General features: G+C 39.2%; 1 long non-coding RNA gene across 1 annotated transcript; it reads right to left on the bottom strand.

Moving 5' to 3' along the window:
* Positions 1-13,854: 13,854 nt before the first annotated feature.
* On the bottom strand, positions 13,855-23,849 carry LOC128898481 (uncharacterized). Its single transcript, XR_008462852.1, has 3 exons — positions 23,688-23,849; positions 17,817-17,936; positions 13,855-14,730 (listed from the first exon to the last, which is right to left on the bottom strand). It is a non-coding gene; the product is annotated as an uncharacterized LOC128898481 (long non-coding RNA).
* Positions 23,850-72,089: the final 48,240 nt, after the last annotated feature.

Here is a 72,089-nt window from a genome sequence, read left to right as displayed (position 1 = left end):
AAAGTTAATTTTTTTAATTACTTGTAATAGCAAGCAGGATGTGCAGCCAGTAACCTTCCTCACCACACCATAATTTTTTACAGGCAATTTTACATTGTGTGTTCCTCTTTCCTCTCTGTTCATAGCAGCTTGGATTTGCTGTGGGATGCAGCATACAAATAAGTGTGCAAAGTAGAGTACAGAGTCTCTAAATCTGCTTATAAAACTTTAGCATAATAATAAAACAATAATAATAAAAAGGCAACTTAGTTAACTTTTTTTCATCCTACTCATGTGCATAACTTATTGGCTGGAAGCACACCTCATGACAGTTATATTTATACAATGAAATCATAACTTTATTTCTGGTTGACTTTCCTCCCAAATAAGTGAGCAGGTAAATAATAGGCGGGGCTGGGGCGAGGGTGTTTCTGTTTTAAAAGTAGTTCTGAAACAGTAACTTGCTTAACTTCATAAGACATCTCTTGTGAAACCTTAAATCTTTCAAGCTGATTTAATCAGGTGTGCAGGTCACATGCCTTACAGAAAGCAGTGAGATGAGTTTACTTCCGAGTCTGAGATTTATGTTGTGTATATTCATCGCTGGAGCCTGAAATGTTGATTTGATGATTATTTTCCACCATTATATCACTGTTTGCTGGTTTTTTCAAGTATTTCTTTCTGTAAACTGATTTGGTACAGTGTTGGAAGAAGAAAGACACAAAAGAAGTGCAAGCACAGTAAAGCTAAGTTGTTTAAATTTAGAACTGGCTGGGTAATCTTCAATTTTCGTTCATTAGAGAAATGTTGGTTTGTAGAAAATAAAAATTATTCATTCAGTTCAAGCAATTGCCTGCTAAGGAGAGAATTGGAAAGGGTTTGTAGGCTGTTGAAATACCAAACAAATTAATAGGGTTGTTTGCAGGTCAAGTCCTCTTTTAGTAGTTTTAATTAAAACACAATAAACCTATAATTAAAGAATAAAGGGTAAGAATGTTAAAGGCAGTTCCAAAATCACACAAACTGAAGTTGATCTGATTAAACCCATGAAATGTAAAATTAAACAAAAAAAGAGGAAAGAGAGATATTAACTTTTACCAGTACTAGGTGTGAAGATGTACAGGTGTCAAGGAAAGTGTCACATCATGGAATAATGGGTGTCCTGCACCTGTCACTTCTAAGGGATCCTGATGGTGATTATGAGCTAGAGCAAACTGGGAGCAGTTCACCTCAGGCCAAATCCAGCTCTGCTTCTACCCTTGTACTGAACTTTGTCTTTCCATGTACTACACAGGGAATTTTTTTGCTCAGATGGCTACAATTCTATATTCTGAGAGCTCACTTTATTTCCCCTTTTGTCTAATATTGGTTCCCCTTTTCCATTAATAAGCTTACTTGTTTTAGAATAACAGATTCAGAAGCTGGGTTTTGGTCCCTTTGTGCTATAACCCAAAACAAGTATTCCAGAGAGCAGGCATCTGAGCTGACGCATCTGCACTACAGCTGGGCTCTGCATTTCTATGCCTCCTTCCAACACGTGGGGTGAGCTGGGACAGCAGAACAGAAATCCAATGTGGCTATTTTCCAGTGGCGCCATGCCCAGGACCTGACAACACTAAGCTCCTTGGCAGCGGCTTCCAATTTCATTGGAGTCAGGCCTGGCCTTAAAATCAGGGAGCTGATCACATCTCTCTACCATCTCACTGGCTCCAAGACTTACTCAGTGCAAGGGAGAATGTGACACCCCCTGCTTTCCAGGAGATTGATCAATCATGATTAACTCTGCTAATTAAACTTGGGCTCCAGAGTGGTAACACTGGTGCAGATGATCAGAACCAGACCCATCAGCCATTTTGGTTCTAATCTTCATTTGCACAAATGTAATTTCACATTGCTTATTCAATGTACTGGTCTCTTTATACTGTCAGATCATGAAAAGTGTCCCAATGTGGGAGAGATGTAAGTCTGACTTGAATTTAAAAATAAATGCACAAAAACCCTTCCAAGTCCAAGAAATAAATCTTTTAAATCTCCACTGTTTGGGACTTCTTGCTTGTGTAATGTTAAGAGTAATTCATGTAGACAATAGTTTACATGTTCAAACACTGTTTCCACAGCCTCTCATTCTGACCAGGGAAGGGAGTAAGGCACTTCTGTGATAAACATGCTCACCTTCTGCACAGAACAGGCAACAAGTATGCATGTGGAAAATGCCTTTTGTACTTCAGATGGCTCCCTTTTTATTTAACTATAATATACTTTTACAACAAATACACACATATATCCTACTCTATTTAGGATAATGTATTCAGTCAGAGAAATATTCATGTGATGAATTTCCCCAAACATATTATGCAAAGAGCATTATTCAGAATTAAACAGGAAGAGTCACTGATTTTGTTTGCTAAGATTACAAGTAAAGTACCATAAGGCAAAATTAGCAGTCGGCAAATGCTATTAAGGGCATCCGTTGACTACAATTAGCCTATAGAATGCAATCAGATGGATACTATTCTAGGCATCTCAAACATGTACATGATTAAGAGTTTCCTGTTAAGGAGCTCACATTCTGTGCTCAGTGTAAGAAACATAAAAGGTCTGAATTAGAGACATTCTGAAGCTCAGTAGGAAGGTGTCTGACAATACACAATACTCATCTCCAATCTGTTTTATTAGCTGCTGAATTATTCTTCCTAAACATCAGAAAAGCTGATGATTTTGTAACCTCTGCTTTCAATACAATGTTTCTACTAAGCTGCGTGAATTATCTTTGGGAAGTCATGGTTCCTGTACTGGTAACAGGGTAATCCCATAAAAGCAAAGCTTTGCACCGACAGACTTACAGGAACCAAGAAGCATAATGCAGGATATGAACACTGGTTTATGATGTATCAGAATCTGGTCACCGAGGCCTAAATTAAGCAATAGCAAATCTGTTTTTCACAAGGTGAAATAATAAGCATAATGACAGGAAAGTCAGTATTCTTCAGAAGTAATTACACCTTTTGATGAATTACAAGTATGGCAATAGCCAAGGACATTAAGATTGCTCAGAACAACTGAAGGAAAGCAGAGACCTCAAAGATCATTAAGTCCAACCTGTCACCACAGACCTCATGACTAGCCCATGGCACCAAGTGCCACATCCAATCCCCTCTTGAACACCTCCAGGGATGGGGACTCCACCACCTCCCTGGGCAGCACATTCCAATGGCTAACGACTCTCTCTGTGAAGAACTTTCTCCTCACCTCGAGCCTAAACTTCCCCTGGCACAGCTTCAGACTGTGTTCTCTTGTTCTGGTGCTGGTTGCCTGGGAGAAGAGACCAACCCCCTCTTGGCTACAACCACCCTTCAGGTAGTTGTAGACAGCAATAAGGTCTCCCCTGAGCCTTCTCTTCTCCAGGCTAAACAATCCCAGCTCCCTCAGCCTCTCCTCATAGGGCTGTGCTCGAGGCCTCTCCCCAGCCTCGTTGCCCTTCTCTGGACACGTTCAAGTGTCTCAACATCCTTCCTAAACTGAGGGGCCCAGAACTGGACACAGTACTCAAGGTGTGGCCTAACCAGTGCTGAGTATGATGATGCACACAGAATGTGCATTACATATAGACAATTTAGTATACACCCTCACAGGCATTGTGGGCAGGGGATAAGAGAATGGGAAAAAAAAGTAAAAAAGGGAATGAAGAGAATGAAAATGTCAGTTCCTTTGGCCATTCAGCACATTCCAAAATGTGTTTTCTTATGAATTTCAAAAAGCTGTTTTTTTATTGATGGAGATTACTTTTTTTCCCCCCATGAATCATTCAAAAACTGCCTTTTGAAGAAGAGGACATGCATATTTTAATGCATACAATGAATTGTATATTATATTAGAATAGCAAATTCTTTCAGTCTTCCTCTCTACCACTGTTAAGAAGGGGAAATCCATGTGACTAATTATATAAACAGGGAGATTGAGAAACAAAACAGTGACAAAATAAAATGCCGTCAAGAATTTGTTTCATTAAGATCTCAGTACCATCTTTTATTATCTTTTATTCTCTATTAATGAAAGTGCTTCAATGAGGGAAAAGGGGCGTACTTCTGCAAATCAGAACTCAAGACCTGAGTTTGAATATTTCCTTACATTCTTTCTTTCTTTTTCCTGTTCCTGCATTATATCACTGTGGCAGGAATTTTAATCCTGGAAGTGAAGCGCAGAAATGAGCAGTAAACTTGCTGCTGTGTTTGATTTGGTAATAGATTCCCCGTGTGGGCAAGTCATACATGATCTGATTCTGCAGCCGTGGCCTACACAGTAGCCATTATTCACATGAGTAATTCCATCAATATTAATGGGGCTGCTTGTGCACATAAGAGTTACTTACAGGGTACAAAACCATATCTATAATTCTTCTGTATCATTGTCTCCTAGATCCCTGTTGTAATAGGACTATGGGTACACTTTTCAATAGACTGCATGTTTGGTAGAAGTCCATTTTTGTCAATAATTATTTTGTTTCATAAAATGAAACAATGGGCTGTGACATTTTATGGCTTTAGAATTTCCATGTAAGAACACTGTAGATAATAACACAAAATATTCTGATAGAGCTGATATCCAGCTTCTCTGGAATGAAATAGATTTGATTGCCTCAATCCCTTAGTTCCTGTTCAAACTCCCTTTGAAATCCTATCTTATTTTGCTGCTGGAAATGAAATTATACTATATTAAGAAAGCAAAACCTTCTCTCCTCCTTTTACTACAATGCTTCCTAAACTCTTTTGTGTAGAGGGGTAGAGCTGAATGCAAAATGCAGCTTTCACACAGTAAACCAGAGAGTTATGGTCCTTTAAAAAAAAAAAAAAAAGTTAAATGGTTTTTCTGACATGAAAAGTAAGCCTGCTTGCAAATGCCTTCAGAAGCAAATACTCTGCATGTACAGTATGAAGAAAAAAAAAGGGGGAAAAAAGGAAATAGAAAGAAAAGATGAAAGATATCTCAAAATATAGTACCTGAAAGCCATCATTGGGTTGGCTTTGGGGTTTTTGTTTTGCTATATTTTGGAAGTGTGACATTTTGAAAGGAATGGCAGTGAAGGAACTATCAGATAAAGGGATGACTTCACCATGAAATGAGTGTAGTCATTGTATTCAGAAAATGAAAGCGCTCTTTTCTCTTTTCAAGTGTGGCTAATCTTTGTTATTTAAAGATCCCTGTTAAAGTTAGGAAGTTAAGTGCAATGCTTACCCATTTTTCTAGTTTGATTGGGAACTGGCCATCTGCATTTTGAAGGGTTAGGAAAGATTTTAAAGATAGTAGACGGAAAAGTGCCTATTTCTTTTAAATGGTTCTATTCTCTTTTTGTTATACATTATACATCAGAGTGATATTTGAAGGCAGATTTATTACACTCCCTGGAAGAATGCTTTGTACATTTATAATGCAAACCTTTTATCTAAAATTCAGAGCATTATTGTAGAAAGAAGGTGTATCATATCTATGAGACAAGATCTATTCCTACTGAGAAGCATCCATTGGAGTTGAAAATCTGTGGTAAAGTGGATGGTTAAGGGAGAGCTGAAAATGAAACCTGTATGGTTTGCTTGCTGCAATGTTGCTTTTGAGCCTTACTATCAAGATCTAGTTGCAGATGTCCCTGCTTATTGCAGGGGAGGTGGACTACATGATCTTTAAAGATCCCTTCCAACACAAAACATTCTGTGATTCTACAAGATCCACATCTAACTGCTTGATCTGTGACTTATACCTAACTGGATAAAGTAAAACTAATTTATATTGTATGTAAATGTTGAATCTGTTAGAATTTGTGGAAATATCCTAGACACAGTAGAACTGTCTTAAGGGAAGAAATCCTTAAGCTCTTTCTGTTTGAAATTATTTCTCAACCATGCCCTTAGTGCATGAAAAATTTTTATTGTAGAGAAAGAGGTGGATCCATGGGAGGAGATTGAGCTGTGATTCAATCCTATATTGACAACTAATGGCTGCAATTTCCAGATATTAAAGCATTCGGACAATCAATTCCCACCAACATTTAAAATAGCAGGAACTTTGACACTATGTGGCTTTGAAAATGCAAGCTAATCTGCCTGCCCTCATACCTGGAGTTTCAAAGATCACTTGTCACTCTGTGTTTTCACTTTCAGATGTTCCTAGAGCAATTCTGAAGCAGCTTGAAAAAACAGAGTTTTTCATCTAAGACCTTCACTCTGTGCCCATTATCATTGTTAAAACCATCAGTCAGTCCACTGGCTTAGGACTTGGAATGCAGGGAGCTTTTAAAGGTTTTGTTTTCTAGCATTTCAGTGTTGGGAATTCAGCACTGAACTGAGAAGGGTGTAATGAGTTCTCTGAGCTCATGAGCAGTTCTTCTATTTGCAAAGGAATAAATGTGCTGCTACTGGAGTCATACCCTGCTAAGTAAAAACCTGCAATAAAAAGGTTAAAAATGTTTGGATTAAATTTAGTCATCTTTAAGAAGTGAATGTGTTAATACTAACCAAAAAATTGTTCAATGTTACTGACAAGTCTATGATTTGCTACAAATGATATCTCTTGGGGCAAAGTAAGAATGATAGTCAAACAGCAATTTTCCATTAAAAGCATTAAATAGAAGTAAACTTACTCTTTGTATACTTTCTAACCACTTGACCCTTCTTTAGAAAGTCACCCCTGTCCACAAAGAGAGTTAATATGTTGGTGTCAAAGCCAAATGCAGTGATCCTAATCTGCATTAAAGGTTTTATTACTGGAACTAAAAAAAATTATCAGTATTTCATTGTGGCAATGATTTCAATGGGACTATTTTTAAAGTCTACTACTACGCCCTACGTAGTCACATACTACTAAGCCCTACGAGGAGAGGCTAAGCGATCTGGGATTGCTTAGCCTGCAGAAGAGGAGGCTCAGGGGAGACCTTATTGCTGTCTACAACTACCTGAATGGTGGTTGTAGCCAAGAGGGGGTTGGTCTCTTCTCCCAGGCAACCAGCACCAGAACAAGAGGACAGAGTCTCAAGCTGTGCCAGGGGAAGTTTAGGCTGGAGGTGAGGAGAAAGTTCTTCACAGAGAGAGTCGTTAGCCATTGGAATGTGCTGTCCAGGGAGGTGGTGGAGTCCCCATCCCTGGAGGTGTTCAAGAGGGGACTGGATGTGGCACTTGGTGCCATGGTCTAGTAGACATGAGGTCTGTGGTGACAGGTTGGCCTTGATGATCTTTGAAGCCTTTTCTAACCTTGTTGATTCTATGATTCTATGATACTAGGTATATAAGTGCCATCATTTGCATTCCCTGGGTGACCATCTTTTGTGCTGCAGTCTGTGATAAGATGTCCTGGATATGAAATGGTGCAGGACACAGATATGGTCTTTTAATTTTTTATTTATTTATTTTTTTAATTATTTTTCCTCCTGCCTCTCTGAGGCCAGCTGTCTTCTGTCAGGCCGTATTGATGAGAGAGACTCAGAAATGTCCACTTTGGACATACTTCTAAGAGATCCCCACAGCTTCTGGTTTAGATTAGGTTTTGAATTTCTCATTAGCTGTGGAATGGTATCAGTATTTGGAGAGTTTATCATACATGCCATATGGCATAGAAACTTAGTCAAATTTGTAAAGCTGAGGGCAACAGTCTGAAATATTTCCACAGTCCATAAGGTGGACTTAGGAGTTAAAAGAGCTGGTAAAGAACTTAAGCATCAACCTAAGCAAGTATCTGTAGGTGCTCTGTTTTTTCTGTAGACACAGATGTCACAAGCTTAAACAACTGGAACTCCAAGACAGTCAATTTCTTACCAGAAATGCAGTCAAGTGTATATAATTAACCATTAGGAAAAAGTAACTAGAGCTGTGATAAGAATTTAGAACAAAGATCAGTTTCTTCCTGAAGGAAATATTACCCACATGTCACCTACCATGATGATTCTGTTGCCTCTGTACTGTAAAAGCAACGGCCAGAATGGACACAGTTGTCTCTGAGCAAAGGGCAGATCTAAGTTTCCCACCAGCTGCACTGATAAAGGTGGTTTACTTTCCTTTTTATTTATCCATAACAAATTTAATTTTCCTATAGGAAATAATACTTCCATTTTACTTAATGATGATAGATAAGCAGTTGCTCTTCTTAGTTCTCAGAAAACATACATTTTAATATTACAGCCACTACTAATTACACACTAATTAGCAAATCTCTCATGTTAGATATAGTACTTTGGACATAAAATAGTGTCCAGGCTCCAGGAAACTATGGGTTTGTTTTTCTTTGCTTACTTGGAAAAGAAAAATGCTGTGGAAGGGCAACATATCAGATCTCTTTCAGGGAGAATACTTTTTGTCATACTCACCCATATGACACATGTCATATCAGCCACATAAACCTTCATCCTTCAGTAGTCCATTTACATCTTTCATAAAGTTTCATGCTTGATTTGAAAGTTTCACAACTCCCAGTGATACCTTTCACAGGCGGTTCAAAATCCATTGATAATTCAATGTCTGTTGAGCTCTGAAGTAGACTGAAGACCTAGTAATTAATGTCAGGAGAGATTTGAGAAAGCTTATGCACACATTTGTAGACACACTGGTATTTGATGTCAGTGTTCAAACATTTTCAGTAAACTGAACTGTGATTTGGAGCATATGTTTCATGTTCCCTAATTGGTAATCAGGCCCACAGAGGGCAAGATCCACACACTAGCAAGCAGCAAGGGCTACAAGGTAAAGCATCGATTAAGGATTATAGTTGAGATGATGCTTGATGAAGTGAGCATCAATGGGCCTGCACATCTGTTGCTCAGTTCATAGTTTGAAAGAGTTAAAATACAAATTTATAAGTTTAGACAGCAAAATAATCAAATCCTTCCAAAATGGAATGAAAGGTCTCATCTGATGGGCCGGTTTTGCACTATTTATGTAAACAGCACAACCACTTACAATTTAAAACACACAGTCAAAATAGCACAGATGTAATCAAAACCAGTCAAGATCTGTACAAGAGTTCATCACTTCCAGCCAAGACAAGCATTTTTATATTTCAGCCCTTCCCTACTCTCTCACACCAGGCATTGCCTTTCATTTCACAGTTCTTTATGATATAAACTATGGAAACTCAGAGCAAGCACTTCCATAACTCTCTCCAAAAGCCTAATGGTAAAGATATCACAAAGCATGGCAAGCCTAAAGGGCAACTGTTAGGGCAGCAAGAGAGAAACTTGGGGGATAAGGAGCAGCTCCTTTTATACCCCTGATGTCAATCTTCCAATCAACAGAATTTTTTATAAGCAAAGAGTGCTTTCCAGGATGTTCTGCACAATCCAGTTGTGGTGACAAAACTGCCAATAGAACAGTTTTCTAGTAGGAAAAAAAAAGTTTACAGTACTTTGCTGAACAGAAGAAGGAAAATCTTCCCATGGAAACTGCAGCCTTCCCACCCTGACACACACATCACTTGAGTCTTTCCCCATGAAAGAATCAGGTTTGTAATCAGTAGTCTATCATGACAAAATTTGAAAGACCCCATGCTGTGCTGCTTACTCACTGTGATACCTGTAGGACCTAGAACCATATTTACTGAGAACTGTTTGGGGCCATGTTCCCTCAGCCTTCCAGTTAGGCTCATCTACCTTTAATGAAAACCAGTAATTTAATCTCCACCTCACAAACACATTATCACCTTCAGAAGTCACCGACCACTAGTGCATGGGTCAGATCACACTCTTTCACTTCATACTATATTAAGGCAGCAACAATAGTTCAGCTTTTAATATTACACAAAATTTCTCCTTTATCAATTTCATTATTTTTCCCGTACTAAAAGCAGTTGGCAATCATTTGTGCTCTGATTATAAGCTATGTCTTTATATATGCCTTTTCTCATCATAATGTATGAAAGTGGCAAATACAATCTATAAGTAATAAGCATTGTATGAAATTTCACAAGGTCCTTATCATTCTGTATCATTATTCTTGTCTTTGTTTCTCTCTCTTTATTGTAGGAATATTGTTTATTTAGTGTGGGGGTTTTTTTTCTTTGCCTTTTCTTTGATGACTGAAAATATTCTGCTGTCTAAAATACAAAAATAGTTCATGGTCTTTTCAAAATGTTGATTTAAATTCTAACTTACTGATTTTTTTTTAATGCTTATCTTCCCCTTTGTTTTTCAGTCATTGGAAGAATAGAATAGAACAGAATGGAATGGAATGGAATGGAATAGAATGGAATGGAATGGAATAGAATATATTTAACCAGGTTGGAAAAGACCTTTGAGATCATCAAGGCCAACCAGACTGACTGTAAAGAAAGCAAAGATAGGAAGTTAGAAATTTGTATGTCAGTCCTCTAAGTAGGCAGGCACAGATCTGGAGCAGGTAAACCAGAGAAGCAAACATTTGGCTCCTTTTTGGCCAACCAGACTAACTGTAAAGAAAGCAAAGATAGGATGTCAGAAACTTGTATGTCAGTCCTCTAAGTAGGCAGGCACATATCTGGAGCAGGTAAACCAGAGAAACCAAATGAGTTTCAGATAGAAGCCTGTTGAACATAAATGTACTTGCACACCAGCCAGTGTCCATTAGGTTTGCATTAATGTTCCCTGAGACTTTTTATTTTTAGGGATTTCATTGATAGCCACAGCTTTCTGATCATAATTGGCAAATAAAAATGAAATCTTAAGACATGCCAGCAAAAAGGTAACATTCATAAAAAAACAGAGCAATCTATAACCTGGATACCTCAATTAAGACCTTATTTTTAACAACTCAAGTACTTCTAAAATGCATTTAATTTTGGTGGGGTTTGAGATCTCAGTGACCTACATGGAAACAGGTAGAGGAACACAAAAATGGGTATGCAGGCAAAACTTGCCAAATTTACAGTTAGTAGCAACCAAAAATGTGCAGAATATGCAAAATGGATAAACACATAATTATATTAGGAACTCTGCCAAACAGATATAATTGTGGAGATTTAAAAGATACATCTATTGAAAACAGGACCACATAATGACTTGAGATTTCACTTGACAGCACTCTTTCAGGCATCTCTTGGAACCGTTAAGAGATACAGGAAGAAATGCAAGGACAACTCAACCAGATCAAAGTAATGATAGCCACTGATTCAGATCAGTAAGTGAAGGCTCCAGGGAGACCATATAGTGGCCTTCCAGTATGTGAAGGGAGCCTGCAAGAAAGCCGGGAAGGGACTTTTGACAAGGGCTTGTAGTGACAGGATGAGAGGAAATGGATTGAATCTTGAGGAGTGGAGATTTAGACTGGAGATTAGAAAGAAATTTTCTACAGTGACGGTATTGAGACACTGGAACAGGTTGCCCAGGGAGGCTGTGGATGCCCCCTCCCTGGAGGTGTTCAAGGCCAGGATGGATGAGGCCTTGATCAACCTGGACTAGTGGAAGGTGTCCCTGCCCATGGCAGGAGGATGGAATGGTTTTCAAGGTCCCTTCCAACCTAAACCATTCTATGAATCTATGTTTTTCCTTGTGATAAGACGCTGGAATACCTTGGCATTGAAGAGGAGAGAAAAAAAAATTCATGGTCTCTGATTAATATTCTAACAGAATAAAAAAGATATTTCAAAGGACAGGCCATATAGATGGCACACTAGCATTTGAAGAAAAAGCTCTGTGATTATACAGTGCTCAAGACTACAGAACATAGAGTTTTATTAGCAGTCATCAAAGAAGAAATGAAGTCTGCACAGAATATTCATCACTACACCTGTCCAACTGTCACAGGAAGGCTTGGCTGTCTATCAGTGGAGACCATGAAGAAAAATAATATGTGTTGCATATCTAAAACCACTTACTAGTTATGTGGAAAAGGCAGTATTCGTTCCACGTGACTGGAGATATCCTGTGCTATTTAAGCAGCATGGGAGTGTTTGATATTGGTGATGAGGTTTGATATTGCAAGTAAGATAAGCCATCCAGAGATTTAACAAACTGAGGTATCAACCCAGATCCACTCTGCAGCTAGTGAATACTGAAGCAGGCAGTGGAACAAACCCTGGTATGTATATATACATGGTTTCATATACAGTAATTGTATTTACATGTGAATGACACTTAGACTGTTGGACAAAAGTGGTTCTCATTGGGAGCACATCCAAGCTCACTTTATCAGTGTGAAAATTCTGTAACAGATGCCAGGAAAAAGAAGTTGTGTGAGTAGAACAGACAGAGTTGAGGGGAACTAAAGCTTTTTGCTAATATGAAGACATTGATGTGCTTTAAAAGGTTTTGGCTCAGCCCTTAAAATACATGAAGGACCCACAAACCAATGTGTCAGTTAATATACCAAGAAAAACAACACAGATTTACATTTAGAGATAAGGTGAAACTTGGAAAACTCTGGAACACTTTCCCCCACACTTTGAAACCTTGTAGCAAATCATTAATCTGGGAAGAATTATGCAGAGAAGGATCATTGGAGAACTGCCATGTGGAAACTGTAGACACATGTTTTCAGTTTGCTGTGTGGACACACAGACCACAACACACTTCAGTAAAATTTCGAGTATTACATGCTAACTTAAGGCATGTTCTCTTGCCTGCCCCTAAACAAAAGGGTTAACATGAATTTAAGGATAAAATTGGAGTAGAATTACCAAATAATTCTCAGTTATGATTACTTATAAAGAAATCCACTTCTGATGGACTGCTGCTTTTTTCTCTTTTCCCATTGCATTTAAGGTGGCAAAACATGGTTTTCTTAGCCATAACCCCCCTCTTTTCCTTGCTTTCCCCCTCCTCCTTCCCTTTTTGTTGAATCCTTACCTTTTTTTGAGTATCAACATTATTTCTTCATTCCCTCCATGGTTCACAGTGTATGCATTGCCATGCTTCCATGCAGGAAATGCTGTAAAGACATTAAGAACCATAGTGTTATCAATACACAGAAAGAAAATTGTCATTCAGCTTAATCACACAATGGCTGCTACACCAAATTGTATAAATGAAGCATGCACGTTTGGCTCAGGATTTCTTTGCTGATAGCTTAGTTAATGTAAGCAGATCTTTATCACAGCAGAAAAAAACTTAAAAATCTCTGAGCTGGGAGAGCTATCAAAATTGTATAGCCTGTGTAAGAGTAAGACCAGACAGCATGAGTAACTGTCTTTACTGTATTAGAACAGACCTGGAAAACACAACAAGGGAGTTTGCAGTATTTCATTCAGGCAGTATTTGACTGTTCTCAAGATTTAACTATACACCTTAGAAGAAAACTGTTTTCCAATTGTTTAAACAACAGAGATGTTGTAGGTTTAATCAAGTATTCTAAATGTCAGTAGTATTAATATGAAATATTCTTTCTCCTCAGCTGCGTTCCTGGTTTTAGAACACACCTTTCTTCCTTGTCCTTATTAGGGATGCTTTCCAGTTCCTGATATTGAAAGCTTTCCCCAGCATCCCAAAGGCCCCTGTCTGTAATCATGAGTCATATTTATGGGTTATAAGAGTTTTAAAGACACTTTTTGAATCTCAAATCACAAAGGTATTCCAAATACGAAGCCATTTTTGTACCTTGTCTGTTTCCCCCATGAGATTTCCCCTTTGACTCTATAGCTCTGAGACCGCTCAGTGAAGAACAGGCTCCCCCAAGAATGTAAATTCAATGTGAAAGGACCTTCAGTAAAGACTCTTCATTAGACAGAAAGTCTAATGGCAGTGCATACCATGGCTCTGCATCCTGCACAAATAACCAAACTACCAGACTGACCATCCAGCAAAACACAACAATTGAGTTATTTCAGTGTTTTCACTACTGTTGTTTGCTCTTTCAAGTCCATTTAAATAAAATGGCACACAGGCACAGATTTCTGAAATGTGAATTTTACTGAGAGCTATTCCACAGAAAATTTGAATACAAGAGATTAAATAGAAAGTCTTGTCAAGTGAGACCCTGCGAAACTAAGTTCCAATCACTGAACAATGTCTGATGGAATTGCTAATTAGATCACATATTTCTCCTTAGCTGTAGAACAAGGAATCACACCAATGATTTCACTTTTCATCTGCAGGACAAGTTTTCAATCCCTTTTGTAACTGGTTGGTATAGTACAAGGTACAAATTCCTACTGATGCTGAACAGAAACATTTATGTATTTGTAAGCTAATATATGCCTAGGGAACAAAATGCTTCCAACTTTTATTTTTCCAATATTTATCGTCCAGTTAAAACCAGATGGTAGGAGGTAAGCCAGGTTATCTCAGACTTCTTCTGATGGGTTCAGTGGCAGAGGCCCAAGCAGCCTCATATGCAGCAGAGCACCTATCCCACTGGCAGGCAGTTTTTTCCACTCAACTCCTTTTTACTCCTTGGAGCCAATCCAGCTCAGTTCAGCTCTTTTGTAGGAACTGAGGAACCAGTATTGATTTCCCATTTAAACCGATCTTGCGTAAGCCCACCGCTGCCTCCCTTGCTATGAATGGGGAGCACTGGAGGAAACCAGCTGCAGCATTTTCCACGCAGAATTGCTTCTTCGAGCCGGACGTGAGCTGAGTTGCAAATCAGAAAAATAAAAAGCGAAAATGGCAGCGTAGAGAGGCTTTCTTTTCAAGTCTGATACACATTCAGCACTGCCTTCCTAGAGAGGATTCTCAGAAAACAGGGAATTTGCTTGTTAGAGAGAAAGAAGGAGATTCTTATTATAGGCTTCAGCGCAGTTGTCAGCCGAGATAACAAATCCTTGTACCAAAAGTGGCCTTAGAACAGTGAGGCAATGAGGGCTTTCCTAAAAAAAAAAATAAATAAAAAAAATCAAAATTGAGCAGTGCTTTTTTATGAAAGTGTGAAAATCTGTTGTAACTGTCTTTACTGAGTGTTTATGGATTTAAGCTGAAGGCTGCAGTGATGTACGAGGATTCTGAGGCTCTGTGCCATGAAAGTTATGCTACCAGACTCTGAGTGCTCAGAAGGCATCCAATGCGATTGAGGAAAAAGATACCTCCTGTGCAGATATTTTTAGAGACTAACATTGAAGTTTTCCCACATGCTTTCATAGATAAATTAGTGGCAATAACATTGATAGAGACTTTCCAGTCACTCAGCAATATGCTTCAGATATCTAGGGTGCGATTGCTGAAAACTGCCATGTAGCCTGGTAAAAAATATGGAGTGTCTAGAATCAGAGAATTGTTAGGCTTGGAAGGGACCTCAAGGATCATCTAGTTCCAACCCCCCTGCCATATCCTGAAGTATAACGTAGCAATCAAACAAAATTTTGAATTGTGGACTGCAAATGAGGGAAAGAATATTTAACCCTTACATGAAATTACTGAGCTAGCCTAAAAATCATGCTTTTAAAGATCTCACTCAAAGTGGCTTAACAGCTCTTTGACCTAATTCACACACTCTTGATTCTTGGCTGTTCACAGTCTTTAAAACAGGAATCTATACCTGGAGTTGGTTGGGGGAAAACTGCAGGAAGCTCTTGCATGGAAACAGGTACCTTGTTTTTCTCCTGACGTATCTCTGCAAAACACTTATAGTAACTCTCCCCAGACACTGTAGAGTTTAGGAATTACCTTTTCGTGATTTTCATTGAGAAATCTGCCACCAGGTCATGTCTGCATTCTTGCCCCACATAAACACCTTGGTGCAGTGAGATTGGTCTACTGACCGTGATTAGTAAAGACTAAAAGGACAGTTTGCAGCAGCCTGATGGATGGAGCAATTTCAAACTCTACCACAAGTATGTAGGAAACCAGAAATGACTGCAGCTTCCCTACTGTTGTTTTTCAGGCTTTGTGCAGCCTGATGAACAAAGTATATAAGCTGCTTCTACACAGAGCTTTCAGCTAATGTGGAGAAAAGATTTTTTTTTTTTCTTATGCTGAAAATACACAAAGCAGCTGGACAAAATGGAGTCCATCAGGGTATTAGGAAACTTAGCGGTGGGCAACTATACATTTTTTTGGTTATATGTTCTTTGTCAGAGAACTTTACGCAAGAAGATTTCCCAAGAAAAAGAAACTGAGAGTTAGGTGGATTATTTTCATGTAGTAGAATCAATAACCTGAGCTTCCTTGGTGAGTGGTCAGAAGAGCCAAATATTTGTCATTCTCAATTCTCAGGTAGCCCAATCAGGGAATAATTAGCAGCCAAAGCGGCAGTGTGATTGATGAGGCTGCTGAGTGATTATTTCTCCAGTTTCCCCTGACTTCCATTCTTGGAGATTAGGGTCAGTGGAATGAGAAGTTCATTACAATTTTTCAGATACCAATATTCAGATTCTTTCTATATTTATTAATATATTTTACCTGCATTTTCAGAGAGTGAATTTGGAGGCACTGCTGAGAAGGTAAAGACTTTACAGGGATTTTTGTGGGAGTTTTGCTGAATTTGTGGCATCTGGTAGAGATTAGAAAGAATGACAGAACAGGTTCTGCCTAGCAGTAAAAAAGACTCTGAGGAGGAGGCAGTAGTAATATTTGGAAAGAGTGAGAAAGTTGTGGAAGGAGAGATGAACATCAGAGCTTTATTTGAGATGTTGTGCCCAGAGAGAGAGGAATAGGAACAAATGTCAACAGGAACAAACCAACCTTTTGGTTTTTAATGCAGTCATAAAAAACTTACATGTGGATAAGGAATATTTTTAAATGTGCCTCAGATACAAAATGTCATTCACATATACTGAAAAAAAAGGAGAAGAAAAAAAAGAAGACTATTGCCTGGAGCTATGCTAATTCTTTAATGTGATGGCATTCCTGTTAGGAGAGCTCTGTAAGCTTTCCAGGCTGCCAAGCATGCTTGGCGCCCATGTCTTGCTATTCCTGCAAGGCTCCTGAGTACATTTTCATTTTAATGGGTTCTTAAGTCAAGCATCTCTGGCAAAGTTGCCCTCCTGAAATATGAGTGAGAGCTCCTGCAAAGGACAATGACATTCTTTAATATTTGCTGCACTAAAAATAGCTTTTAAAAACAATACAAGGTATACAGAATGTTCTCTCCTTGTTCAAAAATGGCCATTTTTAACAGCATTTGATGGATGCAGTGGGCTCCCGCTAAGTAGAGTTAATATATTCCCTCTATATATTCCTTCAATACTAACGAGACAATTGCTTAATATGTAATCTTGAGTAAATGTTTCCTCAGTTACATACACTTTCTCTTTTTGAGATGCTTTATTTCTGCCTGAGTATTTTTCTGGTTTTAATATTCTCTGCAGGCTGGATTTATGAGCCTATGAAAGGAAAGAATAGGAAGCATCTTCTGAAGCCAGCTGCACTGGTGAACTTACTGAATAGCTGACCGAGTACTGAATGATAATCATACAGAGAGATGAGCAAGAGAAACAAAACGAGGCAAAATCACCTTCATTTAAAAACAACAACAACAAAAAACTTAGAAAGGACCAACACCACACAAAAAGAGACTGTGAGAGAAGAAAAGCAAAGCAGGGAGAGTGAACCAATAGTTTGTTTCATTTTTCATTCTAACATCATTTCAACCACAAAGAATGACAGTATAAATGATCAAACAACTGTTTGCTAATGCATTATAGATAGTCATACACAATATGGCAGCTTTATACTTGTATATTTACCCACCATGAATACAAAATACACTAAGAGTGACAGGTAATGTAGCCAAAGCTTCTACTCTCTGTAAGCATCTGTGTACTATGAATTATAAATGAGAGTCTTGTGTCCAAAGGTAGCAAGTAATGTAGATAATGCCATCTGAGTAAATGAATAAATGTGAAACAGATGCTTTTTGCATTCAGGGCACACAGGTACAGCCAGAAAGCCACCAGTACAGATTATGGATGCTGGTGAGACAGCTGTTGTCTGCATCCAGTGCCAGGTGCATTCCTACCTGGACTGCATCGAGCTAGTTATAAAGGCCTTTGTCTTACTCGGTTTTGACACGTTTGCAGAAGGATGAGGTGTCTTCTTATGTCAGTTCCTGAGGTGCTTTGATTTCCTCAAGGCTTTCCTAAAGAAAGACAAATTGGCACTGTTATTAGAAGGGTTCTTTTGTAAGAGGTGGAGGAACTGCCTGAATAGAACATTTAAACAGTCATAAAATACTTTTTCTTCACTCTGGTGTGCTAATACTTTTTACCTGAAGAGATGTTTTGCCTCCAGACGATATTACATGGCATAAGAAATTACTGCTAGAAAGGCATTAAGAACTTCTATATTATTTTTTTCCTGCACGTAAATTTGCTCATTTTATAAGCAAAGAGACATGGTTTTGGACTCTGCTTAGGGAACTGGAGGGGTTTTTGTCAGTGCAGAGTGCCCCCTTGATACCTAGAAGGTAGTTTGAACTCTCCAGGTAAAATATTAAGCCTAACAGTGCTGACAGATAGTTTGTACTTGCGAGATACAGCTACTGCTATTCTTTGGAGTTCAAATAAGTTCATAATGCAATTTGGATTCAGATTGCTCTTGAAACTGGTCTTTTTCTGTGTAATGGCAGACTTGTGCTGTGTACATTTCCATGTTTGCTGAATTTTTAACCACCCCAAAAAAAAAAAAAAAGGCAGCAGTTAAGCCACAGGTGGCTTGTGCCTCTCTTTTCCCATGTCCTTTCTTCCAGCAACTTTCCCTTGCATTTATTTCATTGCAAAAGTTGGAGAGGGGAAGAAAGAGACCATATAGATTTTTAAGAAGTTTGAGAAGTAATTTGCAAAGTGATAGTTTCTGGTAATGAAGGCTGCTACCTTTGCCCAGGTCTCTCAGTATGATAAAATTGTTTCAGAATGTTAATTACTGAATAATCAGATTCCCTTGAAAATGTAGCCTCAGCTTTTACTGAAATATGATATTCCTGAGTTATACCATAGCTGTAGCACAGTCAAATCAACAATTATGCTAAAAGAACTCGTGCAGTCTTTGCTTTGGGATGAGACTCTATTATCTCAAAAGAATTAGGAAAGCATCTATGATGCATAGCCAATATGGAGGCATTTGTCCCATTGGCCTCTATTATTCAAATGGAAATGAGAAAACACTCCCATTACATTTTGCAGTGATCCATGCCTTTCTCTTTTTAAGTCAATAAACTGTATCTTTCACTGCAGTAGTTTGTGCATGTGTGCAAAAATGACCTTTGCAATTGGGTTGCTGAGACATTTTTTACTGCCAGGCATGTCCTACCATGGAGTAATAAAACAAGGCCAGCAAAGCTCCGTGCTACATGTAATATTTTGTTGTTGTGAGTCAGAATTCCCTTCCCAAATCAGTTTTCCATAATCAATTTAATTGAGGTTGGTGCTGAACCACAGAAAAATATTGTGAAGAGAAAGTCCCTCAAGTGGCTCTTGACCTCCATGCAAGTGCAGTCCCCTCTATCACATCGCATGTGTGATGTAGCCTGCTGAAAAAAACTCCTTGAAAAGAAACATAAAGTCAGACTGATTCAAAGAGGAGAGGGCATTGTGGGGAGAGGGAGGAGGTGGCACTCAGCACTGGCTCTCTCTTTCAAAAAAAAGGACACAAACCCCCCCCCCCCCCAACTTCAGAAAAAGTGCTTTGAAACTGGTGAAATAATCTTCTAAATAAGCCACCGGTGGGGAATACCCACAGTCACCGAGGAGAGCATGCTGTTCAGCTATCAACAAAAATACATTTGGCCTGAGGCAATGCTGAGGGCAAACATATCCCAGATGGACTTGAGAGGCCCAAATACCTTCAGAGATGAAAATTTAATTAGAGGAAATGTCACCACAGTGAACAAAAGGATTGCTTTAGTGATTTTTTCATCATTGTTTACTACAAGTGAAGTACAATTGTAAGTGTTAGGACAGGCTAAGCACAGGAATGTTCTTAAGCACTGGAATGGAGATGAAAGGATTGGGTGTTGAAGGTCAGAGACACCTTCAACACCTGAGGACTGATCAAAAGAAGTAAATGATCAAATATTGACAGATAGAATTTTTTAATTGCTTCAGAGATGTCAAAAGGTTTCAAAAGTTGTCAAAGGCAGTACTTTGAAGGCACTAAGGCAGAAAAACTGACCTTACGCTGTTGGTTGGTTTGGGATTTTGTTGGGGTTTTTTTGGTGGCTGTTGGGAGATCCCGAGCATGATTGAAAGCTTGGGTCTCTCAGCAATAAATAATCATCCCTGAAAGTTGAGAGGGCTCACTGTCTCTTTACCTCTTTGATAATATTAATTCTGATTCTTGCACAAGTCAGGGGTGAAATTGCTGGAAAAGCAATATAGGAGCAGTTGCAGCACAGTTGCAAAGAATCAGTCCCCTTAAATGAAAATATGTGAGTTCTAGCATGAGCTCCAAAAGCTGTTTGGGATAAATTCAGAGAAAATAAGACATTATAGAAGGTCTGTCAGATTACAGCATCTTCTGCATTTAGATTTTACATCTTGAGAATGCAAAGCTGAGATTTTTGCTCTGCGAATTTTTATATCTTTTCCTACATTCAGCCTTTGTTTTGTACTTTCTATCATTTAGCAAAGCAAAATCATCACCTTAATTGAGAGGATGCACAGCATGGTTTTCCCATCACAGTATCAAAATAGTGCTAATAGAGCACTATTTTTATTTGTTGTTACATACCAGGAATTGCATACCATTATATACAGAAAAAAAACCCAACAGACACAAACCAACAACCAAAAAAACCCTACAGAAATGGTAATTATTATCAATTATGTCTCTCACAAAGGCCATACCAATTTCACATGATTAATCTTCTTAAGAAGACCGTGGAGACCTCTACCTATAGACAGCTGGAGAGGAGATTTACTAAAATGTGCCATGATCTAAGTGAAGAAATGAAGAAAGCATTATACAAGTATAATTATATACAATTATCTATAATTGGCACACTTACTTGGGCTTAAAACAAACTTCTGGTGTGAGATAAAAGAGCTCATTTTCCTATTTCCATTGTATTTCAATTAATAAACCTCCTATTAGATCTTTGCTGGATCCCTTGGACATTCCTTCTGCTGTTGCACTATATGTTCTTCTGGATCAGACACAGAGACAGATTCTTTTTGCATAGAAGGCATCAGGGAACTTGAAGTCTGCTGAAGAATCTTCACATCCATTTTAGAAGAGTTTGGATCAAGGCTGTGGAGAACCTTACTGAATTACTAAGTGTACTTGGTAACATGTGCCTTAAGTTCAGGTGATTGATTTTGGTCTCAGTGTTATTGACATTATCACCTGTTAACACTTTCAAATTCTGGCCCCAAATACTCTCTATATTTCAGCTGCCAGAGGCAGTATGCTTTTGCTGGCAGTCAGGATTGGCTTTGTGTTCTCTTACATTGTTTTATTAGTCCTTCCTCTTTCCCTAACCTGCTTCCTTGTTTTATAGTGTTGGTTCTTTTGGGGTTTATTTTTTCCTTTCTTTTTAGCAGATACACTTCTACACAAGGTTTAATCTTAAGTGCAAAAATTTGTTAGATGGATGCCAAAGGGCTTGCCCAAAGGCAAGCTCTGAACACATTACTATTTGAAACCTGTGGCAGAGAGTCTAACCAGCCTCTGATTAGGCAATGTGCCACACTAAGCAGATATTCATGAATCTTGGCAACCAAGTATGAGAAATCAGTTTTCTTGCCATCCTTTCTCTGTTACAGATGGTTATCTGGAAAACCATCCAAATAGCAGAAACATACCATATGTAAAACAAAGCCTCTCTTTTTATTTTCAAGTTCACAGACTATCAGTCTATGATTTCACAGTATTTCTTATTTTTATAATTCTAGATGAGAAAATACATCAATATCCAAATACATCTGAATTATGGAACACTGAAGAAAGCAATACTGTGCTTTAAGGGGATGTGATTATCTTAGTGATGCTGTGGACTTCTGGATGATCCACTCAGGTTATACAAACTGAGAGGACAATATTTTTTCTATCTCCATTTATCAACACCCATAAAATGCAAGTACCCAGGCCAATAATGCCAGGTGAAAACATGTAAATAGGGGTTTAAAGAAAGCAGCTAAAATGATATTAGATTGAGTTCCTGAGATTCTGAAGAGATGTTAAAGGCACACTAATGAAGCCGACAACTATTTTACTCTTTCAGTCTTACCAAAGGGCTGTTGATAAATCCATCTTAGCTAAAAGACAATCCTGAAGGGAAAACTAATTCCCAGTGTGTAGCCTTCTGCTGCTGATTATCAGCTGAGAAGAATGGCCACTAACTATGCACCAATTACAAACCTGAAGTCAGTGTATGTGAGACCAGGTGTGTGACAAATAAACCTCCTTAATCAGATGTAGGTGGTGCTGTCCACAGACTTGTAGGAAAATTTAACATGGGTAAAAAATATGTGTGGATATGTCCATGTGTATTCTCTTGCTGCTTTTCTTACTAATAACTATTTTTCTGCAGAAAACATATATTTCCCAAGCAACTGAACTAGAACAGAGAAAAACAAATGCCTAAGAGTAAATCAAAAGTTCATAAACAGGCAAAGGGGGACTACTGAGAAAAAGAATTCACAGAACCAAAACTTCTGTATGGGTTGGATTTTTTTTTACTTAACTGTGGAGCTGCTTACATGAATTTTCAAAATATTCTGATGACTTATGCACCATATGAGCCATCTTGTGATGCTCCTACTCACACTGTGCAGTAACTCACTCCAAAATTTATCTGAGTTCATTAAGTGAAAGACAGCTATCCAACAACAGGAAAGCACTGAAATGTGCCATTAAATGAGGGCAATTGCTCACATTACATAGAAAGTAGAAAAAAGGTGGAAGCCTGGTGCAATGGTTTGCAAGAGTTTGCCATGCAACAGGAACAAGAATTTCATATTCCTGACATAAGGGCCATATCCTAAAAAAGCTCCGAAGTGCCAAAACCAGGATGTATGAGAACTTTTGGCATATAAGTCCAAAACTTCACTCTGCAATAAACCCACTCACCATCTGCATAAATCTAAAGGTAATGAAGCTCACTAGGTGCTCTCAGCTAAGTCTTCCACAGACCAAAATCCTTCACATCACCCTTTTTAAAAAATGACTTCACTGTCATTTTTCCACCTTGCTTGTCTCAAGCCCCTCAGTTTAGGAAGGACATCGAGACACTTGAACGTGTCCAGAGAAGGGCAACAAGGCTGGGGAGAGGCCTTGAGCACAAGCCCTCTGAGGAGAGGCTGAGGGAGCTGGGATTGTTTAGCCTGAAGAAGAGGAGGCTCAGGGGTGACCTCATTGCTTTCTACAACTACCTGAAGGGTGGTTGTAGACAGGAAGGGTTTGGTCTCTTCTTTCTAGCAACCAGCACCAGAACAAGGGGACACAGTCTCAAGCTGTGCCAGGGGAAGTTTAGGCTGGAGGTGAGGAGAAAGTTCTTCACAGAAAGAGAGACTGGCCATTGGAATGTGCTGCCCAGGGAGGTGGTGGAGTCACCATCCCTGGAGGTGTTCAAGAGGGGATTGGACGTGGCACTTGGTGCCACGGTCTAGTCATGAGGTCTGTGGTGACGGGTTGGACTCGATGATCTTTGAGGTCTCTTCCAACCTTGGTGATACTGTGAGACTGTAACACAGTCCTTACAATGCATGGATGTGTTTTACTGGCTGTACACTACCAACAGCAGGAGGTTTCCGGTTCTGCCAGTATCCCTAGAGCACGGTGACTGCTCTACCAAAGTGATAAAATGACCCTCAACCTAGTCCCTCCATTCTGCTGCGCCCATCAGACTTCTTAGCTGCTCCAGAGAGTCTTTCATTAAAAACATCTTTCTCACCTTGTGAAATGTTCAGAAGTCCCAGGTACCTTTTGCTTTTTCAGTTCCAACAGCTATGACAGAGCTTTCAAAATCACTTGTGTTGAAGAGTTTTCTGGAAAAACATTCTCACCCCTCTCCAATGATGTACAGATTCTTAGATAATTAACGCCAGAATTGTGGTTTCTATTCACTCTGTTGCTAGCACAAGGTACGGCAAATATCTGGGGAAGGTGGTGTTATAGTGCCAGCTACCTAAAAGTAGAAAAGATGTAAACTGAGATTGCACAGCAACAATACCAACAACAAAAAAAATTATGGATAGAAGCACACTGGGAGACACTCTATGGATACTTTCCATGAATATTCCACTGTCTGCTTTTGCTGAGTTAAAAGTTAGCTCCACCAGGTGAAAGTAAAGTAACATTTTCTTTGCAGAACATGGCTCTTCCCTAGAGGTACTCACAAACAAGACATACTGTCCTATTAAATTGCCTAACTGTATGAACACTGGCATTCTAAAATGAGCGATGGAAAAGAATCTCTATCCTATGAGCATATTTTGTCTGTCAGAAACAAATTTACATTGAAATTTTCTTTTGATTTTAGAAAACGCACTGTGATCATATTACTTGAGTCCTTTGTTGCTAATGGAGTACACAGCAACATATTTGAGGCCTTTAGTTTCCTTTTACCTTGCCCTCAGGTATTTTAAATCTTTTCATCTCCATTTCTTTTCCCCCTCTTTCATCTCTACCTCACATTTATATAACTTTCCTTCAAAGTGTCTCCCCAGTGTCTCCATCTCATCTCAGGTGTGTGTCTTGCCAGTTTCATCACATAAATTGCTTTCAACTTCCATTGCAAAAGCTGCCCACTCAGTAACAAGAAATTCATTGTTTTATTTTTATTGCTCTTTCTAAGGTTGGGGAAAGTAAATGGGAATACATATTTAAAACTCTTCATGAGAGGCAGACTACCAGTCTCTACATGCATCTATTGCAACTCGTTCTGTTTTCACTGTGCGCTTCCAACGCAGGGTTTAGCTTTGACAAATGTAACTTCAACAGCTTACTTCTCCTTAAAAAAAAAGATGATAGGAAAAGTTGGATTTTTAAATTTATTTATTTTTTAACAGCATATAAGCTGTATATAGAAGCCATATACTGAAACCATATGTGGTGCTTTTGCTTGGGAGTATGTAAAGATCCTTGGATTTAACTGACATCAAGTTGCACATACCGTGCAACATGACATTTTTTTCCTCTGTGAATATTGATTTGAAAGAGTTGCTTATACAGACTTACTTGTATTTGTCATATTTTATTTGTTTGATAAGGAAATCAAGGGAAAGCAAATGTTGTGTGGGTTAACTGCTTTTTCAGTTTGGCTCAGGAAAAAGTATTCACATGAATTTGGGTTTTGCTAATTTTTTCATATTTTCTCACTCAAATATAATATTTTAAAAACTTCTGTGGAGAGTCATGGCAGTTAGGGAAAAAAACCCTGACACTTAATAATTAATCTTAAAAGCACAACATTTAGTGAATGAATAAGTGGGTGGCAGGTCAGTTTTCTACACTGTATGATCGTGAGTGGCAACATATGCATCAAAGTTAATGTGAGGTTGTTAAAGGGGTAGCGAGACAAGAGCTCGGAACTTCTACATCTTACAGGGCTGAGCTGCTGATTTAGGATGCAAACATCCATTCAGTCACTAAACCTGTATTTTCACATCATAGCTACACTCCCCAGGCACCATAAATCCTGTGGAAACACAGGAAAGGAAGGAGTGGAGAATGAAGAGAAGAGTTACTGGAGTTTCTTTGCTTTTCAGGAAGTTTTGCAAGTACAGATCTCACCATTTATGCTCAGCAACAACTGTTACGGAGTTGATCACTTCCTCTGGATTCAATGTGTTCTTCCCTCGGCTGATGTTTTAGAGGTTAACTGAGGCCCAAGCCTCTGGGCTGTTTGATAAATATGTGAATGGTGTACAGGCCTTTGGATATCTGTGGTTCTGTGAAATCTAATATTCACCTCTGTGAATTGCTGTTTTACTCGGAATCATCTAGACTACGAAATACTTCTCCCTTGGGTAACATGAGAAAAAGCCTCCCCTGGGCCTTCGCTTCTCCACACTGAAAGAGTCAATTAGGTGACAAACACCTACAGAAAGCAATGGGATAGTGGACAACTTTTCAAACCATTAATGATGACAGCTCCAATTTGAAGGCACTGAAAACATAAAGGAAGTTAATCTTTATTCACAGCATTCTCACAAATTAAAGGTTAAAACCAGGCAGTGCACGCACACTAGCAGTTGCCAGCTCATATTTAAAACATTGTCACATCAACTTACTCTATTGAAATAATGTCACTACACTCACCCTATACACAAATGTTGCTTATTTCCCTTTGCCATTTATTCAGCATTGTGGCAGTAATTAACAAAGGGTTGTGATTGACTCAGAGAAAACTGAAGACATAAAACAGGAGCATGATGTGAGGTGAAATTTATATTATCATATTCACACCTTCCTCTTACATGGCACTATACAAATCAGAGCTAGGAAGAGAAACAATGGAGGTTTCATTTTTAAAAGATTCTTAATAGTTTTTTCCTCTTTGTTTTAGTTTTGCATTTCACAGTCCATGTTTTTCCTGCCCTGTGTTCTTTTTCCACTCAATTGCCTCTGTGTACAGCAATTTTATTCTATCTAAATACTAGAATCTGAGTTCCCAAAGCTAGCTAAAAAGCTCTTAAATGTCCCTGGAAGCTACTCCAGATGCAGATTTCTGTATCCAGTAGTTGTCTCGATACAACTATTCTTATAGCATTAATGAAACAATCAAGATCAGAGAAATGATTTCAAGAAAGGTTAACATTATTTGCTTTGGTTCTGTTTTAGCCATGTAAGGACAGCATAATTCATTGATCCAGCACATTTTAGAAAGCTCAGGAAGTCATACAAGAAGGAAAGTGACACCAAAGTTAGGGCATGGCAGTAACCTCCACAGCTAGCATTATTCTCAGAGACTTTAACAGGGAAGCTCACTTTCCAACTTAAGCTCAGACTGCTTTGAGTGTGAATTTACTCTTTCGCTGCTTTTCCTGCCATCCCTAGGGCTACCATAAAGTGAAGCGCTAAAAACCCAAACCAAAACAAACACCCACCCCCCAAACAACAAAACAAAAATGAAACAACCAAAAAACCCCAACCAAACAACAACCCCCCCCAAAAACCCAACCAAAACCCCAAACCCAAAATAACAAAAATAAAACAACAAAAGACAAAACAGCAACAATAACCAAAACAAACAAATGAAAAAAAACAAACCAACAAAAAACACCCCCAAAAAACCCAAAGTACAAAAAACTATGCAATTTACAGGAAAGAAATGACTTGTGATTCATAGCCTGATATCTTGCATCATACTTAATTGATTCCAGCTAGGCATAGCAGGACAGTAGTAGTCTGCATTTTATGGCCTAACAGAAATGTCAGCCATCTGTTTGCACCTGCTGAAGTTGCTGTGGATAAGCACTACGAACCCTGTAAGCGCCTGGGCCTGGATTTCCGCACTAAGAAAGTGGGTTTTGTTGATGACTGTCAACGTGAAGGCATTGATAACTGATGCTAGAGACAGCTTTGAGAGAGAGTGTGCCTTTCAATACGAACACTTTTGTTTCTACCTACATTGCAGAAGGGCTGAACAGACATTTAGTTCTTGCAATTTTGCTGTTAAGTTATGGCAAATGAACTAAAGTGCAGAGCCTATATTACTTGGGACAGATGGGAAATTAGCATGCCATAAAATTCATTAAAAAGTGGTTGATGATGCTGTCTATCTCAAGAAAATGATTACATAATGATTACCTCCTTTGGGAATACCAACAGATTAGCTTCTCTGATTTATCTAATTTAAAATTTTCAGATGTTTGATACCCTTCAGCTTAGACATTTTGTATTGTTAGCTTATTCTTGTTATATACAGTTTTAACCCTTTAAATTTTTAGTACTGGTGAAATCCAAGTTATACATCTTGTTTCAAATATTTGCTCTAACTTAGAAACTGATCATTTCTCCCAATATTTCTTACCTGATACAGTTAAAAAGATGTATATGAAATATTTATTTCTGTAATAGACCTTGTTGTTTCTGTATACCCTAAGAAATTCATGGGGTTCAGAAAATCCATGCAGACCTTTGCCACTGTCTTTAGCAAGTCAGATAATAAGAGCACTAAAAGTAGGTGGTTAGAAAGCAACCAGTAGTGTATTTTCTGGGCTAAATAAGAAGCAAAACCCAAGCAGCTAGATACTGTTCTGAGTACTGGGAATGCAGACAACTAAAGCCAGCAGAAATGAGTGGAAAGGAAAGTGTTCTTAATTGATTGTAAAATGTACATTCAGGAAGAATATCTATCAAAAACTAGAAACTATGTGCCACAATATTTCTGGTTTGATTTCTGTTCCAGTCAGTATATGTCTTTAATTTTTGGAAGCAGGTCTAACATAAGAGACAGGTGATGTGTTCTGAGTCCATACCTGTGGAGAAGAGACTAGAGCTAGCTAACTCATCCTGTGGGAGACCACAATCTTGGCACACTCCTGTGGCACAGTTTAGTCCCAACCATTTTGTTGAAATCAACTAATTCCAGAAGAGCTATTATTTCCCACCTGCCCACTTTCCATAGATGAGCTTTGAAGCTGAAGAGATGAAACTCTATCATTTACTTCACTGCAAATTTTGTCAGGTTGCTTCAAAACAATCTCATCTTCAATTTAAATTAAGAAGTTAACTTGCAATGAAACAAATGATTCATGTTTGTGGAGTTCTGACTAGGTTTGCTGTCAACCAGCTGTGGGAAGCCAGCTAATAGCTGAGGGATAGCATAAGCTGTTGAACTGACTCTCAGTAAATGTATCGGGATTTTCCTTTAGAATCCAGAAGCTTCCTCTGTGTGTGTGTTAATGTTCAGATATGAAACTGCAGTATAATAATAATTTGATGTGGCCTGGAATTATAAATACAGAAAAAAAGTATCAGCAAGCCTGAAGTTTAAAGACACTGGTGCATGTGAGGATTTTCATGAATATGTTATGAATAGTTAGCAATGCTAAAAAATTCATTTAACTTTTCTATTTCTCTCTCCCAGAACTCTTCTCCTGTTCTGGGGTATCAAAGATGATCATTATAACTTTAAACTTATTCATAAAGCTAAATAACATAACACAGAAAAGACAATACATTCAACATCTCCTTTGTGCAAGAAATTAATTGTTAAAAGCTGCAATGAATGAAGTAATTAACTTGAGAGTGATAGACTGCAAGATATTGAGGGGGTCCAATTACAGAGAAATTTTACTGTAGAGTAAACCTGGAGAAAAAGGTAAGGTTAATAATATAAAACCTATTTATTTGCATTCTTTAAGTCTGAGGACTGAGAAAGTTCCCCTGCAAATGTTCTACTTTGGAAGGAGGGAGCTCCCTCACTCTTCCTCTGAAAAGCCCTTGCAGTAGCTCCAGTGAAGCAAGGCTGCCCTTGAATGCTAACTATGAACGCAGTAACAAATATCTACCTGCTTTTTTGTCTGTCTAGAACTATCCATCATTATAACATAATAGAATCAATTATTAGAAGAGTTCAAATAGCAAATAGTAATCAGAAAATCAGGGATAAAGAAAGTTGGCTGGCTCAGGTTGAATAGCACAGTTAGCGATTAAAAAGAGGGAAAGATGTAATAGCATGCAAGGAGGAAACAAAGTGTTATTACCAGTTAAGTGTTCCCTGTCAGAATAGGGTGTAGGGGAGTGACTCACCCTCTTCTTTCTCAAATCTGGAATGCTGCCAGATGCCTGCTCTGTCTTGTGGTATGTGTGGGTATGTTTTACTGAGTAGGATCAAACCGTCTTTTGTGCAAGAAATGAAGGCTAACTCTCCAGGTCATAAGAGCAGAAGACCAGAGAAGAGTAGAAGCGCTGCTGACAGTCTCAGAAGTGAAATCAATGGTTTTGCCATACCTGGAGAAGCTCTGTTGTGGTTTCCAACACATGATGCTCAGTGTGCTCAACTCAAAACAAGCATTCTCGCGTAGCAGTGTCTGTACACCCTGCTGGAGCTACATGCTGGGAATGCCCAGTCTAGGTCCATATGAGTCTCTGAAGCACTGGTCCTAGGTGGAGGGGATGAGGATACTGTTTAAGATGAACAGCATTTCTCACATTTTACTGTTTCTGAATACATTCATCTAGGAAGCAGAGGAGATCATCAGCTGAGATCCTCTCAAAGGAAAGAACACTTTTCTGAAAATCCTTTTCTCTTAAAGCTCTCTGAAGTTCCTGGCTTCTCCTGATACCTCAGATTCCCATGTTTACTTAGGACTCAAAGAGATGCTTTTTTCCCCCCAGGCATACAAGTGTCACTAACAGGGCTAACACCTACAGCTGGTCATCACCACTTCTGAGATGGAAGTTATAAACCACCAAAGTCAGCTGGCAAAGCAGAAAGTCAGAAGTCTCTTGCCTACACCAGTGTAGTCAAATTAAGTCAAAAAAGATGTAAGCTAAAATGCAGATTTGGGCGTGCAGATTTCAGTGCATGGAGACACAATAAGATGATTGTTTTGTGGAAGCAATTTCTCCATGGGAGTACTGGCTATTAAGGTGTTTAAATTACTCCAGCTCTTTCCAAAAGGAAGATGAACTGTTCCTTCAGTTGCCTTGAAATCTGGTAGGCACTGTAAGAGTGAAGCACCAGATTAATGATCCAAATATGCTGTCACTTAAAGTAAGGACTCTCACAGTACAGTCACCTTAGACACACAGGTGTATAAACACACACACATCAAAGCTTTCCTAAAGATTGACACATTCTGTCAACTTTGCATACATAGATGACATTCAATCTGTTATTCCAACTAGTTCCCAAAGGTCTCAGTCATTCAAGATTAATATCTCCGCTTGTTGATGGAATCCGCTTTATTTCTGACAAAGAAATACTGAACGAGGAAATTGGAGTTAAGCAGTTCACATAAATATGAACCTCACTTTTTGGAGGAAGTATTTTGTGCCATATTTGCATTTAGCTGACAAAGTTCAAGGAAAGCTATTTCTATACCCATTTACTGGTACAATCTATGCAATGATATGCTGAAATAAGGAATTCAGGATGTCCGTAGGATGTATGCACCTCTTACCATCATATCTATGCAGTGATTACTCAAAGACCTCCCTCATCTCACATCACAGGTTTTCATTAGTCAGTGTTTTCAGGAAAAACAATTCACTGTTCAGGGAACTCATATGTGAGATAGAACTGCATACAATCTTGTTGATGACAATTCACACTGATTCCTGCCACCTCCAGAGGCTGAAACAGAAGATTTTCAGGATCTATGGCTTTTGGAAGCTCAGAATATTGTTAATACTCTTGATACTCCGGAAGGGCATAAGACAATTAAGTCTGTCTTAATTATAGCTTATTGATGAACTGGGAACAAAGATTTTTCAAATTCATGGTCTGGCTGCATTTTATAGTAATATTTTTCTTGGCCTTCTTAAAAAGGCTCTCAAAGCAAGACTGAAATTGCTATGTTTTCTTTTTTTATAAAGCATTTTTTCCCTCTTCCATGTGAATGATACCCTGAGCCGTTTTGTTTCCTGACAAGATTGGGCAGCAAGGTCATTTTTTCGTGTGGTGAACATACAGATGCATCACCTGGCATGGTGCTGCTGGATGATTTCTTATCACATCCGGGTGTGAGCAAGCTGCTTCACGACCTTCTCTTTCTAAACGTAACCCATAGCATCAGGGATGAACATCATGAGGACTACACAACTGATCAAACTGGAAATCAGAAGTCACAAAATAACTGATCTTTCATGTAGGGGAATAAATATCAGAATTGTTACTGTGATTTTGATTCCCATTAACAGTTAGTATATTTACAGAATACAGAATTAACCAGGTTGGAAAAGACCTTCAAGATCATCAAGTCCAACCTATCACCCAACACCATCTAATTAACTAAACCATGGCACTAAGTGCCTCATCCAGTCTCTTTTTAAACACTTCCAGTGACTCCACCACCTCCCTGGGTAGCACATTCCAATGGTCCATCACTCTTTCTGTGAGGAATTTCTTCCTAACACCCAGCCTAAACCCCACCTGGCACAGCTTGAGAATGCGTCCTCTTGTTCTGTCAGAGGTTACCTCGGAGAAAATAAAAGTGTAGTCCCTTCTAAGTCAGAAAGTCAAAAGGCAGATCCTTTAGTAATCATAATGTGTGTGTGTATATATATATTTTTTTTTCATATATATATAAAAGACTAATTCTCTTTTGCATATTCCTTCTGTGTGTAACCATTCTAAACAGCCCTTAAGTAAAAGGTCATTTTTCTCTTCCTTAACGTTACTTCCCAGAACAGGCTGTTAAAGGATGATAGAATCACCCCTACTCAAAGGAAATGAATCCATACAATAAATGCATGTCACTAAGTTTAAGCATTTGTATTAGGTTTAAAACATACAGGCCTTTTACTAAACAGATCAGTACAAAAGCCGTTTCTGTAATCAAGTTGGCACCAGTTCACAGAAAATAGAATTTTAAAAGGTTCACATTTAAATGAATCTTGCTTTTCATGTTCAAATGTCATTCCAAACTCCACAGATGAGCTATTAACCCTTCATTTGCTTATATTTAAAGAAACCCAGTGCTGAGCTTGAATAACCTTGACTGCACTTAGTCACCAAAATATAAAATGAAAGAAAAAAACTAACCCTTCCTCCCTCTACCACAATGACTTGGAATTCTAATACCAACCACAAAGAGGTGGATAAACCTACAGTAAACAGCTAAACTTGTGCCCTTAGACTTCATCATGGGTGGCATAGACTGATCTCTGATTGTGTCTTCAGACAAGAGCCACTTAACCCCTTTCAAGAAGAATCTGTTCCACTGTACCTGAGGAGCCAGACAGCTCACACAGGAGCAGTCAGGGCAGCTTCACTTCTATCCCCTCACACATCTAACACAGGAGAGGGTCAAGCTCATTTAGGACCCCACTCCAGACAATGCTGACAAAATTATTAAAATACATTTTTTTCTAACATTGCCATTCTGAGGTACTCAGCTAGTCCAAGGGAAACTGAATGTCAGGTAAGAGTACAGGGAAGTCACATAGTAAGCCACCACAGGCAGATAGACCACTGGAAATCACACAAACACACAGTTTCACTTAAAAGCGTGTGTACGTGAGTTCATACACGCACACAGACTATATGCAAACATTCATACATATATACCAACTCACACATCTCTACACAAAACCTGTTCTGCCTAAAATCCTATCCTTCTGCAAAAATCATGGAAGGAAATGGAAAGTAGCTTCTGGTAAAAACAGTTGTACAGCATGTTCAGCTGGGCAGGAAGATAAGACACCCAGCGTGATTTGTACCTTTATTTTCCACTTTGCCCCACAGCAATGCTGGTATGTCATGAGCCTTGAACTCAACATCCATCAGGAAAAGTGGTCTGATACACACCACCTGCTCACAGCAAAGAAAAGTATCAAAAGACACAAAGGTTTATCCATGCAGACGTGTTGGCAGAGTCAGCAGTACGTGAGCTTTCTGTGAGCTCTATTCACGGGCTCACTGACCTGCTGTGCAGCCACTGCTTCTTGGGGACACAGGGGCAAACAGAGCTGTGAGCCACTCCAGTGGCGCTCAGTGCACTTATCGTGCTCCCATGGGCTCTCTTCATTCTCCAGACCTGTTTGCTTATAACTTTTTTTACATGATGGTACTCCTCATTAGTGGAGCTTTTGAATCACTGAAAGGCTGTGTAACATTTAATTAGTCTTTATCTTTACAAGTAATAAAACGAGCACCTTTTGGTAAAAGGAGGCAGTCTCCGGCGTGCTGCTGGATAACAGCAAGGTTTTGATTTTCTATTCAAACAGCTATCAAACAGATTATAATTTTAGCTTCATTATTTGGCTAATTCATATTTCCTTAAAAGACACATGAGAGCAGGGTTATAAATATTGCAACAAAGAAGCCTGGAGTCAACAGCAACAGGGGTTTCGAAGCTGACAGGAGAGAACAATGCTTGTAAAAATGCAGTTTGTATTAGCCGCAAACTGTTTGGTGTTTGCCAGCTTCATTTAAATACAAATATTCAAGAACTTCTGATGCTTCTGCAGTTTACCTGTTGATTATTGACACATCACATCTTTGTTTATATTCATCTTCAGTATTAGCATATCATTTTCAAATATTGGAGGACTCCTTCCAATTGCTAACAAATTTTTAGACTTTGTCTACTAACCAGACTGCAAAACAAAACAAAAAATGCAAAAATAACACTAATTTCACAGCTTCAAAATGAAATTCAGTTCAAATATAATATCAAGACTGGATTTTCCTAAAGACATATTACTAATTGTTTCTCAAACCATCACTGCAAAATCTGCTCTCTGAAAATCCACCTCAGATGTCACTTTTAATTATATGAAAAATATCTTTGATTTACACCAGAGAAGATGGAACCAATCTGTTCTGTGTTTGAGTTTTAGAACTGTACAATAAGTAAACTGCACAGAATCTAGAATGAGGTAATGTCCATTTTTGTAACATTTTCCTGGAGTGTCACCATGGATCACAACTACTAAAACCAAAAGTACACTCCAAGACACACATAAATACACATCCACTGCAAGGTTCTCCAGACTTTTAATGATCAGGCTGAATAAATTCAATTAACACCTACTTTATGCAACTGAATAAATTTGATCTGGTCTAATTCAACTTTTCAATCTAGCCACCATTCATCAAACTGAAAGTTTGTTTCATTGGACTAGTTGGGGCAGAATAAACACTGCTTGGTAATGTGACATAAATAAATACTTTGTAACACTAAAAAAGAATGCTTTGCTTGATTAAAGAAATAACAGAGCACTTGTCTTTGCAATACACTGAGATACCATATGGAAAACAAAAGAATTTGCAGAAAATCTTCCTGGTGACATATTGAGGTCAATGTAAATCTGTTTCTGGCAGTGCCAGGATAACATTTGCAAACTCTTGACTTATGGGCGATGTGGAGGATAAGAAAAAGACTGATCATATTAAATAATCTTGTAGCCAGTCAAGGTCACATAAATACTCTTAGCAATGCACAGTACTGCTTATCACTGCTGCTCATTTTGCACTATTTAGATGACAAATGTTCTTTCCACCATACTGCTCATTGAAGAACAGGTGATGAATCGGAGTTACCTCTTGAATCTTGATGTTGGGTTTCACACATGATCTTCCGTTTCATTTTTGACAACTCTTTTGGTCTGTCCACTTCACCGTTCCCCTTAAATTTAAATGTAGTCCTTAAGGTTAACATTCCCTGGGACAGAAAAAGCAGACAATATTCCTTCAGTTTCTTTAGGAAAACAAAAAAAAAGAGAAAAAATAAGACAAACTACAAGAACAGGAAACTTAATTTGGCTGCTTTCTGTTTGATATTGGATTGCTTGTGCATGTACACAGAAAATATGCCCAGCCTCAATACCATTTCAAAGATATTAAATGGGAATTATTCCCTGAACTCAGTATTTGTAAACATTCAAAATGTGAACGAAAACTGTGGCTCAGAACAGGCCTTTAATCAGCAATTGGTATAAAAAGAAACGGTGTCGTCCTGATATGTAGCAAACAAAACATGTTAGGTAAAAAATGCAGCTAGGAGCATGGTATTTTTAGAAACAAAAACAGAGAAGGTAAAAACGATACAATTAAATTTCCTCTTTAAAAAATCTCCATTTGCTATGGTTCTAAATAGTATAACTTGTCTAAACAAAGCAAGTAATTACTGCTTAATGCCTGCAGGACTTGGAATACAACAAAAAAAAAGAGATGTTAATTACAGGTGGGAAGGCACAAAGAATACTACACTATTGACAGTGATATCTCTACCTTTGGGTTTGTTTTGTTTTAAAAGAAAAAAATAAAAAGTTTACAGTCTAAATTAGAGTGGTAGGCCTTTTCTTTGCATAGTGTGGAGTGACTTCTGAAGTGCCGCTCTGTACAATGAGGATGAAAAGGGATTCACTTCCCTGCCTTACTATTCACTGGAGCAACGTCAACAATTTCTTCTGTAGGGCCTTTTCCCTTTTCTGGCTTCTACACAGACGTGAGTTCAGCATCTTTCTAGCTCAGGTTGCCCAGGGAGTTGGTGGAGGCCCCACTCCTGGATGTTTTTAAGGCCAGGCTGGATGTGGCTCTGGGCAACCTGATCTAGTTGGAAGGTGTCCCAGCGCATGGCAGGAGGGGGTGGAATTAAATGATCCTTGGGGTCCCTTCCAACCCTGACTATTCTGTGATGAAAAAAGAAAGGGGAAAAAAAAAAAAAGAAGGTGCAAAGGGAACATTATATTGCTGCTTAAACATAAAAGATCCGTTGTATGGGACTGCTTTTCCTAGGCTTTGGTCAACACAGGCAATAAACAATAGCTGACAGTCTTTTGAGAGATTACAGTAGGCTCCACAGCTCTAGGATCTGCTAGAAAATACCCTTAAATTCACACATCTGATACTTTATTTTCTAATCAATAGAGATGGCCAATAGAGTTCCTTTTTTCCTTTCAAGGCAGTAAGGAGACAGCAGGGAATATTTTAATATCAATAAAATATAATATACATAAATACAATTTGACCTAGGTAAGTGCCAAAAGAAATTTGAAAGCAAAAGCAATATAAAACTCCTATAAAGATATACAGCAACTAGTGTCCTACAATGTTTGTTCAATGTTTAAAACTCATCTTTCTGTGAGATATGCAGGTGTAGAGGGTGAGGTAGATGCCTGTTTCTTGTTTGTTTGGTCAAGGTTCAGTTATTGCTTTTTCAGTGTCCTTATTCTCATACTTGGTAAAAGCTTTTATAAACAAGGCTGTTGTGTCTTTTTTTTTTTCTTTCCTATTTTCATATTGCATAAAGCAGAGAAAGCAATATTGAAAAATTTAAAGGAAATCAAGGTAATGCTTGGAAAAGCAATTCACAACTGAACAGGTTGTAAGAGTTTTGGCTTCGGACATGCTGAATGAGTATTTGAATAGAACACAACAGAATAGAATAGAATAGAATAGAATAGAATAGAATAGAATAGAATAGAATAGAATAGAATAGAATAGAATAGAATAGAATAGACCAGGTTGGAAAAGACCTTTGAGATCATCAAGTCCAACCTATCATCCAACACCTAATCAACTAACCATGGCATGAAGCATCCCATCCAGTCTCTTCCTAAACACCTCCAATGATGGTGACTCCACCACCTCCCCAGGCAGCCCATTCCAATGGCCAATCACTCTCTCTATGAAGAATTTCTTCCTAACATGCAGCCTAAAGGTCCCCTGGTGCAGCTTGAGACTGTGTCCTCTTGTTCTGGTGCTGGTTGCCTGGGAGAAGAGACCAGCCCCTGCCTGTCTACAGCCTCTCTTCAGATAGTTGTAGACAGCAATAAGGTCTCCCCTGAGCCTCCTCTTCTCCAGGCTAAGCAACCCCAGCTCCCTCAGCCTCTTCTCACAGGGCTTGTGCTCCAAACGCCTCCCCAACTCTGTTGCCCTTCTCTGGACACGTTCCAGCAAGAATCTTGAGAAATTTGCCTTTATAGCATAAATCTGCCTTTTAGTTTAAATATGGCTCAGTGGAGAAGATGAGAAAAAAGTTCTCAAGAGCAGAAAAGGCACAACGTAATTTTACAACTGATTATTAAAAAGAAGACAGTTAGAAATACGATTACTTGCCACCTTAACCTCAGGATCATTACTGCCAAGGTAGACTAATAATGCAATTACTTTCAGAAGAAGTTCATATTTTGCTGAATTAACAGAAACTGGTAGATGTACAATTTAATATGCAAATTGAAAAAGGGGGTTGTAGAATTCTGGCAAGAATTCCCCTTTTATTTGTGTGTGCTCATTATTTTAAAAGGAGCCGAGATACATTTCTTCAACTTAACTAACTCTTCTTTCTTTCTATCAAGTAATGGCTTCTCATCATAATTGCTACAAATTGAGATCTCCAAAACTGCTGAAGGGAGTTAAATGCTCAATTCAGTGTGAAAGCCAGAGGGAGAAGAGCATGTTACACTGAGTTTGAAACTCACAAACCTTCACCCTCACGCTGTGAAATAAATGCCACCTGGATTTTAATAAATCATTTTTATTAAGGGACTTGAAAGCATTTATGAAATGTTTCAGATTTTAAAAGAAAAATCTTTCTTTTTTTTTTTTAGCTAAAAAGAAATCATAATCTAAGATGTTCAGATTCTTCTGGTAGTTCTTATACTTCAGTTTCTCTCTTGAGAACTTTCAGTATTACAACTGGATTTTAGATTGCTTTAAAATACTCAAGTATGTTTTAAAATTCACATTCACAGATTGCATCAGCTTGGAAGGAACCCTCAAGGGTCATCTTTTGCAACTGCCCTGCAGACAACTGGGATATCTCCTACCAGATCAGGCTGCCCAGTGACACATCAAGTCTGATCTTGGATGTCTCCAGGGACACGGTCTCAACCACATCTCTGGGCATTCCAGTATTTTACCACTCTCATTGTAAAGAACTTCTTCTGTATGTCCAACCTAAATCTACTCTGCTGCAGTTTAAAACTATAGCCCCTAATCCTGTTGCTACAAGCCCTTCTAAACAGTCCCTCCCCAACTGTCCTGTGGGTCCCCTTCAGATATCGAAATGTATCTGTAATGTGTCCCCAAAGCCTTCTCTCCTCCAGGCTGAACAGCCTGAATTCTTCCAGCCTGTCTTCACAGGACAGGTGCTCCAGGCCTCTGATCACCTTTGTGGCCCTCCTCTGGATCCACTGCAGAAGGTCTGTGGCCCTCTTGTGTTGGGGGTCCCATAGCTGGACACAGTACTCTGCTGGCCAAACTTCTTTTGATGCAGCCCAGGATTCAATTTGCCTTCTGGGCTGCAAGTGCACACTGTTGGCTCATGTCCAGCTTCTCATCCACCAAACAATGCCATAATTCTTTTCTTGTTATATGACCCTTGAACTGCACTGTGCTTTAAAACAGACCTGAGGTCCACTGTAAGAGAACTTTTCCATTTAAAAGGTTTTAAAATCTATTGTCACTGTCTGTTAGCAAAAAACCCCCAACAAAACAAAACAAATACCCCCCAAAAAACCCCACCCAAAGCATTTGGAATAGTTTCACAGATGTAATTGTATTGAGAGACAACTTTGGAGACAGGAGGGTCAAGAGTTACTTCTAGCTTCAATAATAAGCTGTAATCTGAAATATGGAAGCCTGATGTTAGTCCAAGCTTTCCCTATTGGAGACTTTTTCATTCAAAAGATTCATTTTATTTCATTCACTTGAAATTGGAGCAGATGCTGAAGGCTGAGTTTCATACATTCCAACTTGAATTATGAAGAACACAATCAAAAGTGCTCTTATTTCTTTCTTTTCCCATTAAGAGAAAACCTGTGGGGTTGACCTGAAGAGCAGGCTGAAGGTCCATAATGTCAGATGCTTCATTTTTGTATATCTGCTGACATGACACAAACCTAAAACCTCTTTATGCATCAAGGTTATTAATGCAATGTCTGGAGATGGTTTTCAATTCTGACTGATATTTTTACTGTCAGCTTTCCAACAGAAAATGCTTCTGGATAAGCTCATATAGTTTCTTGCTCTTTTCTCAAGTCTCAGATGTCTGTTTAGGGTTACTGAAGAGAACGCTCCTGAAAACTCTGCTGAAGTTAGGGAGAGACTTGTTTTCTCTCCTTAAGATTCAGAATATGGTTCTCTTATAAAACATAGCTAAAGAAAGAAGTCTCATCTATTTTTCTAGATTAAGCCCAGGACTGAGTTGAAGCTGCTGCTCACACATCCTGAGGGTATTTTTTCAGTCACTACTTTTTTTTTCTTTTTAAGAGCATGCCTGCACAAATGTGTGGAAGCACATACAGCAGGGTTGATGTTCTGGTTTTTCCTTATGTCCTTAAATGAAAATAGTTACTACTACTGCATTTATGGTGAAGCTCAGTCTTGGATAAAGCATTTTTATAAGTTAACATCCTGTAGCCACATGCTATAAAACTGCTCAGTCTTCTATAGACAAAATTTAATTAGTTGTGCTTCAAAGTCAATTTATTGATACCTGGGGAATATTCTGGTTTAAAAAGGAGGCACCTCTGGAGGTCAGGTGCCTCCAGAGTTAGGCAGGAGTTGAGCTAGATTTTAGGATTGCAGTTAGGATTTAGGTGTCTAAATTTCATCTCTAGATATCAAGTTACTTCTTTTCAAAAAGCACTATATAGTCTCACCAGCCTTAGTTACACCAATAGACAGAATTTTATGGAATATGCCCTCAGCAATCAAACCTTCACCATCATGGATTTTCCTGCTTGGCTTAGGTAAAGGCTAGAACTATTTCAATCAAATGGGATAAGTATTCGATCTTACTTGGCCAAAAGCGTCCATCACTGTAATTTGTGCTTTCAAAACTTTCAAGAAGTTCTATAGTCACAACAAGTGTAGTGCTGTAGCATCACTGGCCCTGCCTCCAGGTATGTGTTATACTCTAACCCTCCTGAAGACTCATCACCCTGCAGTTAATAGAAAAAAGGAAGAAGCAACAGGAATTAAAACCCCAAACCTTTAATTATCCAAGATACAGCCAGAGTCCTAACAGTGAAATCACCAAAGTCAGTAAAAGGTAAATTTAGGATTTACTACTTGTGAAACTGAATGCCAATGTTTGCAGCTTTTCACTAGCTACTGTACCTAGATAGTTTTCCTTTTTCTTATTTTTAATCATTTTATACATATTTTACTGCTTCACTTCACTCTGATCTTATCTTGCTCAATGGAAAGTGTTAATATTTTCACTGCTGTGGGATATTTTCAGGCCAAAAGGGAAAAACTCCTTTGCAGATTATCTCCTAGAGTTCGCAGTTGTCAAAGGATTAGGACTTAGCATAAGAGTACTATAGGACCATATATTCATAAGTGTCAAAGGCCTAGATCCTGGAAAACACATCTCATTAATTAGGAGCATATATCTAAATTTTTGAGAACTCCTCACTCCACTGTAACTTTTTAGCAAGTTAACAGATACAGTTAGAAGGATATATACAAAGAGACCTTATCTTCCTCTCTGACCATTTTTCATGCTGATTGACCATAAAATAGCTTGGAATTGGAAGTTATAAGACTACATTAATGGTCATAGGACTGTATTAATGCACTGCTTCTCTTCAAGCTAATTAGCTCTGCCAAGCACCTTGAGAACTGTCCAAGCATAAGTTACTGCAAATCCTTATTCCATGTGAAAATATTAGTATGTACAATAATAACAGGAATCACTTTGATGTACCTTAGAGTCTTCTTTTATATAGAAAACAATATCTTTATCACTGGGTTCAGGACCCTTTTGCTGTAGATGATATTTTATATATATATATATATAAATATATACAACCAGGGAGTGCCAGCTACTTCATGTATTAGTTGGAATCTAAGAAGTAATGTTCTTGTCAGTAGGAACAGCAGCTCAATTCATCTTACTATGCCCAATCACAACCTTGTATAATAATGTTGTGCTCCCCCAGAGAGGAACAGAATGTTTCCTTTTGTCTTCATTTAGTGTTTGCCATTTACCCTTTATAAATAATATGCTGCAGTTAGGAATCCTCATGCTGCTAAAATTAAAACATTGTTTTCCTTTTGGCATCCAGGGATCTGAGGGACAACCTGAAGAACTGGTGCATGTGACCCTTTCCAACGAGGAAGAAGTTGAAAGGCTGTGGTTTAGACTTGGCTCTTAATCTGCCTTTTACCAAATGCCACATTTGTCTCTTACTGCACACATAATATTCCCTGCTCCAGTGACGTCCCTCCAATACCTGTGGGAAACCTACAGCAAGGGAAAGGGGGCCTTTACAATAATCTATCTTACTCTTACTGCCTATGCAAAGCTGCAGAGGAGGCTGCTGCAACCCTGGCAGCCTCCAAGGAAATGTTATTCATTATGTATTTACAGTTATTGGATTAAAACTTTGTAATGTGCTCTGTTCAATTAATAATAATACAGAGCGGAATGAGCTATGAAATGCATTGTGCCTTTTAAAAGATCTAATATAAGAGAAGACAAGCAGTTTGTCCTAATGAATGCATCTAATTGGTGCACTTTATTATAAAACACTGGAACAGCATTTTGCACAAGGCAGTTCTATTTGTAACAGGCTGTCTCCAGCACGTCAGGGTGTAATAAATGTGCTGCAGACTAGAACTGCTGATCAGCATTTCTGGAAGCCTGGGAAGTTAGTGGAACTTGTTTGCCAGTGCAAAAAGACCTTCTGAATCCTTACGGAGGGACCCGCAGCACTGTGATCCGTTAGGGACACGCTTTCGTGACTGACCTTCCGGAGATCTCTGCTACCAGCCCGTGGTTCTCGTGCTGACTGCGATAACTGAACAGCCAGAACAACAAAGACTTGCTGCTGCTTTGTTGTACCCCTGGTGCCTTCCGTAGTATTGATATACAAAAGAGGCTTTCAATAAATACTGTCTTCAATAAAGTACAGTTTTCATAGCAATAACTTGAGATAGACATATGGTTTATGTATGACTGTAACTCACTGTCCACATCATCCTTTGTTCATTTTTGATGAATGTAAAGAGGAAGGAAGAAAGAAAGGATGCACAGGCAAGATTTCTTTTGAGTTATAAGAAAAAAACAAAAAAGCCCTAGAGGCACTTTTGAAAACACATCTTAAAGCCTTAGAGGAAAACAGTCAACAGTCAATATTCTTTTGGCAGGACCCATATAGAGAATGACATGACGGCATTCAAGCAAAATAGTTTAGATAATGTTAAATCTATGCAGAAATCAAATCTATACTGAAGAAATAAGAGACTATGAAAGGAGTGAGCTTTGACCCTGGATTCTTTTGTTTGCACTCTCTGTAGCTAAAAAAGTAGCTTTTCAAGCCTTTATTTCTGAAAGAGCCATGCCAGTAAATACAGTCAATTTTATTTTCTAGCTTTTGAAATAGAGAATACCCTTGGAAAAATAAACCTATTCTTTCAGGTGCAGCAGAGGTACTTCAGTCCTCGTGTAAGGAAGCCTTTCAGGCTCAGCAGCAGCCTTCATTTCCCTTCACATCCACCTCTGACAGGTGCACCCTGCACTCCTTGCTGGGGCTCGCAGGCCATTAGCCTCAGTATCTCCCAGCTTTATGGTGTTATTCAGCCTAACTGCATTAATCTGCCTGAATACATTCTCCTATAATAAGATGGATCCACCCCATTACTTTTACTAATTTATCTGAAAGAACAGAGGCTTCCACAGTGGTTGCTTGGGCACTGCCCTGAGTAACCATAGCATTCAAAAACCTGCTGATTCTCTCTAATGTAAAGGGATAAATCATAGAGCCATACAGGGAGAGTATGACTGCATATTTACCTCCATTAATATCCCTGGCCCTGAGAAAGGCAACTTTATGGTCCAGAAGTAGGAAAAACAAGTAAACATGCTTTGTATGTTTCTGTTAGGAGTCTAAGATTTAAATGTTCAAGTGAGATAAAAGAATAGAACAGGAATCAAGCAATCATAATCAAGCTACCACATGCCTTCCTCTGTCAGGCACTATGCAAACTGACTGGCCTCAATCATGTCATACTACATTTTCACACCAACCAGTGCTTTGAGACCAAATCACTGGGAAGCTGAGCAGAAGTTTTGGATGGTGTATACATCCCAGAACTGTGCTCTGCTCCCTGAACCACCAACAGTGGCTGAGGCACACATGTAAGATGTACAGAATAGTCCAGGGTCTAACTGTTCACTCAACTCCTGTTTGGGTTTTCACCAAGGCAGCTCTTACTAAGCCTGAATTGTGCTGGCAGCAGCACCACTAGGTCAAAGCAAGAGCACTACATAGGCAGGACAGGTGCCCACAGTGTGCAGCCATGATCATCTGCAAATTGCTCTGTCCAGCAGCCATTACCTTTTGTCTGTCAGTTTCCTCAGAATCCACTAACTTACAGAAAGGGATAGACCAAACATGCAAGCTGGAGGGTATAAAACATCAGTTTACCAAAAAAAGCTTTCAAAGTGGATCCAAGGGCAGCTGGACAGCTGAAGCTTTCCTGCTTCTCAGTGTGGTACATGGGACACCCTCAGCACAATGGAGGAGAAAGGATGAGCACTCTTGCCACCAGCCAGGTAAGTAGTTCTAGTTTTCTGCTCACAGGTGCACAATATTAAGAGTCACAGGTTATAAATTATGAAATCTTATTATTTGAATGGTGAATAAGTGAATTAACACGATAAACTAGCCAGGGAAAAGGGGATTGCACCTGTTTGTCATGGTTGTTTATTATATTTCCTAATAAGCTCATGAAATAGAATCTCAATCACAGAGGATGTTGTCCTGTAAATTGGAGAGATCTGAGTGGATCTTGAGACAGGAAAAACTGCAAATCCTTCCCCAGTATCACTCAATCTTGGCTGCCCATTTTTGTCTCAGGATGAAATCAAAGAAGTGTAATTGATGATCTCACTAGAAAAATGGCAGAAGTGTATAATTCACAGCATATTCACTGTACTCCTGCTACTGCTTCCTGCTCAAGGGTGGGCACTGCAGGAGTAATTATGTTGATTAAAGTCCAAATAACCCTGCATCAGTGAGCTGTGCTTGCTTTAGGCTACTGAAGAGAGTATCTGGACCACTGTCTTCACTATATTAACATAATGTTGTATGCTGTTGTGTCTGGATATTATTTTCCCTGTCTTTTACCTACTTGTCTACTATATACTTTTCAGTGCTATCTACTAATATGGATCCTGATATGTATGTCTCCAGGTGTCTACAGACTTCTATTCTTCCACTTCAAAACCCAATTAGGGGCAGCAGCTAGGACTTGACAGGCTAGAACGGTGGACAAGAATGCATTTGGAAGACTTCATGGCATTGTCTCTTCATGAGACACGAGGCTTACATTAAATTCCCAAACATTATTTAATGCTGTGTCCCCTATGCTTAGAGGCCCCCCAGTAAATTTGCTCATAAGAAAACAGCCCTTACAGGAGGTTTGGCAACAGATCCCTCAGGAATCATGGTGTCATGAGGGAAATCTGTTTTTCAAGAAATACTCTTTATGAGAATACTGAAATTCTTTGGAGACTTCAAAGCCATGACTGTACCCTAGCATGTGTGTGGCCTCTTGACATTCAGTAGACAGCATGAAGAAATAAAGAGAAAAAACACAAACCAAGTAAAACCAAGAACGAAAGCCTTCCTTTTTGTGCCTTTGATGGCAGGATATAAAAGAAATTGTGAGTTTCGTTTTTAAAAACAGTGGTCCTAATTAGGACTTCTTATACACTGGAAACAATCTGCTTAATAGGTCATAAATAAATTATAGTTATTCTACATACCCAGCCACAATACAAACTTGAATTAGCTCAGCTTGATGGAAAATGTTTGTGTATTTGTAACTCAGACTGTGTCATCTAAAGGCATATTTTGCCCTGCATTTTCAATTGATTGAGCCTGAACCAAAATGTTCCCTTTTGGGTCAGAGGCTGATCTTGGCCTTTTAAGTTGCTGTGCAAGAGCTTCCAGGCCTGAACTTTCTCAAGCATAAATGTCAATACAGTAGTCAAAGTGTTTAGCTTATTCCAGTTAAGATATCTTTCTTTTTGGTGTATTTCCATATATGGGATAACATTAATATTAAAATAAAGAGTAATCCTCAAGTTCTGTCTATGATTTAGAATATATGCCAACACACAGCATAAAGTACAACATACTGGGGAGATTCCCCTCCATGTTATCTCTGGAATACACACACCACTGCAATTTCTTAGAATAAGTGCATAATGCATAAACATTTTTGATGGCAGCTTATAAAAACGACGTGCATGGTGTATGATTATTACAAACTATTTTTCTATCTGAAAGCTTCATGATAATTTTTGTTTCAGTGTTGCTGAAGAACAGTATGCATGCATAAAGACAGCTGAAATACATACAGGTAGGTAAAAAATAAAATGGAAAAACACATACTGAAAACAGATGGGAGTTTTTAGTAAAGGAGCTGTTATTTACATTTCAAATATTTTATTATCCCTTTGGTCTGAGATAAATTTCAAGTTGTTCCTACAGCAGAAAGGTTCTCTGAGCCTGCACAAATCATCGCTAGCACAACAGAGAAAGAAATGAGCAACAGAAGTGAGTGTCTGCTCACATTTCAAAGTCTCCTGCAGCCATCATTTTACCCCAAAACAACTTAGTGACTAACTATACTCTTAAATTACTGCTCATTAAGCTAGCATCATGGCTTTATGAGATGCTGACTCCTGTACCTAAGATTGCAAAAACAAACACCTTGACTGATTACACTTCCCTTAGCAAGGTACAGCAGGTACTCTTATATTCGGGGTAGTGACTTGTCTATATCCCAAGCCTCTTGTTTACTGCAACTGAGTAACTATAACACAGAAGAGCTGAGAGGTAGGTTACAGGGGTTTATTCTTTGTTGCTCCATGGGTCTTGGTGCTCTTTGCCCTAATTACAATTTTTATCCCTGATGCAAACATGGTCCCTTTCTTCTAGGTAACTGAATGAAAACACAGAGGTTTATTAAAGAATTAAAGCATTTAAAGACAAGAGTACAAATATCAAAATAGGAGCAGTGAGGACAGCAATATTAAATAAGTTTCATGGCTATGCTATCATACCACAGTGACTTTATTATACCACCCAACAGAACAAGAGGACACAGTCTCAAGCTGCACCAGGGGAAGTTTAGGCTTGAGGTGAGGAGAAAGTTCTTTCCAGAAAGAGTAATTGGCCATTGGAATGTGCTGCCCAGGGAGGTGGTGGAGTCACTGTCCCTAGAATTGTTCAAAAAAGGATTGAATGTGGCACTTAGAATAGAATAGAATAAATGAGGTTGGAAAAGACCTTCAAGATCATCGCATCCAACCTATCAACTAATCCAACCCACCTAATCAACTAAACCATGGTACCAAGCACCCCATCAAGTCTCCTCCTGAACACCTCCACCACCTCCCCAGGCAGCCCATTCCAATTGAAGCCATGGTTAAGTTAGTCAGGACATGTTGTGTGATAGGTTGGACTTGATGATCTCTGAGGTCTTTTCCAGCCTTATTGATTCTATTTCATTCTATTTCATATGTGGTTTATGTATTTAGGTTGGCTGAAGTGCAGGGCTAGGGGACCTCCCCTTTGTTCAGAACACTGTACACTGTGTCACAGCATAATTTTGCCAATATAATTAGTGAAATTAATTTCCTTATAAAGTATTGTGCAAAATAAAAATCATAAGCTTGTATGTGGCAGCCAAGCACAAAGTTCCTAAACCTGAAGCCTAAACCCTACCAGTATCTAATGAACTCACTGTTGCGTCTTAGGAGTTCAGAAACCGAAATCAGCAGACTCTGTCTTCTTCAATTATTTATTTCTCATCTACAATCACTTCATCTGCCAAAGATATGAATGTGATATCACTCAGCTGTTTATTCCTCACAAACCATTTTGCGACACTTAGGTATGTCAAATCGACATAGAAATCTGTAATAGACTTATTAAAACAGGTCATTACAGTCTTCTTATGGCTCATTATTGATAACAGGAGTGAAAGATAATAAAACACAGTGTTTCAAAAGTGAGCAATAAAAAAGTCACAAAAGAACTGAATAAAAATTTTATTATGCCGTGTCAGGAATGCAAATAGTTTCAAAAGTGATACTGTCAAGCCTTTTGGGACCCATTTCATGATGCAGTCTCTCCTCCAGAAGAGAAAATAGAAATAACTTCACAATGCAGACTCATAGTTTATAAAATCAGTGCAGACGACAACAGCACTCAGTGATCTCAATTGATTTACATCAGCCCATGTTTTGGGTACTAACTCTAACTACACACTGTAGAACCACAATTTGACCTACCACAGGAATACATAACTTTTGTTCCTGTAGAAAGTGACATCCTCACCAGTCCATCCATCTATACTCTGGAAAAAATTCTTATTTGCCTTCCAGATCCCTGGAAACATTCCTTATCTCTAGAAGTAACATACCTCTTTTTTATTGCCTGATTGTGTTCCAAGCTTTATTTATGTTGAAAGTCTTTCCAGCACAAATATTTATGCAGGAGATGATGATATTCTGTTTCAAGAATAGCTTCACATGGAGGGTTGGAACTGCACTTGTTGGGAATATTTTGGGTAGCAAATATAGCTACTTAAGAGTTGCATGTCTGTGACCTATCCAGTACCTGTGTGTGTTTGCCAGCAGAATTTGATCTGGAGTGAAAATTCCAGTGGAAAGGATCTTCCTTACTTTATCATCATCATTATTATTATTATTATCATCATCATCATTATCATCATTATTATTATTACTACTACTACTACTACTACTACTACTATTAAAAATGCCACTTAGGTTGTATTTTAGTCAGATTATATGAAAGTCCCTTAATGAAATTTGGTCCTTATGTAACAGTCAGGACTCTCACTGTATTTCTAACATTTTGTATTTTTTTCACATTCATTTGGATGCAACAAGTAAGAAAGATGAAAGTGAAAGGTTAATTAACTTTGGGCTTTAGCAATTAAATTTAACAGGACGAGGGAGGTGATTCTCCCCCTCCTCTCTGCTCTTGTGAGACCCCACCTGGAGTACTGCAGCCAGTTCTGGTGCTGAGCAAGTTGCTTTAAAACAAGTTTTCTTTCCCCAGTCATTGTTTTATGGCATCTGGTTGAAAGATGACATACTTCTTTCCTGTTAAACACTGTGAGAAGTACTGACACACGAGTATAAACTCCACATGTATCAGGGGATAATAACAATTCTGTAAAGAGTGGAGATTGAATGATGAGACTTTGGCTCAAGACAGGAAGTTTTCTGATTAATTAGAAAGGAGGAAAATATATTCTCTTACTAGCCAGGAATTTAGGCTAAATTCTATCACTCAGAGGAGGCAACACTTTGCAGGATTACACAAATACCAATTCTGCAGCTGTTATTCATCATTTTTTTGCAGATACCAGATAAAGCTAAATCAGTCTCTTGCAGTCTTAATTTTTTTTCTAAATCCTAGGCCTTTCATTTTTCATCTTGACAATGTTTCTTTAGAGAAATGATACAGTATAAACACACCTTCTGAAGGAATTAAGAGAGACAGATACTTAGAAGTTACACAAAATCCCACATTCTTGCCTGGACAGAGAACATCCCAGAAATAAAAAAGGAAGGCAGCTTCCTTCTCTTGGATTTTTCAAGCTTACCTGGTCCAGGAGGCAAAGGGGCCAAGAACAGGAGCACTGGAGGTAGGCATGGCACTGCCAGTTAAAATAAGAGGGAGCTTGACCTGCATCAAAAGAATTTTAGCACACATCAGAACCATTTTATGTTGTCATGTTTTGTGACCATGATTAAGACACGTCTGATGTTTTAGCAAAACACAGCACAATTTATCTGATAATTTTAAGTGTGCTTTACACATTAAAAGTGCAATTAATAGAATACACACCAAGCAATTAGATGACTTGCTGTGACCTTTCCATTTACTCTGTGGCAAAGACACACACTTGGAATTCACTAGTAAACCATTTTCTGGCTTTTATACAGCTGTTTTAATAGAGTTTGGCAATATTTAAATCAAAAGGGGAAAGATGAAAGCTAATTACAGCCAATGCACTAATGCTCAAATAATTTGTATTAATAGAAAGCAAAAAGAAAGGGGCAAAAAGGAGCTGGTATTACATGGTGTGAGCACATTTTTCTCTATTAATTTAAACATCACTATGGGATAATTTCTGTGTTGGCCTTTGCTGATACTGCATTACTTTTATTAACATGACAGAGACCACTGAATTTATCTACAGTAGACTGGAAAAACAGACCACATTATTTCTCAACACAGATGAAAACAACACAGGTTCTCACTGCAGATTTTTGTATCTGAGCCACACAGCCATCACCTTCCCCAGTGTACCAAATACTGTATTCAAGGCAAAACACATACTGAAGTCAGGAGTCAATTGTAATTTCCAGAAAAAAGGGCCCTTTTACAAGAAGCCCCTCTTTTTCCTGAAGTCCTTCATCACTGCACTCCAGACCCCAGCCCTGCCCCCAGATGCAGTAGGTGCAGCAGTGATGTGCAAGGACTATGGCTGCAGCCATTCCTACAGGGCCACTGGGTGCTCTGGGCTGCCAAGCAGCTCAGCATCATCCCAAGGGCAGGAGCACTTTTATCCTCTGCCCATCACCTGCTGGGGTAGGAAGCCAACACTGTGCCTCTCCTGTTCACTCCCAAAACAAGGGACAATTTCTAGAGAGTCTGTTTGCCTCCACAGCTTGTCTTACCAGCAAATGCTAAGAAATGAGCAGTTTGGCTTTGTTACAGGATGGTACCTCTTAGCAAAATTCTTATGCCTATTTAATAGGTGGTTTAATCAAAATGTTTCATTATCAAGTTAACAAAGGCTCTTTTTATGTTTGTTTTGGTTTGGTTTTATTCAGGATGCACTGACTGATGTACCTGGAAAATGGATGTGCTGTGCCCCAGGCTCTGGTGGGGATATAAAGAAATGTTTCCAATTCAACTCATTTTTGTTTGTAGTCAGATGCTCTTTTCTTAACTGATTTAAAACATGAATTATTACAAGGATACAAAGGGAACGTGCTAATTATGACAGTTCAGTCCAGACAAGCCTCCATTTTACCAAATACAGAAGAAAATCCTGGGTAACTGAAAATCTGAGATAAGTTACTATAATAATTAACATTGAGAATCCACCATCTAATTGTCGTATTTAGAAATTCAATTACATCTACTATTGTCATTCTTCTTATAGTTTCTCCACAAACCAGCTTACCTCTGAGGATATACACATTCCAGAAAGCTATTTTGTGTATTTCAAGAAGTACCTATTTTCAATGGATATAGTCCATTACTACTAAGAAAACTTTGGTTAAAAAGGTCAGATTTATTCCAGAGGCCAAGACTTTAATGATAATCTTAGCTAAGAAACACAGAATGGTAGGGTTTGGAAACTACCTCTGGGGATCATCTAGTCCAGATCCCTTCTAAAGTAGTTTTTCCTAGATCAAGCTGCACAGCAACGAGTCCAGGTGGGTTTTGAAAGTCTCCAGAGAAGGAGACTCCACAACCTCCCTGGGCAGCCTAGTCCCATGCTCTGGTACCCGCAAAGTAAAGATTTTCCTCATGTTTGTATGGAATTTCCTGTGCCCATTCCCCTTGTCCTATCCCTTGGCACCACTGGAAAGAAATCATGTTTTGAAAATAGATTTACAACAAGGAACAATTTATTAAGGACAGGGGAGTCTTAGAAACCCAGCACTGAACTATGCACTGAAATGATGTAGTGTTTCTCTTTTTTTTCATTCTCTCTCTTTGTGTTGTTGAGGTCACTTAGGGCTCAATTATGCAAGTCAGTGACAAAACTGCCCCTTGACTTGTGTGTTACAAAATCCAGCCTTATTGAATTTCCTGTTTATAATTCTAACTTAGTTGGTATTCCTGTCATGAAGCCTGTGAATACTTCCAGTACTGGCTGCATGTTTTCAAGAAGAAGGTCATTGTTCTTTTAGGATCATCAAATGATCATGAGTGAATCACGAAGGAAGATGGAAAACATGAGGGGAATGTTCTCCTGGAAGATAAGAAAAGACTTAACTTCTGCAGAGCAAGTCAAATGACTCATCCCAAAGAGGAACACCATTTTTCAAATGCTGGAATGGCAGCCTGAAGATTGGCATGTCGCAGTCCTGGCTCTTGCTAAACTTTGTCTTGGGACAGCGCTAAGTGGGTTTGTTTTATGCCTAAAATCAGGCCAAATGTTTCTTGTCATCTGCTTAAATAAAGAGATCTCTTCCCAGACAGATCATCTGTCTTTAGTGAGCATGTTGTAAAAGCCCATGCTATGTGGAGTTCACTGGTTACACTGTTATTTATTTGAATTTGTTTAATACAGCTTTTTGGAAGGTAAAGCTCACATGCTGAAGAGTCAGGAGAATGGTGGCTACTATTGATTTTTTGTAGCCCTAGGGAGAAGTCAAGGAACTAGTAATTACTATTGTCTTCTGGGATCTATATTTGCCATCTATGTCTAGAGGAGTTTCATACAAGGTTATCTAACTGTACTGTTTGAAATACAGTTTGTTCTTCCTTAACCTTGCCTTTTTCCCTATGAAATATTTAAACTGAATTGTTCAAGTAATTAATCTTGTCATAGACTGCCACTGTAAATTCTTTTGTCCTATAGTATTGTTCACTCATCCCTCAGTCAAAAGAAACTGCCCTACCTTGATCAATATTTTTTTTTAAACTCTGATTGGACATTAAACCTTTCTAGGCTTTTAAAAGCCTGTTTATCTTTTCAATGATCAAATAAGAATGTAACTTTACATTAAGTATCCTACTACTTCATAAGGTAAAGGTGAAAAAAAATATGTCATCTAGAATGACACCCAAAAAAAATATTGAAACATTGGGGAAAAAGTTAGAAACAGCAATACAATTTGTATTTTGCATGGTCTACATCATAAAAGTCTTCAGGTTTCAGGAAGGGTGGTAATTTAATGCTGTGCTTATCTCTCATGCAGGAGAGAAACTGCTATCTGAAAGCAACAAATACGAGTTTGAACCATAGTGGTAGCTGAGCTAGAAATCACAGAAACATCTTCATAATAGGAGGTAGTAAGATGCTGGAGTAGATTTTAGAGGTTGATATTCCAGGGACACTTTGCAATCTTTGAAAGTGAACATGTGAAAAAAAAAACAACAAAAAAGATTAGACAAACATCTTCCAGAGGTTTGTTTCCTCAGGTAAAGGATTAGCTGACCCCATGGCATCCCTTGCAGCTTTAAATGTACTTTAATGAGTATCTAGAATGTTTTCAAGGTTCTTAGAAACACAGTTTTATCTTAGGCTTATTCTTCTCATTTTAACAATTCTTTATAAGCTTTTCAGGGTAAGTGGGACGACAATCAATAGTTCCTCTGGATGTCTTTTTCATCTGGTGCTTCTCTGGTATTTCAGGTTTTGTGTTCTCCTTGTAATTTGCTGTTCAATATCCTTTTTCCTTAATCCCCTGCTCTGTAGCTAATTGTATTTCCAAAACTTGAAATCCTCTCAGACATTTGAATGAACTTCTTAAATTCATACTAAAAAAACCCCAAATCTCAAAAAACAGTAAACAAAATCTCTGTAGCTGATTAGGCAAACTTGTGTTTTCTCTAGTTTTACACAGGGTTAAGGACCTCTTCTTGCCAGCTGTTTAAACTATGTGGATGTCATAGTTTCAGAACAGAATAGAATTAACCAGGTTGGAAAAGACCTCAGAGATCATCAAGTCCAACCTATCATCCAGCACCATCTTATCAAATAAACCATGGCACCAAGCACGCCATCCAGTCTCTTCCTAAACACCTCTAGTGATAGTGACTCCACCACCTCCCTGGGCAGCACATTCCAATATTCAATCACTATTTCTGTGAAGAACTTCTTCTTAACATCCAGCCTAAACCTCCCCTGGCACAGCCTGAGACTGTGTCCTCTTGTTCTCATGCAGGTTGCCTGGGAGAAGAGACCAGCCCCCACCTGGCTACAATCACCCTTCAGGTAGTTGTAGAAAGCAATAAGGTCTCCCCTGAGCCTCCTCTTCTCCAGGCTAAGCAACCCCAGCTCCCTCAGCCTCTCCTCACAGGCTGTGCTCCAAACCCCTTCCCAGCTTTGTTGCCGTTCTCTGGACACATTCCAGCAACTCAACATCTCTCCTAAACTGAGGGGCCCAGAATTGGACACAGCACTCAAGGTGTGTCCTAACCAGTGCTGAGTACAGAGGTAGAATGAGCTCCCTGCTCCTGCTGGCCACACTGTTCCTGATGCAGGCCAGGATGCCATTTGGGGAGGGGACAGAAGCTTTTTTACCCCTGCCCAAAGGAGTAAAAGAAAATGGTGCACACAAGATTGGAAAGAATTGGCAATTTAAAAGGAAGCATTATTCACAACTATATACAACAATACAAAAGCATACAAAAGACACCGATGCACATTTAGCCTCAGCCCAGTTCTCTTGAATCTGGGTTCTACCAAGCTCTCACTAGGCCAGAACCTTCCCAAAAATCTTCCCTCCACCAGGCCTTGATACCCCATCCCATACCTCCCTAGCCAGGCCTGACTCCCACAGTAAAAATCAGCTCTGCCAAGGCCAAAGCCAGGCGGCAAACCTCCCCCACAAGGGATAAGGTCCGGCAGGGAGCAGAGAGAGGGAGAAAAGGGGAAGAATCATAGAATCAACAAGGTTGGAAAAGATTATCAAGTCCAACCTATCACCCAACACTTCATGACTACTAAACCATGGCTTCAAGTGGCACATCCAATCCTTTTTTGAACACCTCCAGGGATGGTGACTCCACCACCTCCCTGGGCAGCACATTCCAATGGCTAACGACTCTCTCTGTGAAGAACTTTCTCCTCACCTCCAGCCTAAACTTCCCCTGGTGCAGCTTGAGACTGTGTCCCCTTGTTCTGGTGCTGGTTGCCTGGGAAAAGAGACCAACTCCCTCCTGGCTACAACCTCCCTTCAGGTAGTTGTAGACAGCAAGAAGGTCTCCCCTGAGTCTCCTCTTCTCCAGGCTAAACAATCCCAGCTCCCTCAGCCTCTCCTCATAGGCCTTGTGCTCGAGGCCTCTCCCCAGCCTCGTTGCCCTTCTCTGGACACGTTCAAGAGTCTCAGTGTCCTTCTTAAATTGAGGGGCCCAGAACTGGACACAGTAGTCAAGGTGTGGCCTGACCAGTGCTGAGTACAGGGGCAGAATGACCTCCCTGCTCCTGCTGGCCACGCTATTCTTGGCACAGGCCAGGATGCCATTGGCCTTCTTGGCCACCTGGGCACACTGCTGGCTCCTGTTCAGCCAGCTGTCAGTCAGTACCCCCAGGTCCCTTTCTGCTTGGCTGCTCTCCAGCCACTCTGACCCCAGCCTGTAGAAGAAACTGACTATGCAGCCAGTTTATACAGAAGATAAAGATGCAGTATTAAGGGATGGAATAGCAGAACTTCCAATGCCATCCCCCTTGGGATGGATGGACTGCCCAGTCCCCCAGGAGGACCTGTCTATGGCTGGACAGCTTTTTCTTAACCCACAACAGGGGATTTTCCAAAAGCATTCAGTGGTGCTTACAAGTCTCCAATCAGGCTCTTAGGACAATAAGTTTTAAAATTGTATGCAACCTACATTCTTGGTCTTTGGTGGGAAAAAAACATGTACATTTTTTATGACATTTAAAGCAAACTCATGATGCAATAGAAATGATCAAGTATTTATAAATAGATTTGCCTTCTGTGGTTCTGTAAGTTGTTAGCATCTTTTGTTTGACTGCTTGTGATTTGGAGATGGTAACAAAATGACTGAACACTAAAACCCTTCAAAGGGGCACTGGGTATATTCCCAGTCTAGTGGTCGATGCTTTGAGATGCTGTGACCTACTCATTTGCAGCTGACCAGCAGGAAGAAGATGGAGCAGACAGGCGGAACAATGTACACAACCTGCAAACAACTATCTGCTGGTTCACATCTAAAATTCACTCTTAGAAGAGAATCAGTGGTTTGTGGCTTTAGCTCATCATCAGTGAGCTGTGTTTCATTCACAGGGAGTGGGTTAGCCACTTCACCTCTTCTGCCTTCCTATGGGCTTTCTTTCATGTGTGAGGTATTTGAAGAGCAATCTTGGTGCTCCGCACAGTCTGCTGCCAAAACCCCTTTGAGCTACAATACTGGCGTCCATCCATCCGCTGCTACACAGCCCCTGCTGGGCTGTTTCTAACTGAGCTGCCTTGGTGAGGGTACAGGGGTGGTGGAGGCAGTTGAGGAGGAGAAGACATCATGGGGCAGAAGGGGGTGAGGACCAGAGCTGCCCTGCAAAGGCTGGGGGCATGTGAGCACACTGCAGTGGGCAGGCCAAGCACACAGCTCAGCCCACCCTGTTCCTTGAAATCTTTGGGCAGGGCACATTGGCACATGTGTGAGCCATCACAGAAAGAAGTAAGCTGGGATTCATTTGAGGTCTAGTGACTTTTTTTTATTTAACTAGCCAGGTGGCAACCTTATCCTTCTGCCAATTTACAAATCTGGATTGAGGAACCAGCTGAGACCTCTCAGCCAGAAAGCCACATTGGCAGCTTTCAGCACCTATTCTTGGCTACTGTTGGCACAGGGAGTGCTCTTGAACTTGTGAGAGAGGGATTTGATTACAGAGAGCAGCTCTGAGACAACTCCAAATTGTACCAAGAACTGCCAGGCCCTAGAAGGTCAGCAGACAGGAAAAGATAGCTCCCTCTGCAGAATTATCCACATTTATTTATTGATTATTATTTCTATTGTCCTTCCCCCACTTCTGAATTAACATCTCCTGTCACAAAAACATCCTGCTGTTTTATCATCTGCAATTTCATCCCCTCTCCTACAGATACAACACACAAAGCATTTTACCATGAATTAAATTTCTCTTTAAGTTCCTAAATGCAAGTAACTTTATTTTAACTGGGTTTTTGTTTTCCATTTTCTCGGATCACTAGCTTACTGGACTTGTTGGGTTGCACGCAGCCAATGGGAGGTTTGTTTGATGTACACGTTTTCAGAGCCTCCTCAAGGAAACTGTACAGGCTCATTTATGCTGTACCAGTGGAAGCCACCAAAGGCATAATCCAAGGTAGGAGTTAGATCTATATCTGCACTGATTAGCACATTGCCATTTATAAGCCTACCTTAAAATAGCTTATATATGATGCACAGAATGATCTGCTTTGTTCTAAACACATTCAGAAGGCTGTACCCAACCTACCTATGCTATCTCAGGAAAAACCAGATCTCTCCTTCTCCCTAGAGTCTCTGACCTATCAAGACTTATATTCTTATCTTGATTTCTTATGAGCCTTTTCCTTTTGGGGTCCATAAAGTTTTTGTTGATTTATTTTGGTGGAGGGAAGATTATGTCTGTGTACTCATCTTCATGGCTTGAACTTCTCTTACCCGTCTGTTAAATGGTTTGTAAGTGATATATGCCTACCAAACATCGCTTGTGGCAAGTTACATTTTCCTGGTTTACTCTTTCTGATTCTGTGGTTTATTAAAAGCCTTACACTGCCCAGGGACAGTAACATCAGTGGTTCAGATTAATTCTTTTTGGTCTTTAGCCAACCAACCAGCTAATTTTGTCACTTGGCTAATTTAGTGATGTGCCAGCAAAATTCATAATTACAGCTAAAAGTATTTGTACTCCTATTGCTTGCTAGGCTAAGGTGACTTCATGAGTGCCATGTATTCCTCCTGCCCTTCAGTCCAGAGGAACATATCTAATAAAACAACACAGAAACAGAATCTATCATCTATCCATTTAAAACTTTTATTGCTTTTGTTTTTCTTAGCCAGACTCTCTGCCATTTTCTACTCTGATTTACAAAGGGAGATATCTAAGGAAAAGATTGATTGCCCTGGTTAGGAAATACACCTTGCAAATAGACTATTTTAGATGGTGTTTGAAAATCATGCAACTGAATATTTCAGATAAAGCTTGCCTATTTGAGGGGAGAAAAAGCCATTTCATATCATAGCCTTACTGAGATACTTGGTAATTTGTCACATGAGAAACAAGGAGAGCAGTCCTTACAGAAGGTGTGACTTCAGGGATGTTTTACTAAGCCTCTCTATTTTCACATGGGTAAGAGTTCCCAGTAAAGTCTTCCATCCAAACAAAGAAATACCATTTCCATAGAGACCTTGTTCTAGAAGATAGTATTTAAAAGGCCACAGGCCTCCTACTAACCTCATTAGAGATTGTTTCACATCCGGTTCACTGCCACCCCCACCTCCATCATCACCAAACACAGCTGCAACATGGGCAGAAATGTTCTCCCTACATATTACTATTGTAGGATTTCCAAGTGACAATATTTGATAGACACTTAGCAGTCAAACTGGGAGTCTATTTGATAAATACTCTATCGATTTATGAAGACTTGATAGAATTACTCAGGGTTTTGATTTGGCACCTGACAACTTCAAGTACCCAAAATCAAGCCTCCAAAAACATTAAACTACTTAAAAGGGAGAAACCATGACAGTATGTGGTGGGGAGTTTCTTTTCTTAGCAATTCTGTGGATGATAATTTCTCTTTGCCCTTCTTATTAAGCACAAGTCTAAAAGAGAGGCCAGCGTAAAAAGCAGAGTAGGTGTCTGGAGAGGAGAGACTGGCAGGGAAAGCCCCACAGCACAGGCCAGGCAAGTGCAGCTCCTCAGGCTGAAGCCAGGAACAGCAGGTTTGGTACAGAATTAATCCCCGAGTACCTTCTGCTGCCACTGAAAGTGTATGACAGTGCTAAGGGCTGCACATGTTCACAGGCTGCTTCCCCAGCTGCTTTGAGATGAAAACCTATCTCCAAAGTACATGAGATACTCCAGCACACTATGTCCGTGTCTGCAGAGAGCACTGAGGGCCCATGCTGGTCTGCCTGAGGGAGCTGGAAAGCATTGCTCCTTCTTCTGCAACTGGGGAAGTAGAGCAGAGAGACCTTCCAAACTGTCAGAGGTCTGGCAGCCTGTTCTGGGGAGTGAGAGGAGGGATGATAAAGGCCCCACAGAACAGGGAAGCAGAAATAAGGACTGTCAGAGGATTACAGAGGAGGGCAGAAAAGCACTTATAGTGTGAAAAGGAAGCGCTCCAACTTGTTCATATTGCTGACTCTGACTTGATTTGGAAGCTTAGCTGTCATTATGAGAATTGGATCAGAAACAATTTTGGAAGATGATGATATTTACTTGCCAAGCCAATCCCTAGCACTTATTCTGAGTGCCAGCTCCCTCAGCTCTCTGAAGTAGCCTTCTTAATTTTCTTCAGGCTGGAAGCAAATATCCATTCAATGGGAGTTGTGGGTTCTCAGCACTTTTCAGCACTAAGTATTAGCTGCATGCTGAACTTAAAAACTGACATATAAATCAAGCTGGTTTGTTTCAGTATTCTGCCTTCTCTAGAAAACAAATTGTTGTAATACAAATTGTGCTTCTCACTTTGATGGCTTATTTTAGCTGCCCATGCTGATGCTCTGGATAGCTCAAATAGGCAGAATTTGACACTGATGTTTTCTGGCACATCACTTCTGGCGGAGCTGTGATTGAAGTGGCACAGCGGTCCTTCAAAGGATTCACTGAGGGTACACAGACTTCACACAGTCTGCTTACAAGCACAGGTACAGAGAGATTTTCAGTGACACCAGAAACATTCATCCTCTCTCAGCCAAGTCTTGTGAACTTCCCCTTTCTGATTCTGCCAATTAAAGGTGCTATCTGTGTGTCTTTGTAAGCTTGTCATGAAAGATTGAGATGTTTATCACAATAATAGGGGTGCAAATGAAAAATAAATACATAAACAAATCCAGTGAAGGCTTTACAGGTCTGCTTTATATTGCTGTCATCTTACTCTGCACGTGGTGCAAAGACAAAGTACCAAAGTATGAGGAAACAAACCTGCAAACTGAATGGATATTTTCACTGTTACCACTTCTTTTCTGTCCTGAAACTTTATATTATTCTTATTATCTGTTCATCTACAGCAGTGTGTGACTGTGTCAAAATACGATCCTAACTCTGGCTGTGATTTTATTGGTAGGGAATCAGGACAAGATATTCTAAGAGAGAGCTCATCAGATTTACCTTGGCAGAAACTCCAGACATTACAAGTCTCAAAGGGTAATGTGTTCTAGGTAACATTAGGGTCTTAGTTCATTTACTAAAGAGTGTGTTCAGCCCTAAAAGATATTTCAGTCTTTAGTCTTAAGTAAATGTTTCAGTGTTTAGCCCTACTGTCTCCAGTAACTCTGAGTCATGTATTTAAGGTACAGCCCTACACTATGTCAGGGATTTGAACTAATCACAGTTACTTCAATTAAACTAATGCACTAGGTAAATGGCACTTGTCTTCATGAATGTAACAAATGTACTAAGTAATATATAGCTTGTTGCAACCTGACCTTGGAGGAAGGGTTCACAGGAGGCTCTTTAGTGATACCAAGGAATGAACGAGGCAAACTGACACCTAAATGGCTAGAATGGTTGGCAGTGTATTAATCACAAGTTAGTGCAGATTGCTTGGATCATACAGCGGTTCTTAAAGCACATCTTAGACCACTATGTAGTACTTGACAGAGAGAGAAAAATATGAGAGTGAGTGAGAGAGAAGAATGGAAAGCAAAGTGAAGATCAGAGGTAAGAGGAGAAAACTCCTGGTTCCAGGGACATCCTGTGTGTTTAGTTTCTTCTTGATGGAGGGTGTGCACACCAACAGTGAATTCCCCTTCATTCCCATCTTAGGGGTAGTTGATAGAGGTATTCCCAAAGCCACCCATGTGATGGCACAAGTGTATTGGGCACTGTGGTGGTCACTTTGTGAGCATCCCTAATATTCTGGGTGGCTATTGCTACACCGTTGTGTGAGCTCAGCTGTGAAGCAACGGCCTTGAGTGGGCTCTGGTGAGGTGCAGGCACACAAGCTGTGTTTGAACTGCAGCATACTGTTCAGAAGCAGCCTGTCACAGATGCTTGAATACAAAGAAAGGGGAGCAGAGAAGCAGTCTGAGACAAATTTCTGTGATAGCAGAGAAACAGTTTGTGTAAAACAAATTTCTATGGAGATGTAGCTTCCACATAGCTGAAGGAATTACTTGCTAGAAAATGCACTTTGTGGGACAACATGGGACAGAAGTCTCACACCTCTGTGATGCACACTGTGGCTTTTGGGTTTCACTCGTGTTCTTGAAAAGGATAAAAATTCATCCAGCAATGGCATTTGTCAAGTTGGAAAGGAGAACAAGAAAGAAGGAGAGGAAGAAAATTCTGTTGTCAATGTAGCACTGTCTATAATAACTGTAAACAAATCATAAATGGGGGAGAACAAATAAAAAAAAAGGGGGGGGGGGGATGAATTGTAAACTCACCAATTCTTCAAGGAATAACAGAGCTTTTATCTCTGTTCCCACCTGTTTCATACTGATATTAACATACAATATTCCAGGTGACAAAAGTGGATGTTGATGGTTTTCTTTCTATTAAAACTTTTCAGTGGATTTATGGATTTGATATCATTTATGTGAGTATCATTTCTCCAATAATCAATACATTTTACCTCCCTGAGAAGGAAACTATCTAAACCTGAATATTTCAAACTCTACCATAATTAACAAGCATCCAGGCACAATATTTTAGGGAGTCTAATTGATGACCTCTAATCATACTTTATTGCTACCAGCCAAGCCCTGTCAACTAATATTAGTGGACCTCAGACCTAAGATGGTTTACAATCTTCAGTGGAGTATTCAGGAATTAATTACTGCAAGTACTCTACCCATGCAAGTGTCCTGAAATGGATCTGTAAACTTCTAGCCATCAGGATTTGGCTTTTCCACTGGAGTCACTATAAAGTAGCAGTCTGCAGGATATTTAGTTTGATTTCATCCTGCTTGTCTTTACTCTCCCCCTTCTCCCCCCATCCAGGCATTGTAAAAAGGTTGCCCAGGAAGTTGGTGGAGTCACCATCCCTGGAAGTGTCCAAAAAAAGTGTAGATATGGCACATGGTTTAATGGCCATAGTGGTGTTGGGTTGACAGTTAAACTTGAGGATCTTAAAAGTCTTTTCCACCTGAAATGATTCTATAATTGTACAATTTGTTTTGGGTCTTGTCATTCTGTCTTTCAGCTTCTTTGATATTCTTTCTTTCTTTTTTCTTTCCTCCCTCTGCTCTGATGCCTTTCATCTCTTCTAAACCACCTTGCAGCTGCTGAGTCCAATTCTATCCTTCACTATTAAGTCCTTCTCCATTGCTAACATTTTTCTCATCTTGTTTTCACTTTGACTCTATCTACTCACTTAAATTTCAGCATTTCCTTGCCCTCACTCTGTCAGCTTTCATCCTTCAGCCAGTATGCACCATGCAGTATACAGCTTAGCAGACAGCATCTTCAGTGGCTAATTATGCCAAAGAGACTATATTTCCTAGTCACAACTGAAATCCCAATAACCATAATGTTTTTCACTGCAAAAGTGACAATAGAGACTCTGTCAGAGGTAGTGGAAGAATGTATTTGGTTTTCCTTAACAAAGCAATCAAATTGAATATCTCTGACAAATGATAGAAACATAAACCATGCAAGTTTCTTATACCATTTGACAGATACCTGTTACTTGATCCTCTAGATGGGAACAGAGGGAAAGGAAACATTGTGGAACTCTGAAGTGGAGCAAAAGGAAAAACCTAAAGAAAGAAAAAGGTGCTGCTCAGGCAGAAAGGAAAGGGGAGCAGCATCCTTCCAGTAAATGAAGGATTGGTAACATCAATTGTAATTGCTGATATGTCCAGAGACATCCATGCAAGCAGTGGGAACTGAAAAACTACTTCCACAGTTTTACCTGCTTTCTTGTGACCCAACTACAACTCTGCGTGGCCTTCCTAGCACATGTGGCTGTCAAGAAAGTGTTTGCAAGGTAGGAAAGTAGCAGACCACGGACTGAAATTCCTGATGCAGCTGAACAGGAAAATGTATTGCTCTTGGTCAAAGAAACCAACACCGCAGCTCCAGTTTTGACCAAGCTAGCAGTACCCAGAGGGGCACGTTTGGACAGGATGCATTCAGTAGAGATCAGTGCTAGAGACGTGTCCTTGGTCCTGAGATATGCTGTGTGCAATGCTAGCTGGTATAGCATTCAGAGAATGCCATTTCCAGCTAAATCTGAAACTGCAGGTCTTCTGTCATCCTTTTAGTATTCATTCTCAGAAGCCACTTTCATAGGCATGCAAGCTTTAACTTTGTTGTCTTGGCAATGACCAATCCTGTTAATACTGTGGACCCAGTTCAATTTCCTCTGCCTCTTCAAGTGGCTATAGCATTCTTAATTTTCTGTCTCAAACTGTTAGCTGGCTGTGGTGTGAACTGTTAAGCTGTTTTCACATTTCATCCCAAAGGTGTTGGTATTACACTGACTGATAAAGTGTGATCCTTTAATTTAAAACTTAAGGGACAGATATTGATAGCACTTTATCCCATAAGGGAATCCACCACTCAGCTCATTATAAATAAGTTTATCAGAATCTAGCCCACACAGTATTGAGCTAAAACATGGTACTGCACAAAAATGTTAGGTTTATTGTAAGTTTTGCTGTGCAGGTATTGACAGGTTGCTGTGATAACAGAAAAAGCCCAGCACTCGACAAGAGAAAAGAATTAGAGAGCAGGTGCATACTACCATTACAGGGGTGGAGGGAACATGGCTGTAAAAAATTCAGGTAGAATCTTTATGTTGTTAGAAGAGATAAAGTCTTCAAAATGACAGAAAATAATTGCCTAATAAAGAGCTATAGTACTGCCCTAAGCTGCATAATAAAACAATTATTTTTATGTAGCTCCTCATCTTCAGAATCTGAAATTCTTTTTGTTGTTCTCTCATCTTTCCCTTGATCTGTTGGAAGATTTCTTCCTGTACATTTAACAAGCATTTTTTGTTTGTTTTCTCTACCCCCTCCCTACATTACTTTATCTATGATGGTTCTCTGTACCTCACCTCTCCAGTGCTACCTTACTGCCTGTAACATCACACCACAGGCCACATCATTACCACCATCTGTTATCCAGCACAGCTGACATATTAACCTACATATGCCCCCTGCTCTCTCCATTATTCTCACAGGTCAGTATGGTTCATTGGTACCCCCTGATAGATGATGCAAAAGCAGAGGAGACCAGAGCATCACTGGCAGGAGATTGACTCTGAAGCTGATCAGTTTAGGCAGAAGGGATTTCACGTGACCCTAAGATACAGCTGTAGTACAAAACAAGAAATACTTCTTCATGTCTGTCATAGCGAGTGCAAAATCCCAAATGAGCAGAGACACTCTGGGCAGTTGCTCATTCAATTAACCTGCCCTGACTTTATCAGATTCCAGGGTCTAACATCATTTGATAGAGTTTTCACTTTGTTTCTTAGATGAGGTCACCCATGCTGGGACAACCTGTGAGCCTGTATCTGTACTGTATTTCATGTAAGAGCTCAAACACATCTCATCTTCAAACAGCCTTCGTGCTCCTATGTATCCAGAATGGAGAACACTTGTTTGGTTTTTTTTTTCCTATCTGCTGTTCAATATAATGAATACAGCCCTGGTAAGCCTCTATTCATGAATGTGCCAAATATTTCTGGGCACATCCTAACAGCCTACAGTGCCCTGAGCATGCAGTGGTGAGCACAGTGGCTAATCAGGTGGAGAAGCACTAGAAGCACAGCCGCCAGTCCTACAGCTGAAGTGATATGTGGGAGAGAGCTGCAGGTTCAGATCATAACCCTTTTCTGTAATCATTTTAAAAATACTTTCTGTAAGACTCACATGTATAACCCCCAACCTCTAATCTTATATGGGAAATTTTTTATGTTTTGTCAAAGTACAGCCTATGAGTGAATGCCCCCTGCCTGGAAGTTTTCAAGGCCAGGACAGATGAGGTCTTGAAGAACCTGATCTAATGGAAGGTGTCGCTGCCCACAGCAGCTTGGTTGGACCTAGATGATCTTCAAGGTCCCTCTCAACCCAAACCATTCTCCTAATCTGTAAAACTCCTTGATGTTACAAAATGAGTTTGAACCCCCAGTGCAGTCCCTTCTCAATCACTACAGAAAGACTTCAGCACTTTTGAGTGGATGCAGCAGCAAAGAGTATTTCCTAAGCCTATGCATGCATGGAAGTCTTAGTTATTATTTCCAGTGTATATTATGGTCATGTTGTGTCCTTTAAAATGGATTCCACTGAAAACAACAGAGATTTGAAGCACAATTGTCACTTGCATGATCCCAATGAGAGAGCTTTTTCTTCTCTATTTTCTTGATTAGAAAATGAAAAATATTGCAGTTGAAGAAAGAATACAAAGCAGATAACGTGGCCTACAAATATTACCCTAATTTACTCAATCTTAATTTTCTGCTTTTAGAATATTGGCAAAAGGGTAATGATTTCTTGAGTGTATTCATTATAATTTCTCTGGATCATTTCTTAAAGTATCTAAAATTCACTATCCAAGCTGTATATTGTAGTTGCCACTGGTCAGTCAAATCACATGGCATCTTATCTGTTCTCTGACTGGCAGATGAACAAAAAAGGAGAAAAAAATATGTGGAAACATGAAGGATCTAGTTCTTCATATCATAGAATCACAGAATGGTTTAGGTTGGAAGCAATATGGAGATCAACTACTCCAACCTCCCTGCCATGGGCAGTGACACCTCTCAAACAGACTCTGCTGCTCAAAGCCTTAAACACCCCCAGGGAGTAGGCATCTACAACCTCTCTGGGGCAGCCTGTTCCAGAGTCCCACCACCCTCGTACTGAAGAACTTCTTCCTATGATCCAGTCTAAACCTGCTCTCCCTCAGCTTAAAACCATTCCCTCTTGTCATATCACTAGGCACCCTTATGAAAAGGTCCCTCTCCAGCCTCCCTGTGGGATCCCTTCAGGTATTGGAAGGCAGCTATAAGGTCCCCCCAGACTCTTCTCTAGTCTGAACAAGCCCAGTTGCCTCAGTCTATCCTCATAACAGAGATCTTTAAACTCTTTTTATGTCTGCTTATGAAAAAAACATTCATATTACAAAGATAGTTGACACCTTAAAAGCCTAAAAATGGGAACCAAAATACATTACTTTCTTTGGTATTAATTCAAAGGGATTTACAGTATTCCCTCAAACTAAGATAACAAACTCTCCATCATACTCAAAAGAGATGTGGCTCTGGCTAATGAAATTCTTTGACAAAGGTAACCGCTGTACGTGCCAGCAGACAAACTACCAAATTTTCCCAATGACTGATTCATGAACTAAATACAAATTCCAGCTTGTTCAGAAGGTTTGAAGTAGAAATAGATGATGCCTTTTGTTGCCACTGAAAAAACATTATACAGATTACAAGAGATGTGGGAAATTTTACAGTCGTCCTTTTCGTGTCCTACTATCCTTTGTTAGAGACTAATACCTACAACCCTGGCAAAAAGAATGCCAAGTTATATGAACACAGGACCACATTATGAGCAAGAAGGTCATACATTCATAAAAGCTACAGAGAAAATCTTTAGTCTAAAATCTGAGTAATACAATTCTGGGCTCATTGATTTTAATGGGCTTAGGAATCAGGCCATTATTTCTGTTGTGATGACAACATCTATATAACGTACTCATTTTTACAATCATGACAGTGAGTTACTATTTGATAAGTGTTTCTAATTTTAAAGGGGGAAAAAAAATGTGTCATTAGTTAAAGATATTCCTTGGCATTAATTTTATAAAGTGTGCTGTAGAGCTCTTTTTCAAATTAAGAAAGAAAATCTATGCCAACAGAGTGCCAATGAAGAACTTGTTACGAGTTAACAACCCTGCCTAAAGATGAATAGGAGACATCTCAGCTTCCTGTTTAGTTTTGTCTCTGTACTGCTCAACCTTTCTTTAATAGCTCCATCTCAGCAATGTGCCCATCTAAAAATACATTTCTGCTTCACTGCAATCCAGATTTTCTGGCTCTAACAAATAATTTCTCTGTGTCAGGCTGATAGTACAAAAGACTAGTACAAACCCATTTGCCTCACTGTCAGCCACTTTGGCTGATTGGCTGGCAATAATTGAAGGACATTTTTTTTAAAGAAAAATTGTTTATTGCTACCTGAGTTTATAATGGTTGAATTTCAGCCATCTGTTTCAGTTTGTGAAAGCAGCTGAAAATCATTTCTCTCATTCCCTAACTTCTCTAAGCAAGGAGCAGTGCATCCTTTCCCCACCTGAGAACCACCAAGTGAAATGCTTACTGCAAGTCACAATGACAATATTTATGACATCCAGAACAAACTAATTCAACATTTTTGCTCTTAGAAGTGTTAGTATCACCTGAGGGATATTGGCTGGAAAGAACAGGAAACAGGTAGCAGGAGGGAACTGGTAGCAGGAAGGTTAATGGTCATTACTGATTAATTGAAAGACTAAGTAATCTTTTGAGGAGAGAATCAAATCTGAACAAATCCCAAATGTTAAATCTGTCTTACAAAAGGAAAGAAAGGGCCCTAAATACAGATCTTTTCCATTAATGCAGCCAAAGAGCATTGTATGGCAGATGGGTCACAGTGAAGAGTGTCTTAATATCAGTAATAGGAAGTTATCTGTGCTAATTTAAGCAATATGGAACTGTTAATTTAAGTAATAGGAAGATATAATCGCTTGGGCTTGTTTCAAGGATGATTTCAAAGAAACTGACACATGTGGAAATATCCTGTTCCTCTGGGTCTGGTGATCCTTCAGCTCAGGTGGTAGAAGCATTTGCAATACTCACCACACTATTATGGGATGAAGTCAGTGGTTTAAAACTAGACAAAAAATCAAACAAGAAATAAAGAAAAATACACTATTTGAGGGAAGACTAGTACCATCTGGGAAAGCTGCTAAGAGTGCCAACACATTTCTTAGCTGTACAGATAAGTAACCTAAATGTAGAAAACAATGAGCATGTCAGGAGTCTGCGTGTTCACACTAACACAATTCAGCCACAAACATGAGGCATTGTGCTACTGTTCTTTGCACATATGCACATCTGGTTTTGCCACATTCTCTTAAAGCCAAGCCTCAAGAATGGAGAACAAAATCAGTGGGCTTTAAATCAATAGCCATTTTTTTCTAGTCTGAATAGAATAGAATAGAACAGAATAGAATAGAATAGGCCACACCAGGTTGGAAGAGACCATCAAGATCATCGTGTCCAACCCATCCAGCACCATCTAATCAACTAAACCACGGCACCAAGCACCCCTTGAGTAACTTTGCATGGTTATAGTCACTGCTGACTTCAATGATCCACAACATACCCTGAAAGTTACTAATTTTCACTTTCTCAGACCTTAGAAATGGTTTCCTCATCCATTGTTTATATCTGTAGTAATTTCTGTAGAAATTACACAGTCAAGACAAAGAACTAAAACGTAAAACACATAAGTTATCTTCTCTCAGCCTGAAGAAACACAGTAATTTTCCACCAGAACCAGTGAAGTAGAAATTCTGATTTATTGATCTTTGAGGTCAAATGTAGATGGTTTTAGTTGTCTTGTTGATTTTTGGTTTGCTTGTTTTGTTTTGCATTGCCCTTTTGAATTTATGGAAGGTAAGGTTAAATGTTAATGCATTAATTCAGTCAGTATTAAAGAGCCTCTCTTACATCTTTCTGAGTATCCTTCAAAGCTGACATCCTGTTTAATATCTGTATCCATCATCTCTGAAAAACAATGTCATTTTGGAACTTTAAACTGCCATATGATAGCAGACAGTAGTGGCCCTGATTTTATTTTAGCAGAGTTTCACAAGCAAAACAATAAGAGGGAAAAAACCCTGAAGGGGAGAGAGATAAGTTTACTTTCTTGAAAAAAAAAATGTCCTTTATTAAAGACTCAAGCTTCAACAAATCTCATTGAATTAAACTTGAGCAGTGTGAACACTACTTTTTATGGCTTGCAGCAATTTCCAACTGAAAGGCAGGTAACAAGTATAATAGGCTTATATCTGATATTCTGGCTTTTTGTGCACCAAGGATTTAATTTGCAGAGGACATGTAATTTTGAGCTCCATTTTCCTATCATTTTGGTCTTTTCATGCCCAAATTACTATGTCCTTTTGGAATAGTTGCATGGCATTACAGCATTGTAACCTTTAGGAGCAATAGTAAATAAACCAACATTATTACTGCTTTAGAGTTGGTGAAACAACAGGCTGGTGGAGTTTCCAAAGTGCTCAGTGCTCAGGTGTGTGAAGAAAAAGCAACTGCTAACCTCTGTCTTGATATTTGAGTAAAACTTAACTAAATGCAAGTGCCTCTTAGTGCTTCTGGTTTGGATTTTTCTATTTGTTTATATTTATGTACTCCATGAACACACAGAGATGTATAAATCAACAATATTTCGACTCCATGGTGCTTTCCCAGATCACTGATTTAGATTGAAAAATACCACTTGATATTTCTTCAGGGTGAAATCCATCGTTGCATGATGGCCTACAAACTACTTGAGGCCCACTTATTTCAGGGTTTAAGTAGCACTTCAGTGAGGCATAGCCTTGTACAGAGAGAATTTTACCTGTAAGGAACCTCCCACTTCTTTTCTTTTGATAGCTTAAACTATGCAGTAGGACTACAAGTGTTTTGTAAAACAATACTGTGAAATGTGATGTTTCCCTCCCTCTTAGTTATATATGTTCTTATTCTGAGTGGATTTTTTCCTCCCTCTGAAAATTCAGCAAATAAATTAAAAGATAAAGGGAAAGGGGGATTTTAAAGCAAAATATAATCTTTTTTCCTTCATCAACTACTAGTGCTGATATTACAAATCTCATGGTGAGAAGTGAGGTGCAATCTGCTGTGTAAAACTGAGAATTAACTTCACTCCTTCCTAATCATGCTGTTGTGCACCCTTGACAGTATTAAAATCATCATTTTTTCAGGAACCAAACAAGTACAGGAATATTCTGAAAGACAGTTGGTGCACACATTCATTATCACCATAGCTGGGCATAGCACTTTGAAACCAGGCTAAGTTTCTTTTCCTCAGAAAAACAAACCAGATGTTATCCAACATAGAGTGGAGCCAGTGGAAATCTTTCCATCAGCTTCAAAGAAAATTGAATGGAGCCTGCAATGCACAGACTAGAAGAAGATGAAATAAGATCAGAGAAATATGTGTGAAAAATACTAATTGAAGAACAGGGGCACTGAGAAGAAAGGTTTACACACATTATAAATCTAATGCACAGGGAATTGCTTCATGACCACGAGTTACTCAAAAACAATTGCTATGCTGTACAGAGACTTCTGTTCCACAGTCCTGGCTGGGCAGGACTCTCAATACAAAGCAAGCTTTTTGCCACATGGTCCTGCATGGTACCTGAACATCATGGTTCAGACTGATAGAAGAGGCATGTGGGCGAAGTGAATTTCAAGTAACCTGCCAGATTTGTTCCCATAAGCATACAGCAAATAGTTTCAAGTCCAGAGGAGCAGTTTCGTTACACAGGTATCTTTCTGTTTAATGATCTGTTAAGGTCTATAGTTTTTCCTCTCTGTGAGCATTTAGATATCAATCAAACATTTTGTACTAGTCCATGATTCTTGCACATATTTACACTTTGGGGCAAGAGATCTTCACAAAGGTGGGTTTCAGAAGTTGACAGTGAGGGATGTTTCTGAGAAACTGTTCGGTTTATGTCAATATGCAAGAGTTTTAATCCAAGAAGTAATTTCGTGAAAGTTTAGATGTGTACTATCCTAAGAAACATCAACTGCTAAAGATAAGTAAATGACCTGGTAAACAGTGCAACCTGAATGCTATGTATGTGCATATACACACCTGTAGAGTAGATAAGAAATATGTATTCACACTCATATAGAAATTTTAGAGAAACTGAAATAAATGTATCATGCCAATTCCTGATGTAGAGATAGTGCATTTCTTTCTTTTTTTAAGATGGATTTTTGCAAATCACACATTCTGAGAACATAAAATCATGCATACAGAGAAACCAGTAGCAGGAAATTCCTATAGCATAACTTATTTCAGCCTGTTTCATAAAAGCCAGAAGATATAGATAAAGCAAGTTCATTCATTCTTCTGACTGCAATGTTGCAGCTATTCTCAGGCTATCAGAAAGTCAGATCCTCATAATATGCCCCAAAGTCCCATGGCATACAAATAATTTCCATAGTGGATAGCAGTAAGCACTTTTTTACACTCTATGACTTTCACAGTTATTTATTGTTTTTGCTTCTCAATAATTTCTTTATTTGGAAAGTATAAGACCAGCATATCACCAAGAAACATAAGGAGTATGTATCCAGACTTTGGCTCCAGTTTAGGACACTGTGGTAGATAATGATGGTTCAAGTGTTGTGAAAGATTAGAATAATTAATTATGCCACCAGAAAATGGACTTGTGAATCCACCATCTGGAAGTGTTATTACATTGTGAGTCTAAATTATTCCCTTACGCTTAACACAAATCTTCAAAGAGTGGCAATTTAATTACACAGAGGGTAAAAATTGAATTCCACAAATGATTGGAAGGCCTGCTCTCTGGTACAGGATTGAAGAATCTCAGTAGGAAAATGGTGTTTGATGAGACTATTTCTTATGCCATGAAAACAAAAACGATTGCCCCTAAGCAGGACCTACTCTGCTGCTGACCTGTAAAAGGGAAAGCCTCTGACATCTTCTGCAATCAGTGTGTATCTAGTTTTGCACAGTGAACAATCAGCCTGCACCAGGTGTAATTGTACACACATTCAGCTGCCACAGCTGAAGATGATGACACAATAAGTCTTTCCAGAGCTACAAATGATGACTGTGCAGCCAGGCCATTAGCAAGAATTCATTACTACATACGTGCACTGACTGTAAGTTTATACAGGGGCTTGACATCAGCCAGGTTGTAGGTCTTTCCCTCAGAGCTGCATAAAGGAGTTTCTAGATTTTATTCCTTCAAATTCTAAAACAAATACACTTCAAGACATGAGGCAAGCTTACCTACATGTGTCAGAGTTAATATCTGAGTGAGTCTCCATTCTTCTTTTAGAGATCAGAGAGGAGGCAGACCTATGGTGACAAATTGTCTCCACTCTTTGCCTTCATAGATAGGGGTAAAAAGAATGGAAGAACCTAAATATCACACACACACTGAGCATTAGGGAATATCTGTTTGAATTTACATTTACTGCAGGAACTGCCCACACTTTCTAAAGAGAAAGCTGCAGGTACAGTTGTACTTGTGGATGTAAACAGGGAGCACCAACACAGAACTTGGAGCAGACAGCTCATGTCATGCATGGAAAAAGGATCAGTTTCCCAAAGCTTCCAAAAATTCATTACCTGTTTGTGCAAACGAATATCTCCTGAATAAATTAATATTTCTACCATAGTATGCCCTGAAGTACAGTGGTTGCTGATCAAGGTTGGAGAGGGAAAGGAATAGCTATGTGGCAAAAATAGCTGCTTCACAATTCTCACACCTGTCCTCAGAAGAGTTACAAAAGTCAGTCCACTCTCCACAGAGCACAGAGGATGAAAGGGTGCCTACTGAAATAAGAGCCAGTTCAGACCATTTCCAAACTTCACAACAACTCCCAACTTCCTTGGTGTTCAGAGTGCTGCTCTTCCCATTTCAGGGTTTTTTTTGTTTGTTTGTTTGCAGGCTGTTTTTCTTTGCTTTTCAGCTTGTTTGTGTCTTTGC

Source organism: Dryobates pubescens, chromosome 24 (genome assembly GCF_014839835.1).
Source record: "Dryobates pubescens isolate bDryPub1 chromosome 24, bDryPub1.pri, whole genome shotgun sequence".
NCBI classification, from domain to species: Eukaryota; Metazoa; Chordata; class Aves; order Piciformes; family Picidae; genus Dryobates; species Dryobates pubescens.
Note: the sequence above shows the minus strand (reverse complement) of the source record. Positions and strands in the feature narration are given on the sequence as shown.